This window comes from Ochotona princeps, chromosome 9 (genome assembly GCF_030435755.1).
Source record: "Ochotona princeps isolate mOchPri1 chromosome 9, mOchPri1.hap1, whole genome shotgun sequence".
Lineage (NCBI taxonomy): Eukaryota > Metazoa > Chordata > Mammalia > Lagomorpha > Ochotonidae > Ochotona > Ochotona princeps.
This window is the reverse complement of record NC_080840.1, coordinates 224,488-295,167: the sequence shown is the minus strand read 5'-3', so window position 1 is coordinate 295,167 and position 70,680 is coordinate 224,488. Positions and strand designations below refer to the sequence as shown.

The 70,680-nt window shown below is 52.5% G+C and overlaps 1 protein-coding gene across 1 annotated transcript; it reads left to right on the top strand.

The window, feature by feature from the left end:
- Positions 1–32,555: 32,555 nt before the first annotated feature.
- On the top strand, positions 32,556–46,671 carry LOC131481183 (glycosyl-phosphatidylinositol-anchored molecule-like protein). Its single transcript, XM_058668882.1, has 5 exons — positions 32,556–32,692; positions 34,928–35,027; positions 35,557–35,664; positions 45,383–45,606; positions 46,645–46,671. The coding sequence occupies exons 1-5, from the start codon at positions 32,633–32,635 to the stop codon at positions 46,669–46,671; spliced, it is 519 nt and encodes a 172-aa protein (XP_058524865.1). The 5' UTR covers positions 32,556–32,632.
- The last annotated feature ends 24,009 nt before the right edge of the window (positions 46,672–70,680 follow it).

The following is a 70,680-nucleotide window of genomic DNA, read 5'->3' as shown; positions in this document are numbered from 1 at the left end:
CTAATTAAAAGTTTACACCATACAGAGTCCAGCATCCCACTTGTCCAGTTCAAGTTCAACCGCCTCTTAGGGAGGCCCTCTCAGGTTTGTAGGCAGAGCCAGCAGAGCGTCACCCCGATCAATTAGAAGCTCCAACATATCATCAGCAACAGTCCAGGTATGATGAGGCTGGTGCAGAGTCCACTGATTGACATAGTCCGTCTTAGGGTTTCCCCTTGTCCAGTTTTCCGCTGCAAGCATAAAGCTGAGGTGGTTGATTGATCTACTCCATTTTCCATCTTTTTTTGATTAATGCTTTGATTCCTCCATTTTGTTCAGGGGAATCCCCCTAAAAAAAACTTTGAGGCGTTCCCAGTCCAGGCTCCTACATGTACTACTAGTAAGCACAGTGCCCGCCACCATCCATCACTCCGATCAGCTGGTGGTTGTAACCCCTGGGTTGGTTCTCTTCTGAGCCCCGACCTCTATTGGAACCAATGAGTATCGCATCTCTCCCCGGCTCTGCCCATCACACTCTTGTCCCTCACCTAAACCAGTGGGAGGAGTGCTGGTCGGGTGTTGCATTCCCTGCTAGCACAGGCCATTTCACCTTGGCATTTTGTGTTTTGTACTGTTTTTTTTTTTTTTTTTTTTTTTTTTTTTTATCGCAACCAAACACGGCCAGGCCCCCACACAGTTTCAGCACTTGGGCTTGCCAGTGGATGACGTGAACCGACTCAGCCTGGTCTGCCCCAACCCGAGCCAAGTGTATTCCAGTGGGTCACATTCCAAAGCCTCTTCTGGGTTATTTACCTCCATGCTTCTTGCGTTTATTTGTAGAGTCAGTGTCCTGTCAGAGGATCTGTTCAGGTTCCTCCCTCCGACTCCTTCATGGTGTCGGGCTTCACGCATTCCAGCAGGTCCTTCGGCCAGCACCGCTCTTCAATCCATTCTGGTTCCTGCTGTTGAGAGTTTCAGCCCAGCCACGGCTCGTCCATACCCACGCATATCTCATATATGGCTCAGATGGGGTTGAGGCCTAGCCGAGCCCGTCCAACGTCTATCCTGGTCCTCCAGAGCCCAAACTGTGCTGTGGTCTAATCCGGCATGGTGCGTCAAAGCCGAATTGATATTTGTGCCAAGGGATTACAACTGTGACCCGACCAGAACTCAGCCTCCCTCCAGTTCCTGTGCCCCTTAGTGGTAGGCTCCACGCAGCCAAGGCCTCCACCACGCTCTCCAACCAGGCCTGTTGCCAGCCAGTGTTAACTATGCCAGAGGTTGCTCTGGTCAGCCCAGAGCGTCCTATAGACTGTCATGCCTCCTGCATAGACTCCACCGGCCCTTCTAAACCGTCCAATGGGGTCAGAGTGTCAGGGCATTGGTCCACGTATGCCTTACACATTCTAGCCCCGAGTATGGTTCTTGAATGCCAGTAAGTGTCATAGTAATGCCTTCTGTGACCCTTCTGCTGATCCCTCATCCTATCAGGTAATGGGGCATCCTGCTGGAAAAGCCCGGAATTTTGCCTTTTAAGTGAGCTGATGTTGGCGATCGGCACTATAAAGTGACTACAGGTTCTTCAGAGGAAGATTAAATGCCTTTGAAAAGCTTAAGGACTAATACATATTCTCAGAGTACTGTGGGTTCAGCACGGAGCGTCTCATGCAGCATATCAGAGAAACCAAATTCCAGAACTTCCTGGCCGGGCGGCCAGCAGGCGAAGCATGGCGCCAAATGGCGCACTGGCCGCCCGAGAGCCTCGCACCCCATGTACCTGCGCAGGTGGTGGAAAGCTTGGCTGTGTTAGGCTGGAATCGTGGCGGGGACCCTCGCACCCGGGCCGCATGGCGGCCCGGGGCCAAGCTGCTTGGGCCCCCGCCTGGATCGTGCTAGCTAGCTCCACCCCCACTCCAGCCCCTGGCATGGCGGCTCAGAGGCGTTCCCAACCCGCTTCTCAGGGTCCTGGGACAACCTTCCCGCCCAGAAGGAGGCCATCAGACCAGGACCCCGGCAAATCGGAAAGCTGCCCGAGAGCCTCGCACCCCATGTACCTGCGCAGGTGGTGGAAAGCTTGGCTGTGTTAGGCTGGAATCGTGGCGGGGACCCTCGCACCCGGGCCGCATGGCGGCCCGGGGCCAAGCTGCTTGGGCCCCCGCCTGGATCGTGCTAGCTAGCTCCACCCCCACTCCAGCCCCTGGCATGGCGGCTCAGAGGCGTTCCCAACCCGCTTCTCAGGGTCCTGGGACAACCTTCCCGCCCAGAAGGAGGCCATCAGACCAGGACCCCGGCAAATCGGAAAGCTGCCCGAGAGCCTCGCACCCCATGTACCTGCGCAGGTGGTGGAAAGCTTGGCTGTGTTAGGCTGGAATCGTGGCGGGGACCCTCGCACCCGGGCCGCATGGCGGCCCGGGGCCAAGCTGCTTGGGCCCCCGCCTGGATCGTGCTAGCTAGCTCCACCCCCACTCCAGCCCCTGGCATGGCGGCTCAGAGGCGTTCCCAACCCGCTTCTCAGGGTCCTGGGACAACCTTCCCGCCCAGAAGGAGGCCATCAGACCAGGACCCCGGCAAATCGGAAAGCTGCCCGAGAGCCTCGCACCCCATGTACCTGCGCAGGTGGTGGAAAGCTTGGCTGTGTTAGGCTGGAATCGTGGCGGGGACCCTCGCACCCGGGCCGCATGGCGGCCCGGGGCCAAGCTGCTTGGGCCCCCGCCTGGATCGTGCTAGCTAGCTCCACCCCCACTCCAGCCCCTGGCATGGCGGCTCAGAGGCGTTCCCAACCCGCTTCTCAGGGTCCTGGGACAACCTTCCCGCCCAGAAGGAGGCCATCAGACCAGGACCCCGGCAAATCGGAAAGCTGCCCGAGAGCCTCGCACCCCATGTACCTGCGCAGGTGGTGGAAAGCTTGGCTGTGTTAGGCTGGAATCGTGGCGGGGACCCTCGCACCCGGGCCGCATGGCGGCCCGGGGCCAAGCTGCTTGGGCCCCCGCCTGGATCGTGCTAGCTAGCTCCACCCCCACTCCAGCCCCTGGCATGGCGGCTCAGAGGCGTTCCCAACCCGCTTCTCAGGGTCCTGGGACAACCTTCCCGCCCAGAAGGAGGCCATCAGACCAGGACCCCGGCAAATCGGAAAGCTGCCCGAGAGCCTCGCACCCCATGTACCTGCGCAGGTGGTGGAAAGCTTGGCTGTGTTAGGCTGGAATCGTGGCGGGGACCCTCGCACCCGGGCCGCATGGCGGCCCGGGGCCAAGCTGCTTGGGCCCCCGCCTGGATCGTGCTAGCTAGCTCCACCCCCACTCCAGCCCCTGGCATGGCGGCTCAGAGGCGTTCCCAACCCGCTTCTCAGGGTCCTGGGACAACCTTCCCGCCCAGAAGGAGGCCATCAGACCAGGACCCCGGCAAATCGGAAAGCTGCCCGAGAGCCTCGCACCCCATGTACCTGCGCAGGTGGTGGAAAGCTTGGCTGTGTTAGGCTGGAATCGTGGCGGGGACCCTCGCACCCGGGCCGCATGGCGGCCCGGGGCCAAGCTGCTTGGGCCCCCGCCTGGATCGTGCTAGCTAGCTCCACCCCCACTCCAGCCCCTGGCATGGCGGCTCAGAGGCGTTCCCAACCCGCTTCTCAGGGTCCTGGGACAACCTTCCCGCCCAGAAGGAGGCCATCAGACCAGGACCCCGGCAAATCGGAAAGCTGCCCGAGAGCCTCGCACCCCATGTACCTGCGCAGGTGGTGGAAAGCTTGGCTGTGTTAGGCTGGAATCGTGGCGGGGACCCTCGCACCCGGGCCGCATGGCGGCCCGGGGCCAAGCTGCTTGGGCCCCCGCCTGGATCGTGCTAGCTAGCTCCACCCCCACTCCAGCCCCTGGCATGGCGGCTCAGAGGCGTTCCCAACCCGCTTCTCAGGGTCCTGGGACAACCTTCCCGCCCAGAAGGAGGCCATCAGACCAGGACCCCGGCAAATCGGAAAGCTGCCCGAGAGCCTCGCACCCCATGTACCTGCGCAGGTGGTGGAAAGCTTGGCTGTGTTAGGCTGGAATCGTGGCGGGGACCCTCGCACCCGGGCCGCATGGCGGCCCGGGGCCAAGCTGCTTGGGCCCCCGCCTGGATCGTGCTAGCTAGCTCCACCCCCACTCCAGCCCCTGGCATGGCGGCTCAGAGGCGTTCCCAACCCGCTTCTCAGGGTCCTGGGACAACCTTCCCGCCCAGAAGGAGGCCATCAGACCAGGACCCCGGCAAATCGGAAAGCTGCCCGAGAGCCTCGCACCCCATGTACCTGCGCAGGTGGTGGAAAGCTTGGCTGTGTTAGGCTGGAATCGTGGCGGGGACCCTCGCACCCGGGCCGCATGGCGGCCCGGGGCCAAGCTGCTTGGGCCCCCGCCTGGATCGTGCTAGCTAGCTCCACCCCCACTCCAGCCCCTGGCATGGCGGCTCAGAGGCGTTCCCAACCCGCTTCTCAGGGTCCTGGGACAACCTTCCCGCCCAGAAGGAGGCCATCAGACCAGGACCCCGGCAAATCGGAAAGCTGCCCGAGAGCCTCGCACCCCATGTACCTGCGCAGGTGGTGGAAAGCTTGGCTGTGTTAGGCTGGAATCGTGGCGGGGACCCTCGCACCCGGGCCGCATGGCGGCCCGGGGCCAAGCTGCTTGGGCCCCCGCCTGGATCGTGCTAGCTAGCTCCACCCCCACTCCAGCCCCTGGCATGGCGGCTCAGAGGCGTTCCCAACCCGCTTCTCAGGGTCCTGGGACAACCTTCCCGCCCAGAAGGAGGCCATCAGACCAGGACCCCGGCAAATCGGAAAGCTGCCCGAGAGCCTCGCACCCCATGTACCTGCGCAGGTGGTGGAAAGCTTGGCTGTGTTAGGCTGGAATCGTGGCGGGGACCCTCGCACCCGGGCCGCATGGCGGCCCGGGGCCAAGCTGCTTGGGCCCCCGCCTGGATCGTGCTAGCTAGCTCCACCCCCACTCCAGCCCCTGGCATGGCGGCTCAGAGGCGTTCCCAACCCGCTTCTCAGGGTCCTGGGACAACCTTCCCGCCCAGAAGGAGGCCATCAGACCAGGACCCCGGCAAATCGGAAAGCTGCCCGAGAGCCTCGCACCCCATGTACCTGCGCAGGTGGTGGAAAGCTTGGCTGTGTTAGGCTGGAATCGTGGCGGGGACCCTCGCACCCGGGCCGCATGGCGGCCCGGGGCCAAGCTGCTTGGGCCCCCGCCTGGATCGTGCTAGCTAGCTCCACCCCCACTCCAGCCCCTGGCATGGCGGCTCAGAGGCGTTCCCAACCCGCTTCTCAGGGTCCTGGGACAACCTTCCCGCCCAGAAGGAGGCCATCAGACCAGGACCCCGGCAAATCGGAAAGCTGCCCGAGAGCCTCGCACCCCATGTACCTGCGCAGGTGGTGGAAAGCTTGGCTGTGTTAGGCTGGAATCGTGGCGGGGACCCTCGCACCCGGGCCGCATGGCGGCCCGGGGCCAAGCTGCTTGGGCCCCCGCCTGGATCGTGCTAGCTAGCTCCACCCCCACTCCAGCCCCTGGCATGGCGGCTCAGAGGCGTTCCCAACCCGCTTCTCAGGGTCCTGGGACAACCTTCCCGCCCAGAAGGAGGCCATCAGACCAGGACCCCGGCAAATCGGAAAGCTGCCCGAGAGCCTCGCACCCCATGTACCTGCGCAGGTGGTGGAAAGCTTGGCTGTGTTAGGCTGGAATCGTGGCGGGGACCCTCGCACCCGGGCCGCATGGCGGCCCGGGGCCAAGCTGCTTGGGCCCCCGCCTGGATCGTGCTAGCTAGCTCCACCCCCACTCCAGCCCCTGGCATGGCGGCTCAGAGGCGTTCCCAACCCGCTTCTCAGGGTCCTGGGACAACCTTCCCGCCCAGAAGGAGGCCATCAGACCAGGACCCCGGCAAATCGGAAAGCTGCCCGAGAGCCTCGCACCCCATGTACCTGCGCAGGTGGTGGAAAGCTTGGCTGTGTTAGGCTGGAATCGTGGCGGGGACCCTCGCACCCGGGCCGCATGGCGGCCCGGGGCCAAGCTGCTTGGGCCCCCGCCTGGATCGTGCTAGCTAGCTCCACCCCCACTCCAGCCCCTGGCATGGCGGCTCAGAGGCGTTCCCAACCCGCTTCTCAGGGTCCTGGGACAACCTTCCCGCCCAGAAGGAGGCCATCAGACCAGGACCCCGGCAAATCGGAAAGCTGCCCGAGAGCCTCGCACCCCATGTACCTGCGCAGGTGGTGGAAAGCTTGGCTGTGTTAGGCTGGAATCGTGGCGGGGACCCTCGCACCCGGGCCGCATGGCGGCCCGGGGCCAAGCTGCTTGGGCCCCCGCCTGGATCGTGCTAGCTAGCTCCACCCCCACTCCAGCCCCTGGCATGGCGGCTCAGAGGCGTTCCCAACCCGCTTCTCAGGGTCCTGGGACAACCTTCCCGCCCAGAAGGAGGCCATCAGACCAGGACCCCGGCAAATCGGAAAGCTGCCCGAGAGCCTCGCACCCCATGTACCTGCGCAGGTGGTGGAAAGCTTGGCTGTGTTAGGCTGGAATCGTGGCGGGGACCCTCGCACCCGGGCCGCATGGCGGCCCGGGGCCAAGCTGCTTGGGCCCCCGCCTGGATCGTGCTAGCTAGCTCCACCCCCACTCCAGCCCCTGGCATGGCGGCTCAGAGGCGTTCCCAACCCGCTTCTCAGGGTCCTGGGACAACCTTCCCGCCCAGAAGGAGGCCATCAGACCAGGACCCCGGCAAATCGGAAAGCTGCCCGAGAGCCTCGCACCCCATGTACCTGCGCAGGTGGTGGAAAGCTTGGCTGTGTTAGGCTGGAATCGTGGCGGGGACCCTCGCACCCGGGCCGCATGGCGGCCCGGGGCCAAGCTGCTTGGGCCCCCGCCTGGATCGTGCTAGCTAGCTCCACCCCCACTCCAGCCCCTGGCATGGCGGCTCAGAGGCGTTCCCAACCCGCTTCTCAGGGTCCTGGGACAACCTTCCCGCCCAGAAGGAGGCCATCAGACCAGGACCCCGGCAAATCGGAAAGCTGCCCGAGAGCCTCGCACCCCATGTACCTGCGCAGGTGGTGGAAAGCTTGGCTGTGTTAGGCTGGAATCGTGGCGGGGACCCTCGCACCCGGGCCGCATGGCGGCCCGGGGCCAAGCTGCTTGGGCCCCCGCCTGGATCGTGCTAGCTAGCTCCACCCCCACTCCAGCCCCTGGCATGGCGGCTCAGAGGCGTTCCCAACCCGCTTCTCAGGGTCCTGGGACAACCTTCCCGCCCAGAAGGAGGCCATCAGACCAGGACCCCGGCAAATCGGAAAGCTGCCCGAGAGCCTCGCACCCCATGTACCTGCGCAGGTGGTGGAAAGCTTGGCTGTGTTAGGCTGGAATCGTGGCGGGGACCCTCGCACCCGGGCCGCATGGCGGCCCGGGGCCAAGCTGCTTGGGCCCCCGCCTGGATCGTGCTAGCTAGCTCCACCCCCACTCCAGCCCCTGGCATGGCGGCTCAGAGGCGTTCCCAACCCGCTTCTCAGGGTCCTGGGACAACCTTCCCGCCCAGAAGGAGGCCATCAGACCAGGACCCCGGCAAATCGGAAAGCTGCCCGAGAGCCTCGCACCCCATGTACCTGCGCAGGTGGTGGAAAGCTTGGCTGTGTTAGGCTGGAATCGTGGCGGGGACCCTCGCACCCGGGCCGCATGGCGGCCCGGGGCCAAGCTGCTTGGGCCCCCGCCTGGATCGTGCTAGCTAGCTCCACCCCCACTCCAGCCCCTGGCATGGCGGCTCAGAGGCGTTCCCAACCCGCTTCTCAGGGTCCTGGGACAACCTTCCCGCCCAGAAGGAGGCCATCAGACCAGGACCCCGGCAAATCGGAAAGCTGCCCGAGAGCCTCGCACCCCATGTACCTGCGCAGGTGGTGGAAAGCTTGGCTGTGTTAGGCTGGAATCGTGGCGGGGACCCTCGCACCCGGGCCGCATGGCGGCCCGGGGCCAAGCTGCTTGGGCCCCCGCCTGGATCGTGCTAGCTAGCTCCACCCCCACTCCAGCCCCTGGCATGGCGGCTCAGAGGCGTTCCCAACCCGCTTCTCAGGGTCCTGGGACAACCTTCCCGCCCAGAAGGAGGCCATCAGACCAGGACCCCGGCAAATCGGAAAGCTGCCCGAGAGCCTCGCACCCCATGTACCTGCGCAGGTGGTGGAAAGCTTGGCTGTGTTAGGCTGGAATCGTGGCGGGGACCCTCGCACCCGGGCCGCATGGCGGCCCGGGGCCAAGCTGCTTGGGCCCCCGCCTGGATCGTGCTAGCTAGCTCCACCCCCACTCCAGCCCCTGGCATGGCGGCTCAGAGGCGTTCCCAACCCGCTTCTCAGGGTCCTGGGACAACCTTCCCGCCCAGAAGGAGGCCATCAGACCAGGACCCCGGCAAATCGGAAAGCTGCCCGAGAGCCTCGCACCCCATGTACCTGCGCAGGTGGTGGAAAGCTTGGCTGTGTTAGGCTGGAATCGTGGCGGGGACCCTCGCACCCGGGCCGCATGGCGGCCCGGGGCCAAGCTGCTTGGGCCCCCGCCTGGATCGTGCTAGCTAGCTCCACCCCCACTCCAGCCCCTGGCATGGCGGCTCAGAGGCGTTCCCAACCCGCTTCTCAGGGTCCTGGGACAACCTTCCCGCCCAGAAGGAGGCCATCAGACCAGGACCCCGGCAAATCGGAAAGCTGCCCGAGAGCCTCGCACCCCATGTACCTGCGCAGGTGGTGGAAAGCTTGGCTGTGTTAGGCTGGAATCGTGGCGGGGACCCTCGCACCCGGGCCGCATGGCGGCCCGGGGCCAAGCTGCTTGGGCCCCCGCCTGGATCGTGCTAGCTAGCTCCACCCCCACTCCAGCCCCTGGCATGGCGGCTCAGAGGCGTTCCCAACCCGCTTCTCAGGGTCCTGGGACAACCTTCCCGCCCAGAAGGAGGCCATCAGACCAGGACCCCGGCAAATCGGAAAGCTGCCCGAGAGCCTCGCACCCCATGTACCTGCGCAGGTGGTGGAAAGCTTGGCTGTGTTAGGCTGGAATCGTGGCGGGGACCCTCGCACCCGGGCCGCATGGCGGCCCGGGGCCAAGCTGCTTGGGCCCCCGCCTGGATCGTGCTAGCTAGCTCCACCCCCACTCCAGCCCCTGGCATGGCGGCTCAGAGGCGTTCCCAACCCGCTTCTCAGGGTCCTGGGACAACCTTCCCGCCCAGAAGGAGGCCATCAGACCAGGACCCCGGCAAATCGGAAAGCTGCCCGAGAGCCTCGCACCCCATGTACCTGCGCAGGTGGTGGAAAGCTTGGCTGTGTTAGGCTGGAATCGTGGCGGGGACCCTCGCACCCGGGCCGCATGGCGGCCCGGGGCCAAGCTGCTTGGGCCCCCGCCTGGATCGTGCTAGCTAGCTCCACCCCCACTCCAGCCCCTGGCATGGCGGCTCAGAGGCGTTCCCAACCCGCTTCTCAGGGTCCTGGGACAACCTTCCCGCCCAGAAGGAGGCCATCAGACCAGGACCCCGGCAAATCGGAAAGCTGCCCGAGAGCCTCGCACCCCATGTACCTGCGCAGGTGGTGGAAAGCTTGGCTGTGTTAGGCTGGAATCGTGGCGGGGACCCTCGCACCCGGGCCGCATGGCGGCCCGGGGCCAAGCTGCTTGGGCCCCCGCCTGGATCGTGCTAGCTAGCTCCACCCCCACTCCAGCCCCTGGCATGGCGGCTCAGAGGCGTTCCCAACCCGCTTCTCAGGGTCCTGGGACAACCTTCCCGCCCAGAAGGAGGCCATCAGACCAGGACCCCGGCAAATCGGAAAGCTGCCCGAGAGCCTCGCACCCCATGTACCTGCGCAGGTGGTGGAAAGCTTGGCTGTGTTAGGCTGGAATCGTGGCGGGGACCCTCGCACCCGGGCCGCATGGCGGCCCGGGGCCAAGCTGCTTGGGCCCCCGCCTGGATCGTGCTAGCTAGCTCCACCCCCACTCCAGCCCCTGGCATGGCGGCTCAGAGGCGTTCCCAACCCGCTTCTCAGGGTCCTGGGACAACCTTCCCGCCCAGAAGGAGGCCATCAGACCAGGACCCCGGCAAATCGGAAAGCTGCCCGAGAGCCTCGCACCCCATGTACCTGCGCAGGTGGTGGAAAGCTTGGCTGTGTTAGGCTGGAATCGTGGCGGGGACCCTCGCACCCGGGCCGCATGGCGGCCCGGGGCCAAGCTGCTTGGGCCCCCGCCTGGATCGTGCTAGCTAGCTCCACCCCCACTCCAGCCCCTGGCATGGCGGCTCAGAGGCGTTCCCAACCCGCTTCTCAGGGTCCTGGGACAACCTTCCCGCCCAGAAGGAGGCCATCAGACCAGGACCCCGGCAAATCGGAAAGCTGCCCGAGAGCCTCGCACCCCATGTACCTGCGCAGGTGGTGGAAAGCTTGGCTGTGTTAGGCTGGAATCGTGGCGGGGACCCTCGCACCCGGGCCGCATGGCGGCCCGGGGCCAAGCTGCTTGGGCCCCCGCCTGGATCGTGCTAGCTAGCTCCACCCCCACTCCAGCCCCTGGCATGGCGGCTCAGAGGCGTTCCCAACCCGCTTCTCAGGGTCCTGGGACAACCTTCCCGCCCAGAAGGAGGCCATCAGACCAGGACCCCGGCAAATCGGAAAGCTGCCCGAGAGCCTCGCACCCCATGTACCTGCGCAGGTGGTGGAAAGCTTGGCTGTGTTAGGCTGGAATCGTGGCGGGGACCCTCGCACCCGGGCCGCATGGCGGCCCGGGGCCAAGCTGCTTGGGCCCCCGCCTGGATCGTGCTAGCTAGCTCCACCCCCACTCCAGCCCCTGGCATGGCGGCTCAGAGGCGTTCCCAACCCGCTTCTCAGGGTCCTGGGACAACCTTCCCGCCCAGAAGGAGGCCATCAGACCAGGACCCCGGCAAATCGGAAAGCTGCCCGAGAGCCTCGCACCCCATGTACCTGCGCAGGTGGTGGAAAGCTTGGCTGTGTTAGGCTGGAATCGTGGCGGGGACCCTCGCACCCGGGCCGCATGGCGGCCCGGGGCCAAGCTGCTTGGGCCCCCGCCTGGATCGTGCTAGCTAGCTCCACCCCCACTCCAGCCCCTGGCATGGCGGCTCAGAGGCGTTCCCAACCCGCTTCTCAGGGTCCTGGGACAACCTTCCCGCCCAGAAGGAGGCCATCAGACCAGGACCCCGGCAAATCGGAAAGCTGCCCGAGAGCCTCGCACCCCATGTACCTGCGCAGGTGGTGGAAAGCTTGGCTGTGTTAGGCTGGAATCGTGGCGGGGACCCTCGCACCCGGGCCGCATGGCGGCCCGGGGCCAAGCTGCTTGGGCCCCCGCCTGGATCGTGCTAGCTAGCTCCACCCCCACTCCAGCCCCTGGCATGGCGGCTCAGAGGCGTTCCCAACCCGCTTCTCAGGGTCCTGGGACAACCTTCCCGCCCAGAAGGAGGCCATCAGACCAGGACCCCGGCAAATCGGAAAGCTGCCCGAGAGCCTCGCACCCCATGTACCTGCGCAGGTGGTGGAAAGCTTGGCTGTGTTAGGCTGGAATCGTGGCGGGGACCCTCGCACCCGGGCCGCATGGCGGCCCGGGGCCAAGCTGCTTGGGCCCCCGCCTGGATCGTGCTAGCTAGCTCCACCCCCACTCCAGCCCCTGGCATGGCGGCTCAGAGGCGTTCCCAACCCGCTTCTCAGGGTCCTGGGACAACCTTCCCGCCCAGAAGGAGGCCATCAGACCAGGACCCCGGCAAATCGGAAAGCTGCCCGAGAGCCTCGCACCCCATGTACCTGCGCAGGTGGTGGAAAGCTTGGCTGTGTTAGGCTGGAATCGTGGCGGGGACCCTCGCACCCGGGCCGCATGGCGGCCCGGGGCCAAGCTGCTTGGGCCCCCGCCTGGATCGTGCTAGCTAGCTCCACCCCCACTCCAGCCCCTGGCATGGCGGCTCAGAGGCGTTCCCAACCCGCTTCTCAGGGTCCTGGGACAACCTTCCCGCCCAGAAGGAGGCCATCAGACCAGGACCCCGGCAAATCGGAAAGCTGCCCGAGAGCCTCGCACCCCATGTACCTGCGCAGGTGGTGGAAAGCTTGGCTGTGTTAGGCTGGAATCGTGGCGGGGACCCTCGCACCCGGGCCGCATGGCGGCCCGGGGCCAAGCTGCTTGGGCCCCCGCCTGGATCGTGCTAGCTAGCTCCACCCCCACTCCAGCCCCTGGCATGGCGGCTCAGAGGCGTTCCCAACCCGCTTCTCAGGGTCCTGGGACAACCTTCCCGCCCAGAAGGAGGCCATCAGACCAGGACCCCGGCAAATCGGAAAGCTGCCCGAGAGCCTCGCACCCCATGTACCTGCGCAGGTGGTGGAAAGCTTGGCTGTGTTAGGCTGGAATCGTGGCGGGGACCCTCGCACCCGGGCCGCATGGCGGCCCGGGGCCAAGCTGCTTGGGCCCCCGCCTGGATCGTGCTAGCTAGCTCCACCCCCACTCCAGCCCCTGGCATGGCGGCTCAGAGGCGTTCCCAACCCGCTTCTCAGGGTCCTGGGACAACCTTCCCGCCCAGAAGGAGGCCATCAGACCAGGACCCCGGCAAATCGGAAAGCTGCCCGAGAGCCTCGCACCCCATGTACCTGCGCAGGTGGTGGAAAGCTTGGCTGTGTTAGGCTGGAATCGTGGCGGGGACCCTCGCACCCGGGCCGCATGGCGGCCCGGGGCCAAGCTGCTTGGGCCCCCGCCTGGATCGTGCTAGCTAGCTCCACCCCCACTCCAGCCCCTGGCATGGCGGCTCAGAGGCGTTCCCAACCCGCTTCTCAGGGTCCTGGGACAACCTTCCCGCCCAGAAGGAGGCCATCAGACCAGGACCCCGGCAAATCGGAAAGCTGCCCGAGAGCCTCGCACCCCATGTACCTGCGCAGGTGGTGGAAAGCTTGGCTGTGTTAGGCTGGAATCGTGGCGGGGACCCTCGCACCCGGGCCGCATGGCGGCCCGGGGCCAAGCTGCTTGGGCCCCCGCCTGGATCGTGCTAGCTAGCTCCACCCCCACTCCAGCCCCTGGCATGGCGGCTCAGAGGCGTTCCCAACCCGCTTCTCAGGGTCCTGGGACAACCTTCCCGCCCAGAAGGAGGCCATCAGACCAGGACCCCGGCAAATCGGAAAGCTGCCCGAGAGCCTCGCACCCCATGTACCTGCGCAGGTGGTGGAAAGCTTGGCTGTGTTAGGCTGGAATCGTGGCGGGGACCCTCGCACCCGGGCCGCATGGCGGCCCGGGGCCAAGCTGCTTGGGCCCCCGCCTGGATCGTGCTAGCTAGCTCCACCCCCACTCCAGCCCCTGGCATGGCGGCTCAGAGGCGTTCCCAACCCGCTTCTCAGGGTCCTGGGACAACCTTCCCGCCCAGAAGGAGGCCATCAGACCAGGACCCCGGCAAATCGGAAAGCTGCCCGAGAGCCTCGCACCCCATGTACCTGCGCAGGTGGTGGAAAGCTTGGCTGTGTTAGGCTGGAATCGTGGCGGGGACCCTCGCACCCGGGCCGCATGGCGGCCCGGGGCCAAGCTGCTTGGGCCCCCGCCTGGATCGTGCTAGCTAGCTCCACCCCCACTCCAGCCCCTGGCATGGCGGCTCAGAGGCGTTCCCAACCCGCTTCTCAGGGTCCTGGGACAACCTTCCCGCCCAGAAGGAGGCCATCAGACCAGGACCCCGGCAAATCGGAAAGCTGCCCGAGAGCCTCGCACCCCATGTACCTGCGCAGGTGGTGGAAAGCTTGGCTGTGTTAGGCTGGAATCGTGGCGGGGACCCTCGCACCCGGGCCGCATGGCGGCCCGGGGCCAAGCTGCTTGGGCCCCCGCCTGGATCGTGCTAGCTAGCTCCACCCCCACTCCAGCCCCTGGCATGGCGGCTCAGAGGCGTTCCCAACCCGCTTCTCAGGGTCCTGGGACAACCTTCCCGCCCAGAAGGAGGCCATCAGACCAGGACCCCGGCAAATCGGAAAGCTGCCCGAGAGCCTCGCACCCCATGTACCTGCGCAGGTGGTGGAAAGCTTGGCTGTGTTAGGCTGGAATCGTGGCAAGTTTTTTATACCAGTTTTTACTATGCCTGATGTATTGATATAGTAGCGGTAGAGTAGGATTATTAGTAGGATTGGAGGCAGGGGAGGCATCTTGGCATTTAAGAATTAGTGTAGTAGGTGCTGTCTGTTGAATCCCCCACTGAGATGAGGTAGTGGCTCGGAAAGGTTTGAGATGTGAGAGATGGTGTTGGGAGTTGTGGTCACAGTGGGTGGAAAGACAACCTGAAAAAGTCGAATATCAGAATTATAGGATTTCCCAAAGGAGTGGAAAGAGGGACAGGTATAAAATGATGCTCGAGGAAATTATACAGGAGAACTTCCAAAACATTTGGAACATGAATCCAGTCCAAATCCAGGAAGGACAGAGAACTCCCAACAGATTTGACCCAAAGAGATCCTCACCCAGACATGTGGTACTCAAGCTCCCCTCTAACGAATACAAAGAAAGAATTCTGAGACAAGTACAAAGCAAGGACATGCTTACATTTAGGGGCAAACCAATCAGGGTCACTGCTGACTTCTCAGAGGAAACACCAAGCAAGGGGATAATGAAATAAAGTCTTCCAAATCCTGAAACAAAACAACTGTCAACCAAGAATAATGTACCCAGCAAAGATCTCATTTGTATTCGAGAATGAAATTAGATACTTCCATAGCAAGGAGAAACCAGACGAATATGCCAGCACAAAACCAGCTCTACAAAATCTTCTTAGAAATGTGCTAGACCCAGAAAAATGGAAGCCAACCATAGGCAAAATGGCAAATGGGAAGAATTCCCCACTAAAGTCCACACAAGAAAAGACACTTAAACAGATACCAACACCCACAATAACACATGCACATGGAAGCACAAAATGGAATTCTCTCAATATTAACTCTTAACACAAATGGCCTAAATTCATCAGTCAAAAGACATAGATTAACAGATTGGATTAACAAACAGGACCCAATTATCTGTTGCCTACAAGAGAAACATCTAACCAGAAAAGATGCTAAGAGACTGAAAGTGAAAGGATGGAAAAAAAAAATTTCAAACCAATGGGCAAGAAAAAAAGGCTGGTGTAGCTGTCCTAATTACAGATGATATAGACTTCAATGTGACAAACATCAAAAAGGACACAAGGACATTTTATATTGTTGAAAGGAATGATCCATCAGGAAGTGATAACCATCATAAACGTCTATGCCCCAAATTTAAATGCACCCAGCTATGTGAAGCAATTACTTATGACTTAAGGGGAGATACAGATACACATGCAGTAATTGTGGGAGTCCTCAACACTCCATTAACACCAATAGACAGAACAACGAGACAAAAACTCAACAGAGAAACAACAGAGCTCACACAAACAATCGAACAACTGGACTTAGTAGACATTTATAGAACCTTTCATCCTAAGGCCACAGATTATACATTTTTTTTTAGCAGTGCATGGCACCTTCTCCAAGATCAACCACATGATAGGACACAAAGCAAGTCTAACTAACTTCAAACAAATTGAAATCATACCATGCACCTTCTCAGACCAAAAGGAATGAAACTGGAAATCAACAATTCAAAATGCCCCAGAAAATATGTAAACACTTAGAGGCTGAACAATATGTTATTAGGGGCCTGGTGGTGTGGCCTAGCAGCTTAAGTCCTCGCCTTGATTGCCCCGGGATCCCATATGGGTGCCAGTTCTAATCCCGGCAGCTCCACTTCCCATCCAGCTCCCTGCTTGTGGCCTGGGAAAGCAGTTGAGGACGGCCCAAAGCTTTGGGACTCTGCACCAGTGTGAGAGACCCGGAAGAGGTTCCAGGGTCAGGGCATCGGATTGGTGCGCACCGGCCCGTTGCGGCTCACTTGGGGAGTGAAATATCGGACGGAAGATCTTCCTCTCTGTCTCTCCTCTTCTCTGTATATCCGGCTTTCCAATAATAATAAATCTTAAAAAAAACACACCAATATGTTATTAAACGTACAATAGGCCAGAGAAGAAATTAAAGATGTGATAAAAAAATTTATGGAAACCAATGAAAACTCAAATACAACATTCCAAAACTTGTGGAACACTGCCAAAGCAGTGCTACGTGGTAAGCTCATTGCAATTGGTGCTCATGTCAAGGTCCAAGAGAGGCACCAAATACAGGAATTAAATACACACCTCCAGGAATTGGAAAAACAGCACCAGAAGGGCCCCACACACAATAGGAAACAAAAATCATCAAAACAAGGGAGGAGATAAGCCAAATAGAAGTAAAAAAACTGTACACAAAATCAACAAATCAAAAAGCTGGTTTTTTGAGAAGATTAAAAAAAATTAGACACCCCACTGCCCCGTTTGACAAAGAAGAAGAAGAGAAAGTGGGAATTAATAGCATTAAGAATGAAAAGGGCAACATAACAACTGACACTGCAAACATTGAAGAAACAATTAGAAATTACTACGAACAACTGTACGCTAACAAATCAGAAGATCACCAGGAAATGAAAAAGTTCTTAGACTGCCACCACTTACCAAAACTTAGCCCAGAGGCAACAGAAGACCTGAATAAACCAATAACTAAGGCAGAGATTGATTCAGTGATTAAAGATCTCCCAACAAGGAAAAGCCCAGGCCCAGACGGTTTCACTGCAGAATTCTACAAAACATTCCAAACAGAGCTAAGTCCAATCCTCTACAAACTCTTCAAAACAATAGAAAAGGAAGCAACACTTCCAAACTCATTCTATGAAGCCAACATCACCTTGAATGTTGTTTAGCAGTGACTATACTCCTTTGCAAATCCACCAGTGATATACAACCAGTACCTTGTACCACATCCTTATTTATCATATTCAACCTAATTACTTTCAGGTACCTATGTGGTACCTGACATTACTTGTCGTGGCCTAAGGAGTTGATTAGCACTCGTTAAGCTGAGCAGTAACAGGAAATGGGCTTGCAGCTTAAATCACCTGGTCTAATGGGACTCACTGGCATCCTATTGTTTGGTTAAAGGGCTTGGGGGAAAGAGTATATAAGGAGTAATGAAGGGAGGCTTCGGGGAGACTTCCAGCATCACTGGTCTCCTGTTGGTGCCTCATCCCCAGACCCTCGCCATGTCCACTTACTGGCTCTGCTGGCCAGAGCAAATGGCGCCTAACATGGGGCACAGCACAAAGGACATCTGAGGGACCCCTGGGCCTATGAAGGTAAGTTTAGAATTTAGGAACTTTGCAGGGGCATAATTGATTTCACCCCCCGGACCTCCTCGTCCTGGGACACAAGGGACAATCTGAGGGACCCCTGGAACTCCTAGGGGCATAATTAATCTCATCCCCAGACCTTCTCTCTGTCCTGGGGCACAAGGGACAATCTGAGGGACTCTGGAAATCCAGAGGCAAGTTTAGGATTTAACTCTAGAGGGGCATAATTAATTTCATCCCCAGACCTTCTCTCTGTCCTGGGGCACGAGGGACAATCTGAGGGATCCCGGAAATCTAGAAGCAGGTTTAAAAATTTTGCAGGGGCATAAGTTAAATTTATCATGGGGCAAGAACTCGCTAAAGTGCAGGTAATTAAAGGAATCCGAGATCTGCTCCAGTCACAAGGCACCGGCGTTAAGCTTAAGGCCTCGCAGAAGTTCGTTGAAACTGTCTGCGACGTATTCCCACGGTTTGCTCTCCTTGTAGCCAGCTTTTCCTCTGGCACTTGGTAAATATTGCTTTGTCATCCTTTCCTTCAAAAATTATCTGTAAGAAGGGGGAGGGAGCCGCAAACCAGAGTAAGTAGACAGAAGGAACCCCAAATTGGGACCCCAAACCAGGGTGAAAGGGAGAAGAAACGGCAGAACAGACAAAGTTTGCAGCGATTGCGTGAGGTAGATTCAGGTCCTCCTCCTCTGAGGAGGAAGGGGAAGAGGATGGAAGTGAGTCTTCCGAGGATCCCCCACCCACTGGCAGCTTGGCTGAATGCTTTGCTCTGATAGCAGGAAGGGGAAGAGGATGGAAGTGAGTCTTGGAGGATCCCCCACCCACTGGCAGCTTGGCTGAATGCTTTGCTCTGATAGCAGGAAGGGGAAGAGGATGGAAGTGAGTCTTGGAGGATCCCCCACCCACTGGCAGCTTGGCTGAATGCTTTGCTCTGATAGCAGGAAGGGGAAGAGGATGGAAGTGAGTCTTCCAGGATCCCCCACCCAGTGGCAGCTTGGCTGAATGCTTTGCTCTGATAGCAGGAAGGGGAAGAGGATGGAAGTGAGTCTTCCGAGGATCCCCCACCCACTGGCAGCTTGGCTGAATGCTTTGCTCTGATAGCAGGAAGGGGAAGAGGATGGAAGTGAGTCTTCCAGGATCCCCCACCCAGTGGAAGCTTGGCTGAATGCTTTGCTCTGATAGCAGGAAGGGGAAGAGGATGGAAGTGAGTCTTCGAGGATCCCCCACCCAGTGGAAGCTTGGCTGAATGCTTTGCTCTGATAGCAGGAAGGGGAAGAGGATGGAAGTGAGTCTTCCGAGGATCCCCCACCCAGTGGAAGCTTGGCTGAATGCTTTGCTCTGATAGCAGTTCTTGGGATGCTGATTTTATTAGTTAGGTCTTTTATTGCTGACAGGTGGTCGCTTTTTGATTCATCCAGACCTCCATTACCTGACCCTAAGTTTTCTGTTGCCTGGTTGTCCACCTTGTAAACATCTTTATAATATGATCAGGAAGAAAAAGTCAGGGAAAAACGATTTTACAGAACTTGTCCTCTAGACTTGCAGATTGTACTTTGGAAGGTCTTTTGTTGTGATAAATGTTTGGCAAGCTAACTTCATCTGCATATCCATGGCCCATGGCAACTTTTGGGAATTTAGAATTCAAAGAAATACAAGTAATACAAGACAAATCTCTTGTAATTCTTAAGGTTTCATTTGTGATGTTTTCAAAAATGTGAAATTTTATTGTAAATAACTTGTTAAAGAAGTAAACTCTAATACACTATTAAGTTATTTCAAGGTATAAGTTAAATTAATGTGGTATTTATTGTATACAAAACATTTATATAGTTTAAAATAATTCTTGTGTTTTTGGCTGGTTATCAAATTTCTCACTGCTTTAAATTGGTAAAGGTTTTGTATTTGTCTTAAAGATATTTGAGTGATGATTTCATGTCAATAACGAAGTCTAATCTATAATGTGTTATACTAACAACAACAAAAACCTTCTTTCAGGTATTTTTAGCCATTCTCAAAAAGGCATCCAAGAATTCAAAAGTTTCCAATTCTAGGGCTTCCCTTGGTATTCTTATAAGGCCTCAAGAATGCCAACGGATTAATCTCCCGTTTTGTGGAGACAGTTTAACAGGTTGATTGCTAAATGTAGTGAAATTCTGTCATGTCAAAATGTTGTATACATCCATGGAGTTGGGAAGGTTTAAATTTTAGTTTTCATGCTTTTAATGATTTAGCTCTACAGTTGTATCTGGTTGTTCACTACGTATTCTTAGGATAGCTATATTACTAGGAAGACTGAAATTCGCATTCTTGCATTGATGGAGGGATTTCATAGCGGTGACTTTTCTCTCTCAAGGTCTTGGTTCAAGACTATTCACTTGACGGCTTTTCAGCTACTGGTTTCTGGTGAACATTACTACTGAGTTTGATTGAGATGAATTTTTTTTAAGTCTCCAAGAGTGAGTGTGTGTGTGTGCACATGTGTGTCTTCATGTCTGTTGTACAAGCTGTGTAAAATTGTTATAGTGTGTTACTGTCTGTTTATTGGTCAGAAAATGTTCTACTTTTGTGAATTAAGTTGAAACTTCCTGTAGGAAACATTTTAAAAAACAGGTAAATTTGTGCATGTGTCTCATCAGCTATCTGGATCCTCAGCTGCAAACACAGGGCACATAATTTGCATATCAGCAGCAAAAGCAGGTTGCCTTGAGTTTTGACTTCTGCAGACACACCCAGAGCTTTCTGATAGGATTGTAAAAGTATCCAAATGATTTTAAACCTTTGCTACAAACTAATTTACTTTGAATAAGATTGCTAGTTAACCTAGATTTCTTTAATTTATGTAATTTAAATTACTAATAGACTGTTTTCAAAATCTATTACATCATTGATACATTTATTATTAACCTGTACTCCTGTCTCATTTATAACAGGCAGTAGGCCTTTGGGACAAATGTTTTGTAAAGCTATTATTTGACAGTTTTCACTTTATACTGTCCCTATAAGAGTAAGCAACCTGGTACCTCTGATCTAAGGCCACCCCTGCTTAATATCCTCAAGGACAAGGTGTTGTGGAACGTGCCAACCATACTACTAAGAATTACCTTATTAAAAGAAAAAAGGGGGAACATAGCACTCCCCGAGATCATTTGAACCTTATATAATTTATCAAAAATTTTCTAACATTGGATGCTGAAGGACGGTCAGCTGCAGATCGTCATTGGAGTTTGTCTCGGGAGCAGAAGGGTTACGTGATGTGGAAGGACCCCTTGACCGGTCAGTGGCAAGGCCCAGATCCCGTCCTCATATGGGGGCGAGGATCAGTTTGTGTTTTTCCAGAAAACGAAAATGGTCCATGGTGGATTCCTGAGAGGCTGGTCCGGCAAGCTCCTGCTGCTGAGTCTTGTGAAAGCTCGGGTACTGGCCAAGATGGCATTTCAGTTGGAAGATTGATGGGACAAGCAAGTAGATTGGGCCGTTGTTAAGCACCCTCTCTTTCTCTTTTCTTTCCCTTATGAGCACCTAGGTCCCGACGTTTCCTGCTAGCTTCTCCTTAAACCAGACTACCAGACTGTCTAGTGTGCGACCCCAGCTGTTGGGGGTCTGGCCCTCCCTTTATAAATAACTAAATTTCTGCTCATGCTTTTTCTTATCATTCCCCTATTATTACCATGGGGAAAATGCCCACCTTCTCTACGTGGCAGCTTTGTGGGGTTCGGACATGCACTGGCATGTGCCCCGTTTTCCCTTCTTTAGGAATGCAATCATTCCTGTGGAATTCATTAGTTCCATCACTCCTCTGGACTTGAGGACTCGCTCACGTGGGTGAACCTCAGCTCCTTGAATTTGAAGCTTGTGTCTGCCTGTGTTATCTCCCTGTTTCTCTCTTACATATAGAAAACACCTCTGAAGTGAATGACACTGAGTTCCAGTGCACCCTGACAGCGTGCTGGAATGGCAATTGTGATTCTGCTGTTTTCAGCCCCTGCCCTGAATCTTGCCTGTGCCTGCTGGGACTGACGGAGAGGCCTCTGTTGGCCTGATGAGCTTAAAAGAGACTTTGGCATAACGGCGACCATCGTAGCCAGTACATCAGCAGCCGCCGTCACCAGCTACTGTGGTGACAGTGAACAAGCTTGCAGAACTGACTGCCTGAGCTATGGAACAACTGAACTTAATTTATGAACATGTACGGGTGGGCATGCTTGCATTGTAACTGAGGGTTGAATTGTTGGCAGAGGAACAGCAGATGCTGTGAGATTTGGTCAGGGCCTCTTGTTCCCCATCATATGCTTTATGTATGTTTCACCTGTGTAGTGCTGTTTTCCCAAGCCCGGAAACTGCTGTCTGCTCATTGCTACCACGTTAAAGATACTCCTAGCCGTGGAACAGGGTTACCAGCCTCCCCAAGTATGGTTTGTGCATCTGCAGCAGGCAATGCATTGAATGACAGCCAGTGACGGGTAAAATGGACTGGGCAATGACCAACCTAAGACAGGGGCTCCGTCATGCTACGAATATTCCTGACGACAGGTAAGGCTGAAATCTGAGAGTCCGCAACCTAAGACAGGCATTTTCAAGTCTGCTTGAAAACAAAAAACGGGGGACCTGTTGTGGCCTAAGGAGTTGATTAGAACTCGTTAAGCTGAGCAGTAACAGGAAATGGGCTTGCAGCTTAAATCACCTGGTCTAATGGGATTCATTGGCATTCTATTGTTTGGTTAAAGGGCTTGGGGGAAAGAGTATATAAGGAGTAATGAAGGGAGGCTTCGGGGAGACTTCCAGCATCACTGGTCTCCTGTTGGTGCCTCATCCCCAGACCCTCGCCATGTCCACTTACTGGCTCTGCTGGCCAGAGCAATTACTGACCTTGGTTTTTTTTTTTTTTTAACACCAAGTAATGTTGAATTTTATTAAATGCTTTCTGTTGTGAATGGAGACATGTCAGGTTACTGAAGTAATTTATTGCACTGATTTGGGGATTGTCTATCAAGATGATCATGTTGCTTTGTTTTTCATGTTATTGGAGTAATTCATCACACTGATTGATTTGAGCCAGTTGCACTGTGGCATGCTCCATGATAACAAACCCTACTCAGAACTCCCATGTAGGCTGGTGTATCAGCCTGAACCATACAGATCTTCCGGACTCTCTCCTCCAAACCACCAGGTCTCAATGCCCTGACTCACTTGCACTCAGTGACCTGTCGTTGGGCGTCCCTCAGGATTTATTCCTCACCTACACTCACAGTGGCCTTACCCATGCTTGTCGCTAGGCGGTAATTCCACACCCACAGATCCCAGAGCTCGTCGAGAGTGGCCAGCAGGCAGAGCCTGGCACCACTTGGTGCACTGGATGTACAAAATCCTGGGACTCGCTCACCTCTTGGCAGAGGTGGCTGTGACTAGCGTCCCAAGCACTGAGTCCGACCTGGCTCAGGTAACCCCAGCAGCCACCATGCTGCTGGATCACAATTTCTTTATCCATTCCTCTTTTGACACACATCTGGATTGTTCTGCTTTAAGCAGTAACAACGTATTCTAGGTACTCTACCTTTAACTCACTGGTCCAGGGCAGACACCCAGACTGATATCCCAAGCGTGATCCTCCAGCTATGGCCCTGGAGGTTCATGTCCATCTCACAAGGCAAAACTGCATCTGCTCTGTCTCCCAGCTCCCCAGCATCTCACCTCACTGCCACAGGCCTTCCGCAAGGTCAGAGTCCAGCGTCTAACCAGGGTCTCCAGGCCGGCTCCTCCTGCCGTGAGCCCGTGAGTGTGATCTGAGTCACAGCTCCTCAGACAGGACCCAAGCACGGTACAGAAGCAGGGGAGCGAGGCACGCCTGGCCTACACGCTGCTGTTCCCGTTGATGCCCCGTGCCGTGGCCGCTGGCCCTCCGGGTAGGCTGCTTGTGCACTTGGCGTGATTTGGCCTGCAGGTCCACCCATGACCACAGGGTATGTCTCCACACTCCAGGTCTTCCTTAGTTTTCTTCAACCGTCTCGTTTGCCTTACACCAATGCAGTGCACAGTTGGTAAGATTTGTCCCTCAACACTGACTCTCTGAGTGCTGCTGAAGACGGCTTTGTGCTATGGCTTTGCTGGAAACAAAGATGTCCAGTGTGTACAGCAGGACATCCTGGGCGGCCTCTGCCCAGAGTTTGGTGTGGACAGACGACGTCCTCACTGCTTTGCCTCACACTCCCGTCACGCCACAGGCCATCTCTCCACGCGTTCATGCGACCCCTCAGGAGACTACTAGGTTCCTTCATGACAGCACACGAGGCCTAGCCTCAATCACAGGCTCTGGGCCCTGCCTTCCCAGCCTCGCAGCCGGAGCTGGCCTGCTGCCCCAGCCTGTCCTCTGGAGGCTGGTACTCGTGGGGAGTCCTGAGTGGGAGTGCACTGCTGTCCTTCTGCCATGGCCACAAACCTCCGCTCCGGACCAGTGGAACTCGAGGCCTGGAGAGCACGCTCCCCTGGCCTCCACTCCCACGCCTTTCAGGGGCTCATCCCTCCCAGCACGTGGAGCTCTGTGCACAGCTCAAAGCTTTTGCTTAGAACCTCTGAAGGGCCTGCAGGCGCACAGGGCTTCTGTGGAAGGTTTTTAAAGGCTCTCAATCCATCTCCTGGGGGTACACGCCCCCTGAAGCAGACCACCAGGTGCCCAAGGAGCCCGAGTCTCCTCCATTCTCTGCAGCCTGAGAGTGCTGCCAGGCTTCCTGCTGGGACCGTGGCCGACCTCGCTGGCCAAGCGTGACTGGGACATGAGGCACCTCACACTCCCTCCCTCCTCGCTTAGTGCCTGTGGCCTAACGTGTCTAAGTACAAACAGAGTTCCGCTGTGTTCCTTCCCCTGTTCATCTGTTTGTTTATTGGTACCTGTTCCTGTAACTTAAGCTTGCTATGCTGTTGCCTGAAGCCTGGTGATTGTTGCCCAGATTCCTTGTCCTCTATCTTTTGAGGGGCTTGTGTGCTGTTGTTTAAGTCATGAGTGACCTGCCTGCCCACCCTGCATTAGTTTTGGTATGTAAGTGCCTAGAACAGTTCCATGGACTGTGCGCTGGGTCACTTGCCCTTGCATCCCCTGTGTCCCGATGCTTCTCGGCATGGTTGTCACACCTCGGGTCCGGGTCCCCCAAGAGGGACCCCCAACAATCGCCCCATTCTCTTCTGGCCTCTAAGAGTTCTGCCGAGAAATCTGTGGTGAGTCTAGTGTGAACTCCAGGATCTTGTGGCAACACTCTCTATAGTCAGAATTTTACATTTCACTTTGGTTTTAGACAGATGAAATACATATTCACCTAATGAAATCCCAAGGTCTCATGGAGTTTCTGGATCTTTCAAGCTCATCTTCATCATTTGTATCACTAGGTTGTTTCACTTTTCTTGTTCAGGACTTATTTTTATTGGAAATAAAATGCAGACAGTTGCCAATCTATTTTCTTGCTTCTCTCTCTCTCTTTTTAGTGTTTCAAACATTTTATTATTATTATTATTATTATTATTATTATTTTATGAGACAGTTCCATAGGTCCTGGGATTTCCTTACCCTCTCCCAATCCCCCTGATACTGAGTTCCCCTGTTTCATTACTACAGTATAGTTCTTGATAAACAGTCATGTTAGCCATCATTGCAGGCATGGGCAGTGGGGAAGAGTCCAAGATCCTATTGTCAAGATGTCTTTACCAATTTCACTGGAAGTCCATCTTTGATCCAGATGTAGAGATGCATACTGCATCGTATCCGCACATCTGGATAGGATAGTCTCCATTACACAACTACTATACATTTCCTTAAATGAAAAGTCACAATACCAAATCCACAACAGGAAGAGAAATAGAAATTTACAATGCTATGAGGTTCAATAACATGCTACTGGATATGTTAGTCTCCATTACACAGCTACCATACATCCCCTTCAATGGAATGCCACAAAATGAAATCAATAACAGGAAGAAAAAAAAGTTAACAGTGCCACGAAGTTAAATAATATACTACTAAATGACTGTGTCACTGAGAAAATGAAAATCAGGAACCTTCTTGAAGAAAATGATGCTATTGTATGATCTTGAGTCAGTGAAGGATTTAAGGAGTACGGAAGTGTTTAGAAGAGATGAAACTAAAACAGCTCGAAATCCATGAGATATGGTTGCCACTGATCTTTGTTGGTGAGATATGTCTCCTGCAAGCAGCAAAGAGATGGGTTTTGCTTTTAAATCCAGTCTACTAATCTATGATGTTTGATTGATGAGGTTAATCCATTTACATTCCAGCTTAATATGAATGGGTGGTAATTTGGCCCTGTCACTTTTTTTTTAAGATTCATTTTATTTTTATTACAAAGTCAGATATACAGAAAGGAGGAGAGATAGGGAGGAAGTGGAGCTGCCGGGATTAGAACTGGCGACCATATGGGATCCCGGTGCATTAAGGCGAGGACCTTAGCCACTAGGCCACGCCACCGGGCCCGGCCCTGTCACTTTAGCAAAGGGTTTTTCATGATTTAGTCTTCTGTTATTTCACTGGGATGCTCTTCACATTTGCCTTTGGTTTTGGGGGTGCTATTCCTCTTCTCTGTCAAGAGAACATCTTAAAGAATGCTTTGTAGGTCAGGTTTGGAAGAAGCACATTCTTTCAACTTTTCTTTACTGTGGAAGAATCTTATTTCATCTTCAAAGACCAAGGAGAATCTTGCTGGGTACGCTATCCTGGGCCGACAATCGTTTGCTTTTACAATCTGGAATATTTCGCTGCATTCTCTTCGGGCCTGTAGAGTTTCCTGTGAGAGGTCTCCTGTGAGTTTAACTGACATTCCTTTACATGTCAATTGATTTTTTTCATGTGCACATATGAAATGTTCGATTGAAGAGACAGTGATGATCATGTGTCGTGGTGAAGATCCCTTTTGGTCTAACCGGTTGGGAGTTCTGTGCCGCACTGCGTGTGGTTTCTGAATTCTTTCTCTAGATTAGGGAACATTTCTCTGTCCACCACTTCTGGCACTCCCATAACTCTTGTAGTTGACCTTTTAATAGTGTCTTTTAATGCTTGAATACCTTTTTTTTTTAGCTTGCCCCAGCTCTGCTTCCAGCTTTTTGTCTGTTCCTCCTGGTGACAGGACGTATCTTTCATTTCTGAGATTCTTTCTTCTTCCTTCATTCTATTTTGGAGACTCTCCACTGTAGTTCTAATTTGCTCCACTGTTTGATACATCAGCTTCCATTGGATTCATTTCCTGTGTGACATGTTCCTTAAATTTCTTCAACTCCTGCTTTACCTGCTTCTTGTTGTTGATCAGAAGCTTTATAGCAACGGTTTTGAATTCTGTGTCCCCCATTTTCTCAATGTATTCCTCAGTTAACGCTGAGGTTGGCAAGGGATTTTGCTCTTTGCAGGGGAGTCTTCGGCAGTATTCATTGTGCCTCTGTCTTCTCTTTTGCTCTTGGTCATTGTACTTCCAGTTACTAGATTCTTCTCCTTGGGGCAGGTTACTGCAGGCCTACAGTCTGATTTTACTTACTGTGGCTGGCACACGGCTCTTTGCTTTCAGTCACTTGTGCCACTCCCTCCAGCAAGTTCCAGGTCTGGATTCTCAGGTTAGACTTCCAACACCGTCTCCGTAGCCCCAGCTCCTGGCTCACCAGTCTTCACCTCCTGTGACACTGCTGAGGCTGCACCGCTGTCTGTACAACCTTCCTCCCACTTCCGCTTGGAGCAGGATTAGGGAGACACCAGGCGTCCTATATAGCTAGGTTGGTGGTGGTGCTGACCTTGCCGGAACCTGCAGGCCGATACTTCTGAGGGCCACATGGACCTATTTTGACCCATACAATGGCAAGGTTGGCATGATTTTCCCTGTGGGAGCAGTGCAATGCGCTGAGCTCAGGGAGCTCACTCCCAGCTGAGTGCACTCACGGTTCACTGATGTCCCTGCAGTCTTAAAACTTTTGCCACAATGTACAAAATGGTGCCTGATGTGGCACTACTAGAGTTCGTACTCTGCTGGCCATCAGCTCTGAGGGTTACTCGAACTTATCTTGAAAGGCATCTATAGAATGCCACATGGTGGCAGTTCACTTTTGCCTCCCTGACAAGACATTGACCAATTCGGATCTAAAAAGAGGACTGGGCTGTGACATCCTCCTTTTCTTGCAATGCCCGTATGGAACTTGCCAGTTTGTCTCTGCTCCTGGTCAAACCAAACAGACCAGCAGGACAGGCAGTTCTTTGTCTGGGTTCACCTCCTGAGCTCCCAGTGAATGTCCCTTCCCACCTTGGTGCTGGTGGAGTTCTGGCTGCCAGTGCAGTTCAGATCGCCACCTGCTGAATGCCACTGGGATGTCAGTCACCTCAACACCACACCGTTGTGTCCACTGCTTTCCTGTGTGTCCGTCTCCAGGTGCCCCTCTGCTGTTGTTCTGTCCTCTCCTGTTTCCTGGAATGTGCCCTGTCTGCTTCACACTGGCTAATGTCCCTCCCTCTGTTTAAACATGTCCTTACCCTGTTTGGCCATCTTGATTCTTGCATCTCTCTTTATGGTCATCCCTTTGAACTTATTTCTTTAAAACGATTCATTTATTTGAAAAGCTGACTTGCAGAGAGACAGAGGCAGAGAGAGAAGCATCCATCTGCTGTTAAGGCTCTAAGAGGCTGCCATGGCTGGTTTGGCCGATCTGAAACCAGGAGTTTCTTCTGTGGCTCTCACACAGTGCAGGGGCTCAAAACCCTGGCTCATCTTCCTCTGCTTTCCCAGGCACGTTAGCAAGGAGCTGAGTCCTTTCAGCTAAGCACCCAGAGAAAAGGCAGACAGATGTGTCACCCTCACGCACCCCCAGGTGCATGTCAGGGCTCAGCTGAGCTCTCTCCGCAGAAGGGAACTGCCTGGCAGGGCCTGAGCGGTGATATCCCAATTCTGAACCCAGGCCAACCGCAAGCTTGCAGATGCGAGGCAAAGCTGGGCCCCCTGGGGACAGACAGGCCCGAGCTAGCATCTTAGACCAGGGACCTTGACAATTGGGCCTGAGGAGAGGCGAGAGCTGTGCCCAGCTGTGCCCAGCTGCCCCAGGCATGGGAAGGAGCAGGGAGGTGGCTGGAGGTGGGCAGCCGGGACACCACCAGTACCAACAGGATGGCCACTCAGCAGGTGGCTAAGGGGCCTGAGGTGAGGCAGCCCAGGGCAGGAAGGCCGATGGGGCACTGGACACCCGCCACCTGCAGGCCGAGTGACCAGCGCCTGCTGTGCCTCGAGGCAGCACCTGGGCTGGCCCAGACGCGGGATCCACAGCTGCCATGCACACACCGGCCCATGCCTATGGTGCTGGGGGCCACAGGCGAGCTGATTGCTGGAAGGGAAGGGATGGGCCAGTAAGATGGGTGCTGATCCCGGGAAGGGGGATGGAGGAAGCGGAAGGGTAAGAGAAGGGAAGGGACAGTAAGATGGGGGCTGACAGTCGCCATGGCAGGGCTCCGGGGCCCAGGCCCTTGCCCTGCCCCTTCTGCTGCCGCTGCGGCCCCATTGGCGCATGCACGCGCCCTCGCGACACTGGGCGGGGCTCCGGGACGCTCAGGGCAGGAGAGGCACTTCCTGTCTCATCCCCCCCCGCCTTCTAGAACATTCCAGGCCAACTGAGGCGCCAGGCAGCCTGAGTGTGTGCGTCTTTCGGGTAGGCCTCCTGCGGCCCATGTGCCTGAAGGCAGGTGGCACACAGAGTGGGGTCCGAGGAGGGGGTCCGTGTGGGGGCGAGCGGCAGCTGGCCGAGGCTCTGTGATTGAGGCAGCGGCCACCGGCCACAGGAGGAAGGTTCCAGAAAGGAGGGGCGAGGGAGCCTGGCACCTGAAGGCCCGTGGTCAGGGCCTGAGGCGGCTGCTGTGGGCTTCTGTTGAGGGCCCGATTCGCGGGTCCAGTGCCAGGCGACCAAGCGGTCCCCGCAGAGCCCCGTCGTCGGTGTGCCAGGCCCCTTTGCCTGCGGGAGTGCCCGCGCCTGGGTCCCGTGCTGGCTTGGCCTGCCTGCTCCTGGTCCTTGGGGTGGCAGCGCCCCTGCCTCCACACAGCCTGGGCCTCCTGGGCGCCATGCCCTTGGCGCCCTCCCGGGCCTGCACTGCTCAGGCCCAGGCCCGCGGTCAGTGGTCGTGGGTGTGAGGCCCTGCTCCTGCTGCGGGCTGTGGGAACCACTGGCTGGGGCTTCCTCCTGGGTGAGCAAGAACGCCCACATGGTCATGCTGCCCTCCTCCCTGGGCCTGGACTCTGAGCCTTGCCAGCCAGCTTGGCCTGCCTGCTCCCTCCTGGGCCCGCAGTCTCAGTGGGAGTGGGCGGGGGAGGCGCCTGCCTGCCTCTGTGCTCCGCACTTGCAAGGGACCAGAGGCCAGCCTGCTTGGGCCAGCCCAGTCAGGAAATGTGCTTGAGTCTCATGGAGCCCTGGCTGCAGGCGTCTCTCCTGACCCCTCTTCCCACCTGGCCCCGGCTTGGGGCGGCCTTTCTCAGGATGCTGTGCCCTCCTCTCCGCTGCCCGGGCTACAAGGCGGCCCTCTCCTCAGGGCGCTGCTGGGCCTCTGCAGGACACCCAGTTCTGCTGGCCAAGCTGAAGGCCACCTTGCCTGCCGCCACGCCGAGGCAGGCCTGGGCAGCTCCCCTGCGTCCTGCTGGGCAGCCTGCTGGTTCCCGGGTTCTGGTCTCCTAGTTGGGGCTTGGCCTACTTTGAGGCTTGTCCCTTCTCACACGCTGCCAGGTGCCCAGGGTTCTGTTTCCTCTGATATTTCTGTGGAGCCGCTGAGCTTTCTGTTGGTTCTGCTGGCTCCTGGAAGATGTCGCCCGGGCTCCCAGCCTGCACACTGTCCCCCTCGCAGGATCCAGGCACAGGTGTGCTGTGCCCCGCGGATCTCCTCTGTGCGTCGTCTTCTCGGTTCCATTCCGTTCCTCCTGTTTGTCTTGTTCTTGATAAGAGTTAGCTGAAGATTTTCCCAAATCTGTCCTGTGTGTTCCGAGGTTGTCTTTGGCTGCGTTCATTCAGATGGGCAGAAAGATGGGGAGGCCAGAGACAGGGGAGAGAGAGAAGAGAGACAATGAGTGTGACTGTAACTCAGGAGCACTTAGTGCACTCCCCTGACACCCGGGACACGTGTGCCTGGGTGTGGCTGCGAGCAGCTCCCAGGAGTTCCAGCTGCTCCCCACGTGGACGGCGGCAGCGGGCCAAGTCTGCGGGCCGTGGTCACTGCCTTTCAGGATGCTGGTTGGCAGAGTCGGGAACTAGAGTGAGCCTGGAATCCAGGCAGTTGGATACGGGCCATGGGCGTGTCAGCTGGTGTCTTGCCGCAGTGGAATTAGTCACCTTCTGTTTTTCGTTTCAGAACGTTCGTGTGATTCCTTTGATAAGTCCTGTTGAAAGTTTTTCTTTTCTGAAACCATGATTGTTCTGTCCTCTGTATGCTGTTCTCACAGCACTCATGGAGAGGTTCCAGGAGACAGCTGGAACAGCATTCAGGCGTGAGACACACTGGCGGTGAGCAAGGCAGCAGGTGTGCGTCAGAGCAGGTGGGCACCTGTCCCGCCACGCGGAGGTGAGCTCGCACAGCACAGTGGAGAGGGCTCATGAGACAGCCGGGACCACGGGCTGAGCTGAGCTGGGCTGAATCCCTGTGGGCTAGAGCAGGCAGGCGTCTCGGGGAGAGCTGAACCCAGAGATGGGAAAGGAGGACAGCAGGGCCGGGAGGAGCCAGGACTCAGACTGAGCCAGAACAGACGTGTCAAGGCAGGAAATGCAGAGAGGTGGCAGACTGCTGGCGTGTACACGGGGCAAACGCGTGGCCAAGGGCAGGACTCAGTTACGGGTGGGGTTTCTATAGCACGAGGCAGCTGAGGGCCAGGCGGGGAGGGCATTGCTGTGCAGCGTCTCAGGGTAGATGTTGGAGGAAGTTGAGCTGGGTGAGGGGCAAGGCGTGGTGGGAGGCGGCTGAGGCGTCAGGAGGGCAGGAGAGTGTGGCTGAGGTGAGCTTCCTGTCACGTGGCTGCTGTGTGAAGCTGGAGCAGAAGCGCCTCTCAGTAGTGAGCACCCGCCAGCTGCCTGGTGAAGGGGGAACCTGAGGAGCGGCTGCCATAGAGGCCGCTCCCCTGGCGTGTGAGGAGTCCTGATGCTCCCTGGAGCTGGGGTCTGCAGGAGTGTCAGGTTGCAGGTGGAGCACAGGTCCCATGGGGGGAGGGTGTGGGGCAGTGACGTCAGTCCACAGGAAAAGGGCAAGGAAGAAGGCGTGATGCACCCAGGGGCTTGACCGATCAGCGAGGCCCTAGCCTTGCAGCAGCGTTGGGCCGGCGAGCCATGGTGAGCGTCAGTGTTTCTCCCCTTGCCGCGTGGGTGTTGCTCTGATCTGTGTGCCATTTTCTGGCCCATGACCCTTTCCCAGAGCTGGAAGGAGGAGGGGGGCCTTGCCAGCCCTTGAGGAGCCGTGTGTAGGAACCCAGCAGGAAGAGCCCTGGAGGCTTTGTTTTTTTTTTAATTTATTTTATTGTATTGTTGACAATGGTTACATAGTTAATTACGGTTAAAAAAAAAGGTTCGGGGGTATAGGGAAGTGGGTAATACTATTATGTCCATATTGTTTCCATCATGTATCTGAGGTAAAGGGGGATATTGAGGGAGAAGCCCCACCCGGTTTCCCGCCCACCCTAGTCCCGGATGTGGGGCATGCTCTGAGATTTGTGCTCGAGTGGTGTTAATAGTTCTCCAGTTATGAATCGCTGCCAGTTTCGCTCGATGAGGTCGTCCACCGATTGATATGGCCCATCATAAAGTCTCCGTTTGCCCCATAATTTGCTGCCAACATATAGCTGAGATGAAGGATTGTCCTGTTCTGTCTTCTGTCTTTTCCTGGTTAGAGTTCTGAGTCCAGCAGTTCGATTGGGGAGATCTCCAAAGATACTTTGAGGTATTCCCAGACTAGATTCTTGTATGTTCTAGCAAGCACAGGGCCCGGCACAGTCCATCACCCCGATCAGCTGGTGGTTTCAATTGCTGGGTTGGTTGTTTTCAGTCCTGAGTTGCACTGGAACCAATGGGTGTTGCAGTCCAGTCTGGTTCCGTCCAGCAGATACTCAGCCCTTACATCAACCAGTGGGAGCTGCAGCCTAGTCGGGGCGACCCACGATAACCCCCACCAGGCCCGCCCCCTACCCTGGTTTGCCAGTATGTGTAGCAGTAGACCAGTCTGTCCCCCATCCCATTTGGCTCTTGTACTTGTCACTGGGTATGAAAGCTTAGTTCCATCTAACCAACTCAACCATCCGAGCCCTGGAGGCTTTGTTTCAAGAATGTGCTGGAAGGGAAGTTGATGTGACGTGACGTGTGCACGCATGTGGGGAGGAGAGCTGGAGAGAGCGTGTGGCAGGTTGGGACCAGCGACGGACCCAAGGCTGACAGCAGCACAGGAGTAAAGCAGCCTTCCTGGCAGCGGAGGGGTTCTGGGGGCAATGTCTCACTCCAGTTGTAGTGGCTCGGGGGTTCGGCTGCCACGGCCGTGGCCAGCTCAGGTGGGACTGTGTTTGGGACTGCAAACAGTGCCTTACGCTAGCAACAGAAGCAGAAAGGACAAGGAGTGAAGTAGAGATCACCCTGGAGGCCAGCTCCGAAGATGAGGATGGGAAGGTAGACTGAGGGAGTGGACTGCCTGTGTCTCTGGTGGGATTACTGGGAGGAGTCGGTGGGAGTCAGGAATGGTCTGAGGTGTGAAGGGTGCTGCTCTGGTGTTGTGAGGAGCTGCGCCCACCCGACGTGGTCGGTGGTGTGGGAGCAGACCTCTGCTAAGTCCTCTTTGTCTTCCTGGTGGCCTTGGCAGTGACTGAGAGTGGCTGTGCTTGGCATCTGGGCAGCGACAGCAACAGCTACAGCCAGCTTGCCTTTTATTGCAGGGGTCCCTGGGCTGTGAGAAGACCCCTCTTGACCGCAGTGGGCATCGGGGTGGATGGTGTTAGAGGCATGCTGACAATCTGTGTGTGTGTGTATGATTTGTCCATTGGCTAAGATCAACGGTAACTGTTGGGAGGTTGTGTCTTGAGGTGGGGATCCAGCCTCAGGGACCCTCTAGAGATGTGGGGAAGAGGAGGCATTGTCACGGGAGCCCTCAGTCATTGCCAACCCAGCAGTAAAGGGTGCATTTGGAGGCACTGCCGTCGACGTACCAAGCAGGGGCTTGGGCCCATGAGTGTGCGTGAGGTGGTGACATGCAGTCATGGCAAAGGGGGAAGTCAGGGCAGGAAGTCTTGGGCTGAGAGAGGCAGCGGTGGACAGTGCCTGTGGGCTGGAGAGGGGCACACGAGGTGCTCGGCACAAGATGGTGGTGTAGACTGACGAGGCGGTGGCTGGAAGCTCTTGTAGTCCGTGGGAGGACCACGTTGTGAGGCCTGTGGGAAGGCGACTTTCTGGGGCTCAGATAGGAGGAGGATGCCATTCCCGGGATCCTTAGGCCCTGGGCCAGCTCTGCCGGACTCCGTCGAACTCCCTGGAGAAATGGGCCCCAGGGGAGGGAGAGTCCCCTGCCTTTTGGGCCAGAGGCTGAGTTATTGTGCCCGAGAGCCGTGAGTGTAGATAAGGAAGGGGTTTCTGTGGGTTGAGCAGGCTTAGAGCCTTGGGAAAGCGCCCTCTTCAGAGTTTGGGATGGGGATGGTGGGGGGAGGTCTCCTGTGAGGGGCGATCTGGATTGCCTTTGGGAACTTCCTTTGGGGTTTTAGCATGAAGAGGGAAGTTTGGAATCTGGCCCAGGAAACAGAGGGAGACAGAGGGAGTAGAGTGCGTGCTGGGGGCCATGGGAGTGGAGCAGTGGGGTCACAGGAAGTCTCAGGATGGTGGCGGAAGTGGAAACTGTCTTCCACTCTTTCTGACTTAGCCTATAACCTTTCTCAGCTGGAAAGCTCCCAACACTAGTGGTATGTTGGAGACAGTCCTTTGGGAGGGGCTGCAGCATAGATAAGCACCAACATATGGAAGAAGTGTGCTGGGTGGCAGAATACTAGGGACTAGAGCTGCCTGGAGGGCCTGTTCAAAGACACGAGGCTGGCCTGTAAACTTTGGGGTCACATGGACCCGGTGAGCTACTGAGTAAGGTGAGAATTAGGGTCAGACCGGATCGACAACGAGTGGCTGGGAAAATGGTGCAGAGGAATTGTGAAGGCATCCTTTCGGTTCGGGGTGGGAACGGAGGAGCAGCAGGGAGCATCTGAGAGCAGAGCACAGGGGTTAGGCACAGCTGTGCATGGGGGACGGACAGAGGCATCCGTGTCAGAGGGCCTGAGCTTGGACCACAAGCCCTGGGCACACAGCTGTGTGCAGAGTGCGGGAGAGGCGGTGTGTGTGGGGGAAAGAAACTGCACGTTGCGTGACGGAATGTGATGTTGCAGAAACAGCTCTTCGTAGTCAGCTGTGCTTACATCTCACAGTTGCGCAATTCAAAAAACCTATATATTTCCAAGTTGAAAAGATAGTTTGATGGTTCTTCCCCTCCACGTGCGGTGTTCTCAGGACGGCTTTGAAAGCACTCATTTACTAAGAAGCCCGTGTGAGTAAACTGGCTTTCTTTGGGCCACGTTCTGTGGCCTCGCAGTCCCCTCTTCCTGACCTTGCATGCCTTGTATCCATGGGCGTTCCTGACACCGCAGCCGTGTTGTGTAGCTGGTGCATGGTGACTGCTCCTGAGATCTCCCCTCTGTCCTGGAGGGCACACAGGGGAGCTGCAGCCTGGCACCAAGCTGCTGCAAACTTCTCACCTGCAGGTTCAGCTCCTGCAGGAAACCATGTTGCTGCTTGCGCTACTGCTCATCGTGGGGCTCCCTCTGGTGGAGAGCAATGGCACTGCCGTTAGTGAGCAACGTTGTAAGTGTAGGGGCTGGGACTTCACTGGAGTTGAACTGGACATTAGGAAAGGTGTGGTGGGGTTGGATCATCTGAGCCTGCTGAGTGTGGACAGCGGTGTGTGAGGGCGATGGGGGGATGGCCTCACTAGCAGAAGAGGGTCCAGTGGGTGGTGTGCTTTTCCCAAGAACCTGACGGGGTGGGGGTGGGTGTGGTACCTTCTCATCAGGTCAGGCCACAGTGGTCGTGTCCAGTGCCGTCCCAGAGGACACTGGCCCATGGCAGCTTCCTGCCCTCCTGGGACAGGTGGCCTCACCTGCAGAGTACAGTACTCGCACCCATGGCTGCCATGTAGCACTTCCTCAATCCTGTCTCTGAGGGCACAATACTTCAGTGCCTGCCTGGCTTTGCTGATGGACCTGGTGATGGACAAAGACTGTGCCAGGGCTGGCCTTGCAGTGCCTGTTCTGGGAGGAGGAGGAATTGGTTGGCAGTGGTGGGTCACAGTTGTGAAGGTGAGATCTCTAACGCCTCTTTCCTGCTCTCTCAGGGACCTTTAATGTGACGTGCCATTCCTGTGCAGTCATAAATGATTTCAATTGTCCAACGAAAGTAACCTGCCCCTATGAAATTAGGCGCTGCCTGACATTGTCTATCCGTGAGTACCGTTAATTGTGTTCAACGTTGTGGGTAGGTCCTGAGCAGTTTTCGACGCAGGGCCAGTCTGCTGTGGTCTGTGTCCCTCACCACGGTCTCTGTTGGCCCTGGCATCTTGCTGTGCTGAGAGCGAATTCCCAGGGACTAGGCTCTGCTTCATGATGGGCGATGTGTACTCTCCTGTCCTGACGGGGATTGTGGCAGGTGGGAGGAGCTGTGTAAAGAGCTGCCTCATGTCCAGGGGAAGGAGACTGGCTGGGCCTCAGAGCCTCGGTCCTTGTCTGTCTTGGTCATGTGGTAGGCTCCAGTGGCACTCCTTGCCTGTTGCCATTTGGGTCATGTGGGGAGTGCTTGTCACCAAGCAGGTGTGTTTCGGCTGTAGATGTTTTGGTCAGTGCCAAATATTTGTTTCTTAAGTTTTTGGCTCTTGCCGTATAATCATGTCATGCACATTGGCCAACAGTGCTAAGCAAGTATTAACTTTTTCAGAGTGTGATGAACATAAACAGGTGGAGCATATTTGGACAGAGTGAGCCAGAAAATGAAAAGTTAAGCTAGAGTGATTTTTAACTTTTTCTGGCGTCTGCCCACAAGTATCAAGAAAGTGAGTGGCTACTCAGGGTGCCCAGACCCTGAGTCTAGTAGGTGAAGTGAGCCCAATGCAGCCTTTTTTTTAAAAAGATTTATTCATTTTATTACAGCCAGATATACACAGAGGAGGAGAGACAGAGAGGAAGATCTTCCGTCCGATGATTCACTCCCCAAGTGAGCCACAACGGGCCGGTGCTGCGCCGATCCGAAACTGGGAACCAGGAACCTCCTCCGGGTCTCCCACGCGGGTGCAGGGTCCCAAGGCTTTGGGCCGTCCTTGACTGCTTTCCCAGGCCACAAGCAGAGAGCTGGATGGGAAGTGGAGCTGCCGGGATTAGAACCGGCGCCCATATGGGATCCCGGGGCGTTCAAGGCGAGGACTTTTCCGCTAGGCCCCGCCGCCGGGCCCCAATGCAGCCTTGAAGTGTGTGACCAAGAGCAGGATCCCCTTTCCCGGATAGCTTTATGGGGACTCCTTAACAATGCAGCAAGGCCCCACATCCCAGGGCTTGATGGGAATATAGTGAGGCCAGCACATGCATGGCCAGAAATACTATACCTGTGCAGGAAGTGTGGCTCCAGACTCAGGGTCCAGACTGCTTGTCTGCTTAGACCCCTCATTCCCCTCAGACATTTGCTCAGGGTCGCTCAGGGATGCTGCCGACCTGCATCCTCTGTATCTTCCTCCTCTGGGTTAGGGATGTAGACTCTGCTTACCCTGGGTTCAGAGATCTCCTGTCTCATGCAGTGGATCCATCTTACGAGCTGGAGAATTCTCGGCCACTGCCAATGTCTGTGCCCCCCCCCCCCCCAATGGATCTACTGCCTCTGAGTAGTTGCCTGCATGCTGAAGCTGACATGTTTATCCATTATGAGCAAGATTGGTACGAAACAAATTGCAGTGCGGTACATGAAATATATTGAGCCTGGCACAGTAGCCTAGCAGCTGAAGTCCTTGCCTTGAATGCACCAGGATCCCATTTGGGCACTGGTTCTAATCTCGGAGACAACACTTTTCATCCAGCTCCCTGCTTGTGTCTTGGGAATGTAGTCAAGGATGGCCCAAAGCCTTGGGACCCTGAACCCATGTGGGACACCCAGAAGAGGCTTCTGACTCCTGGCTTCAGATGGGCTCAGCTCCGGCTGTTGAAGCCACTTGGGGAGTGAATCATCGGATGAAAGATCTTCGTCTCTGTATCTCCTCCTCTCTGTATATCTACTTTCCAATTAAAATAAAATCAATTTTTTAAAAAAAGAAGAAAATATACCCCATTACTTCCCAAGTTTTGGGAGTTGCTGGATTGTGTCCGTGCAGCTTGTAAGCCCATCCCGCGCGAGCATAACGGTGTTCCGTATCCTGTCAGTGAAGATGAAGGCACTAGGGCGGGGGTGGCAGAGTCCATGCTTCACTGCTCAGGTTCCTGGTTGCTCTAGGGCCTGCCTGCTAGCCGTACGTGCTTCGGCCCAGGCAGCCACAGACTTGAGTGCCTGCTGTAAAAGTTGGCCTGAGCTGTAAGCCAAGTTACGTAGAGAAATGTGGGGGTTTTTAAAATTTGCTTTATGTGCCATGTCATGACACTGCAATACCAAGCAAGAGGTGAGTGAGGATGTTTTGTGCAGCCATGGTACCGAGAAAGAACGGGCTCTGTGCTGTGTCTGCCTTACAGGTGTGCAGCCATGGTACCGAGAAAGAACCTGCTCTGCGCTGTGTCTGCCTTACAGGTGTGCAGCCATGGTACCGAGAAAGAACGGGCTCTGCGCTGTGTCTGCCTTACAGGTGTGCAGCCATGGTACCGAGAAAGAACCGGCTCTGTGCTGTGTCTGCCTTACAGGTGTGCAGCCATGGTACCGAGAAAGAACGGGCTCTGCGCTGTGTCTGCCTTACAGGTGTGCAGCCATGGTACTGAGAAAGAACGGGCTCTGTGCATCCTTTTCCTTTGGAGAGGTATTTGAGCTCTTCGATTGGTCCACACGAGTAGGCAGGTTCTTCCTGTGTGTGCACCTGTGGAGGTCGAGAGGTAGAGTTTAATTCCTGGCAGATGTCCAACGTGGGATGCCCTGTAATGTCCCTCAGTGTGTGTTCAGCAGCACCTGTATGTTTCCTTTCGTTTAGGGTGTGGTTGCTCTGAAGGACAGCCCTCCTTCCAACTCTTTAACAGAACCAAGTCTCCTGGGGAGCTGGCTGCTCATGAACGTTGGGACCTGGCACTGGGAGGATCTTATTACCGTGTTCCACCTGAACCTCGGGACCCGGGCACATTAATAATACACTGTATGTGGTCTTGGTCAGAGGTGAGGAAGGGTCCCCCATGCTTGAGGGAATCCGTAGGCGCTACTCATTCTGAGAAGGGCGATCGGCAGTAGTTTAAGCCATGTTTCTGAGATCTCGTGATGATGCTTAGCTAGAGTTTTCTTAAGACTATGGTTAGCCTTTTCAATTTTATCCAGTGACTGAGGTCTCCATGAGGCATAGAGATGGTAAGAAATTCTTAGAGCTGTGGCTGCCTGTTGAGTCATTTAGACACAAACAAGGGGCCTTGGAAGCCTACAGCGTGGCACTACCTCTTTTAGCAGAGCCTTGGGTGCTTCTTGAGTTGGGAAAGCTTCTGCCCAGCCTGTGAAAGTAGCAATAAACCCTAGAAGACACTTGGAGGCATGGCAGCAGAATGGACCTGCTGGTCGTCATCTGGACGAGTCCGGTCCTCTACACGGGAGTCAGCGAACGTGCCGGCTGAACATGACCAACGGGGTTCTTTTGTGGACAAAGGGGGCAAGAATGAGCTTCCTTTAGGACAGTACGTGACCCCTACCTGCAAATGCTCGTGAGACTATCTGTATTAAGGCTCCTCTTCCCAGGTAGATGGAGCCGTGTATTTCCTTAAGAGTTTCCCACTGAGAGACCATTGGTAACGTGACCTTATGACTGGAGCCCACCATCCACTGGCACCTTTTGCGTCACCTCACCCTTGTGCGCGTTCAGCCTCTGGCCATACAGTGAGGAGTCACACTTCCTGTGCAGTGCTACGGTATTTCCTTTGCTACTATGACCCCACTCCTGGTGTCCCTCACAGCGAATGCCTGCTGCTTCCTCAGGCCCCAGCACCTCCTGCATGGGTCTGCTCTCTCCCTGGCATGCTGCCTGGGTGCTTAGCGGTCAGTAGGCCTCTTTCTCTCAGCTTGCTGCATGTGCATGGAACACGAAGAAAGCACATTTACAATCTGTGTAGATATGAACTCACTGACCTGCTCCCAATTGCAGGCTCTGATTAAAGCAGCCAGTTCTGCCTTGTGAGCTGAAGTATTGCTTGGCAGTGCCTGAGTGTCCAGCACCTGGGTAAGGCCCACGATGGTGTGACCTGCCTGTCTGACTCCCTCCTTCACGTAACTGCTGCCATCCATAAACCATGCCACATCTAGGTTCCCTAGAGCTCATTGTGCCGGTCAGCTCTGGAGAATACATGTGCTCTGTCTTTGCTGCGCGGAACGAGTAAACTCCTCAGTGCTGTCAGCTGGCCAGAAGGCTTTGGGAGGGGCTGCAGCATAGATAAGCACCAACATATGGAAGAAGTGTGCTGGGTGGCAGAATACTAGGGACTAGACCTGCCCGGAGGGCCTGTTCAAAGACACGAGGCTGGCCTGTGAACTTTGGGGTGACACAGACTTGGGTAAGTTAAGTTAAACTTGAGTTAATAGGCACACCTTAAGAGTCATCTCAGGTGAGTGTAGCAATAGGGCTTGAGATTTTGTGAGATGTTCCGTTAACCACTGATGCCCCTTAACTTCTTTTTTTTTTTAAAGATTTATTTATTTTTATTACAAAGTCAGATATACAGAGAGGAGAAGAGACAGAGAGGAAGATCTTCCGTCCGATGATTCACTCCCCAAATGAGCCACAACGGGCCGGTGCTGCGCTGATCCGATGCCGGGAACCAGGAACCTCCTCCGGGTCTCCCACGTGGGTGCAGGGTCCCAATGCATTGGGCCGTCCTTGACTGCTTTCCCAGGCCACAAGCAGGGAGCTGGATGGAAAGTGGAGCTGCCGGGATTAGAACCGGCGCCCATATGGGATCCCGGGGCGTTCAAGGCGAGGACTTTAGCCGCTAGGCCACGCCGCCGGGCCCTCCCCTTAACTTCTAAAACTCCTTGTATTTGCTGTGGTGTTTGAACCTCACGTGGCTGGCCTAAAGTCAGCCTTGTCTTCCTCTACCAAGAGCTTGGGAGCAGCAACCGCCCTTCAGCATGCAGGCCACTCTGCGGTCACTGGACCTGGTTTTTATAAAACAGGCCACTTGTCTTCTCAGTCAGTGTTCCTCAAGTCCCTGTTCGCAAACTTATCAACACACCATGACAACTGACGGAGACTTAGTGGAAATGAACTTCACAGAAATGTCAAGGGATACAAATCTCTTTAAAGGAATTAAATATTCAGGCACAGCAAAAACTGACGAGATTTGAGTATCTTGTACGTAACAGACTAAGACAAGTAAATCTTTGAGACCAAGGTTTACCCGTCAGCCCCAACCCAACACGAAACTCCAGGTCCTGCGTGGGAAGCCAATACACAGTGACTGTTGTGAATTGAACACATTAGCACTCTTATGTGTGACGTCAGTGACCACACGAGGCTCTTGATACGTGACGCCTGGACTGTGGAAGGCTCTAGAATCTGCTACAACCCCATCAGTCATTAGACAAGGCCATGCACAAAGCACAAGTTCTCTGCTCCCATCCAAGAAGAGCCCAGCCCTCTGGGACGGCCACTTCTTTTCCCTGGGGCCTGGAGGGCAGAGGGACACTTATGGCAGCAGTGTCCTGGCTTTCCACCTCTGCCATGCTCTCTTGTGGCCTTTCTTGCTAGTGCAGAGTGCCATCTGGGTTGATTCTGACGCCACGAAGTACTAGTCAGGATTTCCATCCCGTGAGTTGCTGCAGACTGCTCCCCATGTCGGAGCATGCTTGTGTTGGACCTCTGACATCTGAATCACCCCAGAACACTGAGATGCTCATGTACATGTGTACACGAGTTTTACCACCTAGCTCATGGGGCTTTGGGATCCTGTGGCCAGTTTGGAAACTGTACTGGGTGCATCTGTAGGCAAGCACGTGGAGCTATAGAGCCGGGCAGTTTCTGTAGGATCTCAGAAGACAGAAGTAATGCCCCTTTTATACACAGATGGAGTCACCACACCTGGGTAGACACCACCAATGCCAAAACACATCTGGTACCGTAAAACTACATGCAGGCGTGTTGGGGGCTCCTTCACAACACTGCAGACAGGCATGGACCGTGAACACCATCACTGGATGCTGACATCCAGGAGGTCACACCTTACCCCAGGAAGCTGAGCTCCTGGGTAATGAACCAACTGATGGAACATTAGATGAATCCATGGCTTCTGCACCCTGGAAATGCTCAGGGAGCCAAGCCTGCTGTGCTGTGCTTGAGGCTCGTGACCCCAGGAGGCCTCGTCACCGCTGTGCGGTTGGTGATCCACATAGACTTAAGGTGGTGAGGAGCAGCTGCCCAAGAACTGTCTGTCAGGGACTTCCAAGCACCTCCAACATTGAGGGCTCTCTTGTCACTCTCAGAGGGTCTGAGGTGGTAGAGCCTCATGCCTGGGCAATGTTCCAGGGTGGGTAGTGACATGGAAAGCAAAAACAATGAACTAATAAACAGCAAAACAAAACAAAACCAGATGCCCATAATTCTCTCTGTGTGTCTTACCTGCACCTCAGCTATTGTGGGTCGCTTTGCCACACTCAGAGGGTCTGAAGTGGCAAGGTGTCAGGCCTGGAACATGTCCAGGCTGGCTAACATCTAAGTGTAACCCTCCACTCCTCATGAGTGCCTCAGTAACTGAGGGACTGTCACGGGCTCAGATTGTCTGAGGCAGCAAAGCCTCATGCCTGGAGTCCGACAACAGTACGAGTCCTCTCACACTAAGGGTTATGTGGCTTGAGATGGGAGTGACAACGCACCAACACAGCCCCCGCCCCAATCCAAGGTGATGATGGATACACACTCCCTAACACAGAGATAGGTAAAAAGGAAAAAAAATGACACAAGTGCAGGAGATGTGGCTTCCAGATGCAGGACTGTGAACCGTCTGCCTGCCTAGAACACATCAGCTGGAACCTTGGGAGCTGCTGTTGCCACAGAGATGGCAAGGACAGATGTGCACTGAAGACAGCATGTGAGGTTCTGGAACACTCTGGATTCTCACTCACAGGCCCCATCACCAATCAAGCAGACAGCAGCGGGAGGCATGACAGGCCTTGGCAGATGGGAGCATCTTGCTAGGTCTTTAGCTCGCTTGGTCTAGCCCCTGTGGTCCCCAGTGCCCACGTCAACGTCTTAAGCTTCACATCCCAGCTGTGTTCAGGCCTGCGCAGAAGGCCCCCATTGGCCACCTCTTCATGGCGTGTGAGTATCTGGTGGTTTGACTGCGGCTGAGCTCGCGAGTGTGGACTGTGCTGGTCTGAGTGTCCATGGCGCCTCCTCTGAGGGTCTTTAGGGGCTGGGTGCTGCCCTTTCGGTGTTGGTACTCGTGTGTCGGGCTGTGACTGCTTTCTGCAAGAAGCTGCATGCGTGGCTGGCTCTGGGAGTGGGTGACAAAGAGGAACTGCAGTGGGGCTGGCAAGAAGGCAGCGAGTGGGGCCTCTGACTAGGGAAGGTCAGGGTGGCTTTCCTCAGGGATGGGCATCCCAGGACCTCAGCCTGTCCTTCCTGCAGCCTGCCGCCGGTCCAGCCCATCTCTTGTCTGTTGTCGTCTGAGGAAATCCTTCCACAACGCCAGAGAGAGCTGAGTTGACAGCCGGGGGCAGCGAGACAGGTGTGTGGGACACACCATGCAGAGACAGCACCCCAAGATGCACAGGCACCAAGTGGCCATGCAGGAAAGACTGCTGTTGCACACGCAGTGGCCAAAGGGGACGATGACCTGAGACCTCACACAAAAGGTGCTCAGTACGTGTGGTGGGCAGAGAAGCCAACAGCAGACACTCAGCGTGCAGAAAACCAAACACAGGAGAGCAATGTTCACTTTGGGAGCCCAGCTGACAGTGCAGCGTCAGCAGGCAGGATCCCCAAAGGGCATGCTTGGTGAACCTGGACCTCAGCCAGTTGAAAGTCCTTTTTCATACGTCTGGGAGGAAGTATCCACAAGCCACAGAGCCAAGGATGAGTGGACGTGTCAGAGGCACAGAGAGCTGTGGCAACACAAGAGTCTCAGTGTGGCCAGTCTCCCTAGGAAAGAGGACGAAGGGGAGAGAGTGTGGCTCTCAAGGGAGCACAGCGGGACCAACTGAAAAGCAGCGTGGGACAGCACAGTGGCTCAGCAGACAAGTCCTCCCCTGTGAGCAGCAGCATCCCACGTGGGTGGCAGTTCCTCTTCCTGCTGCTCCACTTCTGCTCCGGCTGCCTGTGTGTAGCCTGGGAAAGCAGCGGAGGATGGCCCAGGGCCTTGGGCACCTGCGCCCACGTGGGAGACCCAGAGGAGGATCCTGGCTCCTGCTCCTGACTTCCCCTCAGCTCACCTCTGGCCGCTGTGCTATGTGGGGAGAGAACCAGCAGGTGGAAAATCCTCTCTCGGTCTGTCTTTCTCTCTAGAAATCTCCTCTGCGGGTGATTTAATGACTCTTGGAGAAAGAAAACTGGCATAATACCAAGGTCTACCTAGGATGCAGCAAGGAGGAGAGGAGACATTTCCTGCATGTGGGAATGAGACGTGTTGGTGTCAGGATGGGCACTAGCATGCAGCCTCTTCCCTCTAAAATGCTCCCACCACTCAGGCCTCGCCTGGCTGCTTGGCATTCTGTGCACAGAGCTGGGAATGGTGGCCCCACAGAAACATACACGGGACAGTCCATTGCCGCCTCAGTCTCACTTGAAAGAGTGCCCTTAACCCCGGCCACCGCAAGTAAGATCCTCGACATAGGATGCTCTACTTTTCTGCAGCCTGTGGGGCTGTCACAGCCAGGCCCTTGAAGAAAGCAGGCAGCAGTGGAGACTTCCAAGATGAAGCCACATTCAGGAATGCATGTGACTTGATGGGACTCACGTCCAACTGTCAAGCCATGATTCTCGGCCCTTCTTGCCTTTTGTGCGTGAAGTCTACAGCCATGGTTCCAGGGCAGTTTTAGGAGGCACACACATGGAGTGACCAGCAAGTAGCAAGTGTGGGATGTGGTCCCCAAAGTCAGCAGCAGCCTATCCAGAGGGAACTGACCACCCCAGCTGAGGGGGCAGGGTTCTGACAGGTTGAAGGGCTGTCACAAGCCAGCATGGGCTGGTCAGCTAGCTAAGAGGACATGTTTCTGATAGCTCCTGGAGTCGACAACATAACAGACATACGCCTCTTAGATGGGCAGGGAAGGAAGCTAAGTGACTGCTTCTAGTCCTCAGTTCCTTCTGTGTTGTCAAGGCAGCAAGGCCTGGAGTTGTTCATGAGTCCATTGCTGATGGTCAGTTCCGGGCTCAAGTGTTTGTATTCTACCCTCTAGTTTTCAAGGAGGCATGTCATTTTGTCTCATGTTGGACTGTGTCAGTCTGATGCTGAAGTCTGTGCAGGTGGCCTTGGCTGCCTGAGGCCACTGGGCAAGGCATCAAGGAGAGACCCATGCTTGTTGGAGCCCGTGTTGGAATGGTCCCTCCTGTGCATGCTGGGAGGAGGGTGGCAGGGAGGGCTTGGGCATATCGCGTGTGGTGGAGGGGGTTGGAACGCTGGGCCAAAGGACGTGGAAAGGCCTGCGTCCTGGAGGAGTCTTGCCAGTTGCAGAAACCAGCAGGAGGTCCTGCTCACGGGGCACTCCTCCTCCAGCTAGGCATGGTCTCTGGGACACAAGTGTAGGCTGGCTGCTGATCTGCATGATCCCAGAGCTCTCCTGTTATGGCAACACAAATGGCCAGCGTGTTGCATTTGTGCAGCTACTGTTGTGCAGGGCCAGAGGCAGACACAGAGGAGGCAGTGTGCATGGCGAGTGTTCTGCAGCAAGCATCATTCTCGTGGTAATCCGACCCCTGGGGAAGGCAGCCATGTGACAGTTGGTGGAGGAGAATGCATGCATGACAAATACAGACAGCGAGTGTGGCATCAGTGATTTCCATGTGCTGTCTTTTTCTCTTTTAGGCTTGAACTCTCGTGAAATGCTGATTATCAAGAACTGTACATACAACTGCTCATTTGTATATCCGGTTCAACAGCCTGCACCAGCACCTAAAAAGATTGTAACAAATTCTTTCTATTTCATTCGATGTTGTGGTAGCATGACCTGCAATGAAGGAGGCCCGACGAACCTGGAGAGGGACATACTCCCTGATATACCCACTGAGGAGCCTCTGCTGGCCCACTCTGTGAAAACCCAGTCTTCAAAGGCTTCCCTCTGTTTCTTCTACATCGTAGTCAGACACGTCCTGACGGAACCACCCTTATGTGGGGGGTCCAGTCATCATCTCTGTCTTTGATAGCATCACCCTTGTGTGAGCCAGAGCCATTGACCCACTGGGCTCAGTTGGCACATTTCTGTTTTATGCCAAGAGAGAAATAAGAAAAAGCATTGTTTGTTCAGCATGGTCATGTTGTTTTGTTTGCCTGCGGAACGTTGGGATGGGTCCCCTGCTTACTCTGCTCATGGGTCCCATACCAGACCAGACCTCTGGGAATTCCCTTGGAGTTTGAGTGCTTGAAGGATTTTTCTCCCTCCCAGAAACACCTTGGGCGTTTGAAACCAAGAGATTCTTTTCCTGCAAAGGCAAAACACTTTAGGGGCTCAGCTTCCAGTAGGCTGGAGGAGAGGCCGCAGCCATGGGCAGAGCGTCGCCTTGAGGACACCTAAGATTCTGTGCATGGTTTTGAGTTCTTGGGTCAGGGCCTGGTGGGAGCAGAGCGGAGAACTGGCATGGAGGTGGCGCCTGGGCCCCAGGCAGGCAGGAGGGCGGCAACATCCTGTATTCTTGGAGGGTGGATGGTCCTGCAGGAAGCAGACTGCTCTCAGAGCTCAGCATGGCCCCGGCTTCACATGGGCCCTAGGTGTTCCCCAGTGATTGGCATGTGAGAATTGATGTGTGCTTTTTGGCGTGCACACTGTTCTGGCTCTAGTGATGAGGAACTGTGGCTTCCCCTTTCTTAGAAAGGCTTGAAGTGGGGCTTGGCAGAGTGGCCTAGTGGCTAAGGTCCTCGCCTTGATCCCATATGGCCGCTGGTTCTAATCCCGGCAGCTCCACTTCCTCTCTATCTCTCCTCCTCTCAGTATATCTGACTTTGTAATAAAAAAAAAAAAAAAAAAAAAAAGAAAGGCTTGAAGTGGCCCCGGAGCCCTCCACAATTCTTGATCATGAGGCTGACTTGAATGGCTACCTCCCCCTCATTGCCTCTCTGGTCTGTATTGGGAGAGCGATGTGGAGGGCTCAGACACGTAAAGGCCTGCGTGTTCACCTCCTCTTCCTGTGCTTTCTGTAAGTCAGTTCAGCTCCAGGAAGAAGTTCCGCAGAGGGAATAATTCAGCCACAGAATTGCTGTTACAGTCCCAAGGCTCCAGATCTGTTGTGATCCCCAGAGTCAACCACAGCAGAGGCACGGGGACTCCCCGTTCTCCTCCCACAGGCCCTGGCAGATCCTGCTTGGCTTAATGTGTCTTGCTTTGTGCCCTGTCATTTGGTCAATTCTGGAGAAGGTGCCATGCACTGCTGGATAAAATGTATGGTCTGTGTCGATAGGATGGATTGTTCTGTTAGTGTCTACCAAGTCCATTTGTTCTATGGTCTGTGTGAGTTCTGTTGTTTCTCTTTTGAGTTTCTGTTTTGTTTATCTGTCTATTGGTGTTAATGGGGTGTTGAGGTCTTCTACAATTATTGTTTGTGCATCATTGTCTCCCTTTACGTCGATCAGCAATTGCTTCATGTAGCTGGGTGCACTTGTGTTGGGTTGTAGACGTTTATAATGGTAATCACTTCCTGATGAGAGGTTCCCTTCAGCAATAAAAAGTGCCCTTCTCTGTCTCTTTGATGTTTGTCACGTTGAAGTCTAGGTCATCTGAGATTTGAACAGCTACTCCAGTCTTGTTTTTTCCTCATCTATTGGCGTGAAATATCTTTTTCCATCCCTTCCCTTTCAGTATTTTAGCATGTTTTTGATTAGATGTGTCTCTTGTAGGCAGCAGATGATTGGGTTTTGTTTGTTGATCCATCCTCTTAATCTGTGTCTTTTGATTGATGAATTTAGGTCATTTGTGTTTAGAGATTATATGGAGAGGTTGCGATTTTTTTTTCTTTTTTTTTTTTTTTTACTATTTAACTTCATTAATTACATTGTATTATGTGACGCAGTTACATAGATACTTGGGTTCTCCCACCCCTGCCCAAACCCTCCCACCATGGGAGGTTGCAATTTTGACCTGCCATGAGCGTGCGAGTGTGTATTTGCGTCTATTAGTATCTCTGAATAATTGTCTTTCCTTGTGTGGACTTTAGTGGGGAGATCTTCCCATTTGCCATCTTTGATTTTGGTTTTCATTTTTTCTTTCTGGGGTTAGCACCTTTCTAAGGAGATTTTCTAGAGCTGGTTTCATGCTGGTGTATTCTTCTAGTTTCTCTTTATTGTAGTATTTAGTTTCATTCTCAAATACAAATGAGATCTTTGCTGGGTACATTATTCTTGGTTGACAGTTGTTTTGTTTCAGGATTTGAAAGGCTTTACCGCATTCTCTCCTTGCTTGGAGTGTTTCTTCTGAGAGGTTGGCTGTGATTCTGATTGGTGTTCCTCTGAAAGTAATCCTGTCTTTTCTTTGTAGTTGTCTCAGAATACTTCCCTTCTGTTTGCTGGAGGGGAGCTTGAGAACCACATGTCCGGTGAGGATCTCTTTGGGTTGAAACTGTTGGGGGTTTTCTGTCCTTCTTGGATTTGTGCTGGATTTATTTTTCCAGTGTTTTGGAAATTATTTCATGGAGCACCTGTTGCAAACCTGTCTCTCTTTCCACTCCTTCAGGAAGTCCTATTATTCTGATATTTCTCTTTTTGAGATTATTCTTCATTTTCTGTATGGTCCTGTTGGCTCTGTTCAGGTTTGTCTCCAGCTGTTTGATGAGCTGCTTGCTTTCATTCTGATTGTCTTCCATTTCTGATATTCTATCCTCTGCTGTATTCATTCTGTTGGTTAGGCTTTCAACTTTGTGCTCTAAGTCAAGGATTCCATTTTCGACTTGTTTTAGTTCTGCAATGACATGATTTTTTAATTCCTTGAAGTCTTCCCAGTGCTTTTTTCTGTCTCTGATGAATTTTATTATTATTGTCTTAAATTTCTTATCTGCTAACTCCTCAGTGTCTTCATCTCGCATCTTGGAGATCGAGATTAGTTTCTGGTTGTTTTGGGTGGAAGAGCTGGTACCTTCATCTGAATCATCACTTTTTCTGATACTTCTCCCCATTTCATTGTGGTTTCTTGTCATTTGGGATTTTAGCCTCTGAATTGCTTGTCCACAGACTCTAACCGCAGTGCTGTAGCCTAGAGTGGGTGTGGTCCAGTCACTGCTGCATGGAGTATAGGCAGAAGCGTAATTCTCCTTGCTCTGTTGGGGACACTAGGCGATGGTGGTGTGCTGGGTCGTTTTATTTGCCCCTGGATTTATATCTCCGCAACCTGTTCCCATGCAGCTTGTTGGCTAGGTGTTGTCTTGAGTGTGCCCTCAGGGACAGAGAGCAGGTGAGAAACTTTGTAGCCTTGGAGTTTCTTGTCTTTGCTCTGGGTAGATTTAGTAGGTGTGGTTGGCTATAAATTGCCTTGCAAAAGATGTATGGGGATATGTTGGAGTAGGAGCTGCCAAGGGCGTGTCTGACAGGTGAGGGATGACTTTTAAGGGCTTCCACAGACAGAGTCAGTGCATTCTCAGGCAAGGTACTGATTAACTCTGCTCTGGCATAGTGATTTAGAGGAGGGAAACCATAGAGCATATCTTAGTCAGGCCGAGGCATCTGCCCACCATGGTGGCCCTGGCTGGGCTAAGTAGCATTGCCCACTGCATGCTGCCAACAAATGCTGAGATATGAGGGCATGCCTGGCTACGCTAATATATAGTACCCACCTGCAAGTGTTGGGGGTGTGGATTGGTGATGCCAGGTTGTGTTGCAGCACCCACCAGAATGCAAGAGAACTGGATCTGGGGGCAGATTCTGTACTGAATTTGTGAGTTTCCTTCTGTTGGATTGTAGCACCCAGATTAACATGAGAGCTGGGGTTGTGACTGGCCAAGTTGGAGGTGGGGAGATGATGTAACTCATCGAAACTTATGGGAGCTGGTGCTGGACAAGCCTGGGTTTGGCCAGGTTAGGGCACCCACCAGGACATTCAAAGGCTGGAACTGAAGGGAGACCATGCCAGGTAGGGCTGTGGCACTGCTGACATGTGTGAGATCGGGCTGGGAGCAGGCCTAAGAATTCTTCCACTAGCCTGCAGCTCCCACTGGTAAACACTAGAGCCATGGATGGGGGTGGACTAAGTTGGGCAAGCTGCAGCATCGTTCAGCATGTTGTGGGCTGGGTCTGGAGGCTGGGGGTGGAGCAGACTAAACAATGCCCTAGGTCTTACTGGTGCTTGTGACAGCAAAAATAGGTACAGAATGGACCTCAGCACCCACTAGTTATCATGAGGCTCTGGTCTGGAAGTTGGCCAGGCTAGACTATGCTGTAGCACTTGCTGGTGAAAGCTTGATTGGGTGCAGGCCAGTTAGAAAAGGCCATAGTACCCATGGGGAGACAGTACCTGGGGCTGGCCATGTCAGGCTGGGCCATAGCACCCACTGGCACGTATGAAATCCAGGGCTTGGAGTGAGCTGGTAGGGGAACTGAGGAATTCCCCTGCTAGGCTGCAGTTCCTGCTGATGAGTGTAAGAGCAAGGACTGGGGGCAAACCAGACCAGGCAAGGCTACAGCATTCATCAGCATGTGTATGAGCTGGATTCGAGGGTGGGCCAGGTTAGGCCAGGCCACAGCATTCACTGGCACACACAAATGCCAGGCTGTGCTGCAGCACCCAATAGTCCATATGAGAACTTAGGGAATTACTCTGCTAAGCTGCAGTTCCTTCTGGTGATCATGAGAGCCAGGACTAAAAGAGATCCAGTTCAGGCCAGGCTGGGATGCATACCTGTTGACATACCTGTGGACATGGGCCATGTTGGACTAGTTTGTAGAATATGCTGGCATGAGCAGTACCCAGTATAGGGTGCAGGCCAGAATTGGTTGGACTGAGGGCAAGCCTGGTGGGGATTTTTAGGGGTTGCCCCAACTAGGCTGTGGCACCTGCTTGTGGCAGTAGGACTGGGCCTGTGGTGGGCTGCATTAGGCGAAGCTGCAGCCCCCATCAGTTCATGTTAGAGGCTGGGTTGGGGGCAGAACTGACCTGGCAGCTATATCCTCCAGTATGTACATTGCTCGGTGTAGGTGACAGATTGACTCTAACTCTGCACTATCTGGTGCACACAGGAGTCTAGGCTGAGGTCACCCCAGTCTAAGTTTCTCGGGGGATTCCTTGACTTGACTGCTGGACTCAAACCCTAGAGAATGGGAAAATCACAGGATATGGGGTCCAACCTTGGAGTGCATATGTTAGAACTAAGCCGCCTCAGTTGCTGATAACTGCATAGTGGAACATGTCAGATGCACACTGGGGACGTGACAGCCAGCTCACCTAGGCTGATGGGGAATGTTGAATGCCTTGTCAGAGGATAGAAAGCAGAACCGGTTGGACAGTTCTCCTGGGCAAGTTACGCAGCAAATGTCTGGCTCTGTGGATGCACTAAGGTGGACTTTGTCAGCCTGTAGACCTTAGGAAGGGATTTTTTCAACCCTGTTGTTACAAAGCTGACAATGTGTTAGAGCTACCAAAAACCACTCAAGTAATGCCCTCAGAACTTTCTTCCCTACATTTGGGTTCTCTAAGTTATCACCAAACGACTGCCTCCCATCCCTAGGAGTGCTGTAGTTTGACAGCAAGAAACAACTTCCATACCCTGACCCTCCCACTGTAATTGGAGGCCCACATGGGTCTGCACATCTTTTCAACTGTGTTAAGAATATTAAGGTTATGGTCCTGGCACAGTAGCACAGCCTTTAAAGTCCTTGCCTTACACACCCCAGGATCCTATATAGGCACTGGTTCTAATCCCGGCAGCCCTGATTCCCATCCAGCTCTCTGCCCATGGCCTGGGAAAACATTCGAGGACGGCCCAAAGCCTTGGGTTCATGCACCGACGTGTGGGACCCAGAAGAGGCTCCTGGCTTCTGGCTTGGGATTGGCTCAGCTTCAGCCATTGCAGCCACTTGCGGAGTGAATAAATCATCAGAGGAAGATTTTTCTCTGTCTCTCCTCCTCTCTGTATATATGATTTTGTGATAAAAAAATAAAATAAAATAAGTCTTTTAAAAAAGAGTAAAATTTATGGGGGCCCGGAGCGGTGGCCAAACAGCTGAAGTCCTCACCTTGAACGCGCCGGGCTCCCATATGGGCACCGGTTCTAATCCCGGCAGCTCCACTTCCCATCCAGCTCCCTGCTTGTGGCCTGGGAAAGCAGTCGAGGACGGCCCAAAGCCTAGAGACCCTGCACCCACGTGGGAGACCCGGAGGAGGTTCCTGGATCCTGGCTTCAGATTGGCGCAGTACCAACTGTTGCGATCGCTTGGGGAGCGAATCATTGGATGGAGGATCTTCCACACAGTCTCTCCTCCTCTCTGTGAATCAGACTTTGTAATAAAAATAAATAGATCTTTAAAAAATAAAAAAAGAATAGAATTTAAAAATAAAGGTAGATTATGACAAATATGGGGTGTGGAGAAAGGGAGTCCTCTCGGGGTTCCTCGGGGTTCCTCGGGGTTCCTCTGGGGACTGGAACTGGAGGTGTGACATCCACGCTGAGAAGAATTTGGGCCACAGGGGAGGCAAGGGCGTGATGAACCAATGTACACTTTATTGAACTTTTCTGGGGCAATTTATACCAATATTTTGCAAAGCAAGCAGGCTGGTAGAAGTTACTATGAACTGAACAATAGCACACAAGCTACTCCAATGATAGATTACGTGAGATTTGGCAAACAGTCAGCAGGTCTCAGTCACAGGATAAGTAAACATTAGTTACAGGAACCAACAATACCGGTAAACAAACAGATCTAACTAGAAAAGGAATCAGGTCACAACAGGAAGAGGAAGATGATAATGAAGATGCCTCACACCTCCCCAGGCATGCTGTGTCAATAAGGTGTTCCTTAGTCGTAGCAGAAAATCTACCTTGTGCTACATTCTCAGTCTGCCAATGTCTGAGATTTGGACTCCCTCGGACATGTGGTGGTCTGGCTCAGGGGGCAAAACTCCACAATCAGAAAATCTCAACAGAACCCTGGCATCATTGCTGGGAACCAAATTACTGCAACCAATATTAGCAAGTATTCAATAGAGAAAAGAAATAGGAAATGAAAAAGGCTGATGCTGTGGCATAGTATATTAAGCCTTCACCTATAGCACTGACATCCCATATCCACACCAGCTCACGTCCTGGCTGTTCCACTTCCAATCTAGCTGCATGCTTATGGCCTTGCAAAGTAGTGGAGAATGGCCCGAGTATATGGGCCCTTGCACCCACATGGGAGACTTCAAGGAAGCTCCTGGCCCCTGGTTTCAGACTAGCACATCTCTGGTAATTGGAACAATTTGCAGAGTGAACCAGCGGATGGAAGATCAGTCTGTCTCTTCTTTCTGTATCGCTGTTTTTAAAAAACAAAATCTTTTTCTAAAGCACTTCTTTACCCAGCTCTACTCCGTGCAGGAGTGCAGCTTGGGGCCTTGGTGATCTCAGCATGAGGGGACCTATGCTGCACCTGCTTTCCCAACACTGAGCGTGCGCAGTCGCAACACATGTTCTCTGCTGGGGGGTCACGGGGGAGGCACAGGGGCTCCTAGCACGAGATTGCAGGGATGACGTGCTTTCATTGCATTATAGCATGGCTTTCCTTTTTAGTTTTTATTTTTCTTGATACAATTCCATTGGTTCAGGATTTCCCCTCCCACCTGTTGATCATGTTCCCACGCCTTCTTTCCTCCCATATTATTACAAAGTATAGACTTTAGCAACAGTTACAAGTCCAACATTTTCCAATTTAAGCGTATCATGACATTGTGAGTGTAGACAAAGGTAGAAAATGCAACATCCTATTGTCAAGATAGGGTTAACAATTTCACTGGGAGTCTGTCTTTTATTCTGAACTAGAGATGCATACCACAATACATCTTCACTTCTCAGTATGCTAGTCTGTAGAATATGTATCTTCGGAATTTAGAATATAAGTATGTATGTATGTATTATATATGTATATGCTGCTATTCTGCTTAACTATGTATTGATAGAGCCAGGAGCAATAGCGTAGTGGTTAAAGTCCTTGCCTTGCATGCACTGGGATCCCATATGGTTGCTGGTTCTAATCCCAGCAGCCCTGATTCCCATCCAGCTCCCTGCTTGTGGCCTGGGAAAGCAGTCGAGGACGACCCAAAGCCTTGGGACCCTATACATGTGTCAGAGACCTGGAAGAGCTCCTGGCTCCTGGGTCAGATTGGCTCAGCTCCAGCCGTTGCGGTAACTTGGGGAGTGAATCATTGGATGGAAGATTTTCCTCTCTGTCTCTCCTCCTAATGTATATCTGCCTTTCCAATAAAACAAATAATAAATAAATCTTTAAAAAAACTACATATTGATAGAGCTTGGATCTTGCATAAAGACTGCTTTATATCAGAACATATGATATTTGTCCTTTAGAGACTGGCTTATGTCACTGAGCATAATGGTCCCTAGTTGGAACCATTTTGTTGCAAAATGTTAGAATTTCATTCTTTGTAATGGCCAAGCGGTGTTCCTTAGAGCAGATGCAGCAGTTTCTTTTCATTCTCTCAATGGGCTTCTGGGTTGTTTCTATGTCTTCACCAGTGTAGATTGTGCTGCTGTAAATATGTGATTGCAGGTCCCTTTCTCATACGCAGATTTCATTTCCTTTGCATTTATTTCCGGAAGTGGGAGGGCGGGCTCACCTGGTAGCTCAGTGTGCAGCTGTCTCAGCACTGTCCGTGCTGACTTCCATGCTGGCTGTGCTAGCCTACACTCCCACCAACACTGAACGAGGGTACCTTCACCCCCACGTCCGTGCCAGCAGGCAGTGGAACCTCAATGTGGTTTTTATTTGTATTTCCCTGATAGTGAAGGAGCCTGAGCATTTCCCGGGTGTGTTTGGCTGTTTGAATTTCTTCCTTTGAAAGCTGACTGCACATTTCCTTCTCCCGTGTCTTCACAGGGTTGTGGGTTTGCTGTCCTTGAGCTTCCGGAGCTCTTTGTAAATCCTGGCGGTCAGTCCTGTATTGGCTGTGTATTATACAAAGATTTTCTCCCGTGCTGCTGGCTGCTTTTGCGCTTCGTTGTTCATTTTCTTCACTGTACAGAAGCTTCTTAGTTTGATGTGGATCCAGCCATTTGTTGTGGCTTTGACTGCTTGTGCTTTTGGTGACTTTTCTAAGAAGTCTTCATGAATGACGGCACGTTGCAGAGTGCTTCCTAAGTTTTCTACTAATCGGTTGGTGGTTTCCGGGTGCAGATTTAGGTCCTTGATCCATTCAGAGCTGATTATTGCAGAAGGTGAAAGTTATTGGAAGAGGTCTTGATTCTTACTTGTTCAGGCTGCTAAGCAATTGTTCCCACAGAATTTGTTAGAAAGACCAACCTTTCCCCTTATTTTCCCAGTTCACTGGTTGAAAACTAGCTGGCCATGCACGTGTGGGCTCCCGTCTGGGGTTTCTGTGCTGTTCCTCTTCCTCTGTTTCTGCACAGGTACAGGATGTTTCTGACGCCCACTGCCCTGTAGTAGGTCTTGAGGTCTAGAATGGGGTGCCTCCAGCTGTACTTTTATTCTTCAGGACAGCCTTGACTACTCATGGTCTCTTGTATTTCCAGAGGAATTTTTGTATCATTTTTTTTCTATTTCTGAAAAGAAGGTTGTGGGGATTTTGATTGGGATCACCTTGTATCTGTGTATTACTTTTGGCGATATGAGCTGATCTATTAATATGCGAAATTTCTCCATTTTTTAATGTTAATGTCTTCTTCTATTTCTTTTTTAATGTTTTGTGATTTTATCATACACATCTTCCACATCTTTGGTTAGGTTTATTCCAAGGTATTTAAGATTCTTTTCCATTTTTAAAAAGATTCATTTATTTTTATTGGAAAGTCAGATTTACAGAGAGAAAGAAAGACAGAACGATCTTCCATCCACTGATTCACACCACAATTGGCTGCAATGGCTAAAGCTGAGCCAATCTGAAGCCAGGAGCCAGGAGTTTCTTCCAGGTCTCCGACATAGGTACAGGGCCCCAAGGCTTTGGGACAACCTGTTTTTCTTCCATTTTTTAATTATATTTTTGACAATCTTTACACAGTTAATTAGGGTAAAAAGGTTCAAGGGCTACAGGAAAATGGGTAAGATTATTATGTCCATATTGTTTCCTTCATTTATCTGAGGTAAAGAGGGATTTTAAGGGAGAAGCCCCACCCAGTCTCCCACCCACCCCAGGTCCCTGATGTGGGGCATGCTCCAAGGTTCTTGCTCAGGTGGTTTTGATAGTTCACCAGTTCTGAATTGCTGCCAGTCTCGCCACTCCAAGCACAATGAGGTCGTTGGAGAATCCACTGATTGACATAGTCCATCATAGAGTCTCCGTTTGCCCAGTATTTCACTGCCAACATATAGCTGAGGTGGTTGATTGACTTGTTCTGTCCTCTGTCCTCTGTCATGGTTAGGGTTCTGAGTCCGGCATTTCAACTGGGGAGATCTCCAAAGAAACTTTGTCTGAGGTGTTCCCAGACCAGATTCTTGTATGTACTAGCAATTACAGGGCCCGGCACAGTCCATCGCCCCAATCAGCTGGTGGTTGCAATTGCTGGGTTGGTTCTGTCTCCAGCGCTGTCTTCCACGCAAACCAATGGGTGTTGCAGTCCAGCCTGGTTCTGCCCAGCACATACTCAGCCCTCACATAAACCAGTGGGAGCTGCAGCCTAGTCGGAGCAACCCACAAAACCCCTACCAGGCCCGCCCCCTACCCTGGTTTGCCAGTATGTGTAGCAGACTAGTCCAGTCTGTCCCACATCCCATTTGGTTCTTGTACATGTCAATGGGTATTAAAGCCTAGTTCCATCTAACCAGCTCAACTATCCAGCCCTCACAGAGATATTGTCTCTCTGTCTAGCCACCCCAGCCCCTGTCCTAGTTTTTGTGCCCTCCCGTGGGAGTGGTAACCCAAGAGGGAGGAGCCCACTATTTCTCTCCCAGGCCTCTCCCACTCCTGGATTATGCACTCTCCAGGTGATTCTGTGGTTTAACTTGACAGAATTAGCCCCTGGTGCCAGCTTCTGCCAGCTGGTGCTGCGGCTAGGCCCGAACAGCCCTCATCCACTCTAACTGTAGTTTGCACCAGTGGGAACAATCCGCCCAGCCTGGCTTTTCCCTGATCTAGTCCACGAGGCGCACAGGTGTTGTAGCCCTGCCTAGTCTGGTCTGCCCCCATCCCAGCTCATGCTCTCCAGTGGGAGTAGCTATCCAGCAAGGGAACCCCTCCATATTCCCCCTGCCGGCTCTGCCCCCTCCCTTCCTGGATCTCACGTGCGCTGGTTGGGTGCTGTGGTCACATTCGGTAAAGGCAACCTCACCTTGGCATTCTGTATTGTGCACTGGTTTTTGTCGTGACCGAACCTGGCTCGACCCACACTCTGTTCTGGTGCTCAGATTCGCCAGTGGATGAGGTGAACTGATTCAGCCTGGTCTGCCCCCGATCCATGCCAAAAGTGTGCCAGTGGGTAACTTTCCATGGCCTACTCTGGGCTGTTTCCTATCATGCTTCTTGCGCTTACCTGCCGGGTCTGTGTCCTGCCAGAGGAGTTGCCCAGGCTCCTCCATCAGAACCCCTCCCAATGCCAGATTTTGCACATACCAGGGGGTCCATGAGCCAGCCCTACTCAGTTCACCTCTTGTTCTAGCAGGGACAGTGGCTTTTCCTGACTGGCCTTCAACCCAATCTGGTTCTTGCTTTTGGATGTTTCAGCCCAGCCACGGCTCATCCATGCCCACATCAGCTCACACATGGCTCAGTAGGGGCTGAGACCTAGCCTAGTCCGTCCCACATCTACCCTGGTCCTCCAGAGCACCAGACAGTGTTGGAATCTGGCCCAGCTCGGTGCGTCCAGTGGCTTTGGGACGACCTCTACTGCCAGAACACAAGCAAGGAGCTGGATTGGAAGTGGAGCAGCTGGGACATGAATTGGTGCCCATATGGGATCCCAGCAGATGCAAGGGAGGAATTTAACCACTAGGCTACTGTGCCAGGTCCACCTTTTCTGTTATTTTAAAGTAGACGGTACTTGCTTGTTCCTTTTCAGCCATGCAGTGATTGTGTATACGAGGTTCATCAGCTCACGTTCATTACTTTTGTATCCTGCCACCCTGCCAAACCCTGAGGAGTTTTAATAGTCTCTCGATTGAGTCTTTTGATTTTCCTGTGTGTAGAATCATGTCATCTGTGAGCAAAGCCAATTTTAATTCCTTATTTCTGATTTGAATTCCTTTGATTTCTTTTTGTTACCTTAGCAATTTTAGCAACTATGTTGCATGGCAGTGGTAAAGTAGACATCTTTTCCTAGTTCAAGATCCTAGTGGAAAACCTTCCAGTCTTTCCATGTTTCTTATGATGTTGCATTGATTTTTTCTCATGCATTGCTTTGAATGTGTTGTAGAATGTTCATTGTGCGCGTATCTTGCTGAGTGTTCTAAGCAGGAAGTGGTATTAGATTGTGTCAAATGCTTTCTCTGCATCCATTGAGATGATCCTATGATTTTTATTTTTCAAGTTATTCATGTGGTGTATCCCATTTATTTATTTGCACATGTTACAAGACCTCCACATGCCAGGGATAAATCCCACCTGGCCCAGGTGAATGATGTGTGTGACGTACTGTTGGACTACATTGTATTTTGTTGAGGATTTTTGTGTCTGTGTCCACCAGGGACGTCAGTCTGCTCTTCTCTTTCTCCATCTGGCTTCATGGAAAGAGTCTGGAAGGATCACCTCCGTTTCTATTGTTTGGAATTACTTGTGGAGGATTGAGGCAAGCTCTTGAAACATTTGGTAGAAGTCAGCAGTGAAGCCATCCAGTCTAGGGCTTTTCTTTGTTGGGAGGGATTTAGTTACTGATTCAATCACTATCTGTATTTTTAGGGCTATTTGGATCATTGATTGTCTCATAATTCAATTTTAGTAGATTACATGTGTCCAAAAGTCTATCAATTTCTACTAGGTCTTCTGATTTGTTGGCATGTTGTTCCTTGTAATACTTCCTGACTAATCAATGCATGTCTGAGATATCCGTTGTTATATTTCCTTTTCTTCTCTGATTCTGTTGATTCTTGTCCCCCCCCCCTTTTTTTTTACCTTTGTTGTTGATTTTCTCAAAGAACCCGCTCTTTGATTCACTGATCTTATCTGTTACTCTTTTGGTGTCTATTTGGCTTCTTTCTTATTTTGATTATCAATTATTCCTGCTAATTTTAGGTTGTTTTGCTGTTGTTTCCTAGGTCCTTCAGATGTATGATTAGCCCATTTATTTGGTGCTTTTCTGAGTTCTTGACATAAGCACTGACTAAAATGAACCTTCTAAATTAACACTGCCTTGATTGTGTCCCATATGTTTTGATATGTTGTTTTGATGTCTTTATTCTTCTCAAGTAATTTTCTGATCTTCTCTTTTATTTCTTTTAAAACCCACTGTTCATTCACAGTGTATTACTCAGTCCCTAAGTATGTGCACATCTTCTGGGGTCTTTCGATTATAGCCCTCTAGTTTCACTCCATGATGGTCTAATAAGATGCATGGTGTGGCTTCAGTTTTTTTTTTTTACTCTGCTGAGGCTTGTTTTATGGCTTATAATCCTGGAGAAGAATTCATGTACTGATTTTTAAAAAAGTGTATTCTGTGTCTGTAGGATGTATGGTTCCTTAGATATCGATTAAGTCCATTTGTTCTAGGGCCTGGGTGAGCTCTGTTGTTTCCTTACTGAGTTTCTGTCTCATTGATCTGCCCATTGAAGTTAGTGGGGTATGAAGGTCCCCACTATTACTGTATTGAAGTTATTTCTCCCTTTAAACCCATTAATATTTGTTTCACAAGCTAGATGCTCTGACATTTGGTGCATATACATTATTATGGTGATTTCTTCTTGCTAAAGGGCTCCCTTGATCGTTAGGTGGTGTCCTTCTTCATCTCCTTTAATGCCTTTCACGTCACAGTCTGTATTATCTGGTGTGAGAATGGCCACACCAGCTTATTTTTCCTTTGTGTCAGCCTGGGATACCCTTTTCTGTCGGGAGCACTGCACGTGTGCCCTAACATGGCGCTGAGACCTCTCCTCCACCCGGAGCTTGGCGGTACTCAGGTTTCAGGAAGTGCCTTCTGATTGGCCCATAGCTGCATTCTTAGTGCGTGTGCTACTCGTGATCAGAGCCATGATTGGCGTGCCTGCTGCGTGCAACGGTGACGGGGCGGGGACGGAAGATGGAGGACGGAAGACGGAGGACGGAGATGGAGACGGAGATGGACAGACGGGAGATGAAGATGGAGACGGACGGACGGACGAACGGAGACGGAGGACAGAGTACGACTGGGACAGATGGATGGACGGACGGAAGAAGACTAGGGGTGACGAGAAGGTTGGAAGAATAAAGCGCCTCAAGATATAGAACCTGGAGTGTCAGGTGAATTCTTCTGTGGGACGGAAGACCCCGAAAGATGGTGCTGTGACTCGGATCCAATTTAGCTGGTAAGCCGCAAAAGCGGGAAAAAGGTAAGCAGCTGAGCAGAACGCTCAGGGAGCCGCTGAACAGCAGGAATTAATTTTCAACTGAGATTTTCAACTCAGGGAGCCGCAAAAGCGGGGACGTAAGTCAAAGTTCGCGGTTTGCGACGAGATTAAAAGGTTCACTAGAAAAAGTGACTAGAAAAAGGTTAGGGCAATGGGAAATTTGTCCTCCACGGCGAGCACACAGCACCTGCTACAGAAATTGTTAAAAGCAGTGCTGCGTGAGATGCAGGAAGAGGCATCTTCGAAAGGAACGGATAGTGAGTCAGGAGAGTCAGACTCGGAGGAAGAGGCCTCTGGAAGTGATCTAGACGAATTGGTGGATAAATTGGAGGCCACGTCAGTGCATCAGTCTGAGAAATCCTCCTGGCTGTCCGCACCTCCCCCACAGGACCCTCCCTTGGCGCCAACCGCACCATCTTGGGAGGCCAGCGGTTGGGAGGCGTCAGGGGCCCGGCCACGTGTCCCCCCTCCTAAAGAGACTTGCTCTTGGAGGGACATGCGCATGCCAGGGCAGGTGTTTCCAGTTTTGGAGAATAGAGCTCAGGATCCTCCTGTCCGCACATGGGAGCCTGTGGATTTTAAACTGCTTAAGGATCTTAAAGGTGCAGCAGATTCCTTTGGAGTGCAGGCCCCGTTTACCCTGGCAACCCTGGAACAGTTAACCAATAGTGCATTAACCCCAGATGATTGGAAGAATGTTGCCAGGCCTGTCTTTCCCCAGGACAGTATTTAGATGGGCCTGCCGAGAACTTGCTCTTGATACTGCCCAATGCAATGCTCAGGCTGGGAATCATGCCTGGAATGTGGACATGCTATTGGGCAAAGCTCCACGAGCAGGACAAGAAAACCAAATAGACTATCCTGAGCTGGTATATGCTCAGATAGGCACCATAGGCAGGAATGCATGGAAAGCCCTACAGAGTAAAGGAGACTTGCGGTTTTCCATCTCCAAGGTCATTCAGGGACCCAATGAGCCATATGCCAACTTCATGAGTCGCTTAATGGAGGTTGTGGGAAAACTATTCCCTGATGTAGAACAGGCAATGCCACTGGTGAAGCAACTGGCTTATGAGAATGCCAATAAATGGTGTAGGGAAACCATCCATCCCTGGAAGCACAAAGACTTGGACGTATGGATAAAAATCTGCCGTGACGTGCATGATCAGGTCACAGCCGGCGTTATTCAGGCTAAGGAACAGGCGCGGGTGATCATGAATGCCATGCGACAAGAGCGGGGATCCAAAGGTCGGGACCAGACCTGTTTTAGATGTGGCAAGCCTGGGCATTTCAAAAAAGAGTGCCACCAGAGGGAACCACCTCGTCCCCCACAGCCTAAATTATGCCCACGATGTGGCAAAGGAAATCATTGGGCCAGTGAGTGCCGTTCCGTGCGAGACATTAGGGGACGGCCTTTAGATGATGCCTACAGGTCAAAAAACGGGCAGAGGGGCCCAGCACCCCGGGGCCCCCACAGAATGTACGGGTGCATCAGGAGCAGTTGGCTCAGACTGCCAGGCAGAACGCCGAGCCACACCAGGAAGTGCAGGATTGGACCTCTGTGCCACCTCCCACCTGGTATTGACACCAGAGATGGGCCCACAGGCTCTGGACACGGACTTTCAGGGCCCGCTTCCAGATGGCACTGTGGGATTGGTGCTGGGCCGCAGTTCTAAGACTATGCGAGGCCTAAGAGTGCACCCAGGAGTAATTGATTCAGACTATATGGGCATTGTTAAGGTAATGGTCTCCTCCCCTAAGGGGATAATAGTCATTGTCTTGGGAGAACGCATTGCTCAATTGCTGGTCCTTCCCAGCTGCCACAACAACTGGCGAAGCCACAAAGCTTCCCGTGGCAATAGAGGCTTTGGCTCTTCGGGGGATGCCATGGTGAACCTGTCCATGTCCCTCCAAGATAGACCCTTAGCAACACTTATGTTGCGTGGTGTCCCTTTTGAAGGCCTTTTGGATACAGGTGCAGATGTCAGCATTATTAGACAAACCAATTGGCCTAAAGACTGGCCACTAAAACAATCCGGCCAGACCTTACGAGGATTGGGGACAGCCAATCAGCCACAACAGAGTGCTAGCATCATACCCTGGGTCAATAGTGAGGGTCATAAAGGTTCTTTTCAGCCCTATGTTTGTGCTATCCCTGTGACTTTATGGGGGCGCAAGGTCCTAAACGCTATGGGGCTTCGTCTAAGCAATGAATCCTATCAAAGAAGCAGTACTCAAGCCTGGAGCATCATGGAAAACATGGGGTATGCTGGAAAGGGCCTAAGCAAGTCCGAACAGGGCCGGTTAGAACCCATCCCCATTAAACAACATCCAGGGAGAGCCGGTTTGGGTTTTCGGGCGGGGCCACTGCAAAGCAACAGCCATTAAAGATTAAGTGGAAATCAGATGCCCCAGTTTGGGTATCGCAGTGGCCCCTTACCTCTGAAAAGCTAATGGCTGCCCGAGAGTTAGTATCAGAACAATTATTATTGGGACATATAGTGCCCTCTATTTCCCCATGGAATACACCTATTTTTGTCATTAAAAGGAAATCAAGGAAATGGCGCCTTTTGCATGATCTCCGCGCCATTAATGCTATTATGCAGCCTATGGGCACTATGCAGCCCAGTGTGCCACTAGCTACAAGAATGCCAAGAGAATGGTATCTCATCGTGATCGATATCAAAGATTGTTTCTTCTCCATACCTTTACATCCACAAGATTCAGAGCGTTTTGCCTTTACTCTGCCTTCTGTTAACCACCAAGGCGCGGATAAGACATATCAATGGGTTGTGCTCCCACAAGGCATGATGAATAGTCCTACCATGTGTCAGCTATATGTAGCTCAAGCCTTACTTCCAGTCAGAAGACGGTTTAAAAATCTTTGCATTTACCATTATATGGATGATATTCTCATAGCAGGAAAAGAGACAGGAAGTGCAGGCTGCTTTGGTTTGTTTGAAAGAATCACTGCTACAGTGGGACTTAAATATCGCCCCTGATAAAATCCAGGAAGGAGCCAGTGTTAAATACCTAGGCCTACAGATGACTGCACAGCAGGTCACCCCTTTGCAGGTTAATGTTCGAGTGGATAGTTTAAAGATACTTATTGATTTTCAGCAGGTATTGGGCAGTATTAACTGGATCCGGCCCTATCTCCGCCTTACCACCATGGAGCTAGAGCCGCTGTTCCAAATTCTTCAGGGAAATCCTGCCCTGGATTCCCCCCGGGTTCTTACCCCAGCAGGATGGAGAGCCCTCAATCTAGTGCAGCAGAGACTTCAAGAAGCCCAAGTCGAGCGCTGTGACCCTTCTCAGCTAATGTGCATTTCTCTCATCCCTGAGAGTATTCCCGCTGCTGTTTTGTGGCAGGGCGGACCATTGGTATGGATGTATTTATCAATGCAACCACCCAAGGTTCTTTCCTCTTTCCCCGAATTGATGGGCCAGATCATTCTCAAAGCTGTAGAATGAGCCTGTGAGGCCTTTGGTGTTTATCCTAGCCTGTGTGTCACCCCTTATCCTAAAGAGATGATAGCCATGCTCTGCCAGACATTAGATATCTGGACTGTCCTGGTAGCATGCTTTTCTTTACAATTTGATACCCATTATCCCGCTCACCCATGGTTACAATTTTGCAGAGAGGTCCCATTGTGTTTTCCTAAAATAGTGCGGGCTTATCCCATTCCCTCGGCGCAGTTAGCATTTACAGATGGAGCCAAAGGAGGCACCGGCGCGGTAGCTGTTAATACAGCTGTCTTTCCAGTTATCACTGCCTCATCCTCCCCTCAAGCCGCAGAATTGGCAGCTGTCGCTCTTGCCCTTTGGCTAGAATCTGGACCTTAAGGTATTCTTTCTGATAGTCTGTATGTAGTGAATGCTGTAAGGCGTTTAGAGAGTGTTGAGTATATCCTACCCCACTCCACCGTACATCATGCCCTATCTCAGGTTCGACAGCTAATATTGTCCCGGAATCATCCCCTCTATATCGGCCCTATCCGGGCACACTCCAATCTGCCTGGGCCTCTGGCCAGCGGCAATGCTCTAGCAGATTCCACATCTAGGTTTCTCTTGGCCTGTACAGCTGAGGAAGCAGCACAACGCTTCCATGCTCGGTGGCATGTTAGTGCACAGACTTTGTTAAAGCATTTCTCCATTTCTCAAAGGGTAGCCCATGATATTATTAGACAGTACCAACATTGTTTTCCCTTTTTATCCCAACCTTCCCTAGGAGTTAACCCCAGAGGTCTTTCCCCTAATCACATATGGCAAATGGATGTCACCCATGTTTCCAGCTTTGGTCGCTTTTCATATGTACATGTTTCAGTTGACACCTATTCAGGTGTGACTTTTGCCTCAGCTCATACAGGAGAAAAGGTCCAAGACGTGATCTCTCATTGTCTGCAAGCCTTTGCAGCCTGGGGTGTTCCCCGCTGCTATAAAACAGACAATGGACCTGCCTACACAGCTAAGGCCTTCTCCAAGTTCTGTTCAGAATTTGGCATTAATCATTCCACAGGTATTCCATATAATCCTACAGGCCAGGCTATTGTAGAGCGCACACATGCGACTCTTAAAGCCTTGTTATTAAAGCAAAAAGGGGGAGTAGGGACCTCCCTATATCCCAATAGCCCTAAGCATCAATTGGCTCTTGTCCTATATATTTTTAATTTTTTGATCTTGGATTTGGATGGCCGTTCTGCTGCTGAACGGTCATGCTACCAGCGCAGGCCCCTATAAAGATTGGATTATGTGGAAAGATGTAATAACAAAACAGTGGTTGGGCCCGCATCCGGTTCTTAGGCAGACGCGAGGCACAGTTTGTGTTTTTCCGCAGGATTTGGACGGACCAGTGTGGGTGCCTGAACGCCTGACGTGAGCAGTGAAGAAGCTACGTCAAAATGAATCTTTGGATGTGGTGGACTCTGCTAACCCTGACGATCGTCCAGATGCAGAAGGGGCACAGCCAGAACCTTCAATTATGGACGATAGTGAAGGCGTGGCCAAACCCTCCCCCCCCCGCCGGTGACCAATAGTTCTTCCACTTTGCCTCCATTTTTTTTTGTTTGTTACCAGCAATGTCGGCGTTGGACTGCCTGCACTCCCTCTGGATAACACCACTGCCAGGTTTAAGAACATGAACATTGACCTGTCAGGTGCAGTTTGTTTCCAGACTTGCACCTCACCAGCGGACAATGAAACTCGACCCTGCATCCTATTGGCAAATCAGACTATAGGGAGATTCAGAAGCAATCAAACCTACAGGACCGCTATGGTCATGACCACATCAGGCCCCTGACTGTGCCCATGGAGTGAGTGCAACAACACTGTGAAGGAAGTGTGGCAGATATTACCACGGTGTATGGACCCTTGGAAGTGGCCTCCTGAGTGGACAGACTGCTAGAGTACTGTGACTCCCAGGAGGGTGGCGCCTGGCTTTGCCGTGACCAATTTGTTTTCCACCTATAGGAACTCCACTTTCCCAGGATGATAATCCTGTTCAATCTGTATCTGACCAGCCCTGGAATGCTTGGGTATTGTACACCAGTAGGGTTGGATGCTCTGCTATATCAGCTTTTGCATTTATTGATAAGGTTGTGATAAGAAACTGTATCTATAGCAATAATGCTTTGGGAGTTTGAGAATAGGGTGTATCGGTTAATTGTAGTGCTAATGTTATTCATGATCCTGTTTATGTGTGTGTGCAATCCCCATTTATGTTTATTGTTTCTACGGTCTTGGACCAGTGGGATTCGGTCTTGGACCAGTGGGATTCGGTTTTGGACCAGTTGGATTTTTCAGGGTTTATCGTTTGCACGCCAGTGGGCTGGCCTAGCGGGTCTTAGTTTATTGTTGGTTATTGTGATCTGGGTACCCGCATGCTCCTAATTTACTCAGGACGCCAACAACATCAGCAGTAATTGCTTGTTCGGGCAGTGCTAGTGCTTCCCAACAGAGAATCCCCGGAAGTATGGCTGAACATGCTGGACCGGTAGTCAAAGACGGGTAAGTATCCGATAAGGCTTTACCAACCTAAGACAGGCCCCGCGTTCACAGCCACGCAGTTAGCCCATGACCGGTAAGGAGAGCCCTAACTTGGAACACCTAAGACAGGCACGGTCCTTTGCTTATTAAAACAAAAAGGGGGAGATGTCGGGAGCACTGCACGTGTGCCCTAACATGGCGCTGAGACCTCTCCTCCACCCGGAGCTTGGCGGTACTCAGGTTTCAGGAAGTGCCTTCTGATTGGCCTGTAGCTGCATGCTTAGTGCGTGTGCTACGCGTGATCAGAGCCATGATTGGCGTGCCTGCTGCGTGCAACGGTGACGGGGCGGGGACGGAAGACGGAAGACGGAGGACGGAGATGGAGATGGAGATGGAGACGGAGATGGAGACGGACGGGAGACGAAGACGGAGACGGACGGACGGACGAACGGAGATGGAGGACAGAGTACGACTGGGACAGACGGACGGACAGACAGACGGACGGAAGAAGAAGACTAGGGGTGACGAGAAGGTTGGAAGAATAAAGTGCCTCAAGATATAGAACCTGGAGTGTCGAGTGAATTCTTCTGCGGGACGGAAGACCCCGACACTTTTCCATCCTCTCTCTTTGAGTTTCTTCATATTTTTGTCTTTGAGATATGTCTCCAGTAGGCAACAGAGAGAAGTGTTCGTTTTTTTGATCCAATCTGCTAATCTATGATGTTTGAATGATGAATTTAAGCCATTTACATTCAGGGTTAATATAGATATGCAGTGATTTGGTCCTGTTGTTTTAGCAATGGGTTGGTGATTGTCATGTTATTGGGATGTTCTCCATGCTTACCTTTGGTTTTGTAGCTTCTATTCCTTTGCTGTCAGTAGGGCATCTTCAAATAACATTTATAAAGAAGGTCTTGTAGCAAGGAGGTCTTTGAACTTTTGTTGTGGAAGAATTTTCTTTCATTTTCAAAGACAAAGGAAAGTTTTGCTGGGTCAGTTATTCTGGGCTGCTGATTTTTCACTTTTAGGATCTGAAATATGTCACTCCATTTTCTTGTGGCCTGCAGGGTTTCCTTGGCGAGATTAGTAGTGAGTATGATTAGGGATCCTCTATAATTTAATTGATTTTTCATGTGCTTATTTAAGTATCTCTTCCCTATGTTCAAATAAGGGAGCTTGATTATGATGTGTCTTGGCAAAAATTGCTTTTGATCAACCTTATTGGGAGTTCTGTGTCCCTCCTATATTTTCTTTGCTAGTTGTTTCTCCTTATTAGGCAAGTTTTTTATGTTTTTATTGGGAAGGCAGATATACAGAAAAGAGGAGAGACAAAGAGGAACATCTTTTGTCCACTGGTTCACTTTTAGGATCAAAGTGGCCACAATGGCTGGAACTGAGCCGATCTGAAGCCAGGAGTGTCCCATGGGTCTCCCACATGGGTGCAGGGTCCCAAGGCTTTGGCTGTCTTCCACTGCTTTCCCATGCCACAAGCATGGAGCCGGATGGGAAGTGTGGCTGCTGGAACACTAATTGGCACCCTGTGGGAGCCCAGCACATTCTGGGTGAGGACTTTAGCAGCTAGATACTGCACTGAGACCTAGCCAAGTCCTTAACATCATTTCATTGAATACATGTTTGAACCCAGCTTCTCTTTCTGCATTTCTGGAACTCCCATAACTCCTATGTTTGGTGTTTCTGTGGTGTCCCTTAACTGCAGGTTTTTCTTAGTTTTACTTAGTTTATCTTCCAGGCTTTTGACTATGTCAGCCTTATTGCAGTTGGTGCCTTCCAACTCTGAGATGCTTTCTTCTGCCTCACTCATTCTGTTATTGAGGTTTTCTGCTGAATTTTTAATTTACTGTATCTTCTTCGTTGCTAATAATTTGCTTTGATTTTTTTCAACATTGCTATTTCCTGTGTTAAATATTCCTTAAATTCCTTGCATTCCTATATGTGCTCCTCATTGTTTCTGAGGAACTTTATAACAATTTCTTTCAAATTCCTTAGAGCCCACTGCTTCCCGCCCCCCAGTTCCTCCATGTCATGCTCGGTTAAATCTGAGGTTGACTTTTGCTTGTTTATGCATGAGAAGTCAGTAACCTCATTCATTGTCCCTATGTCTCTTCTTTTGCCTTGAGACATTGCAACTCTGATTAATGAATTCAGCATTCAAGAATGATCATTAGAACTGCCATTTGGTACAGCAATCCCTCTATGGGGGATGTGCCAGAAAAGATATGGAAACATTATGTCAGACAGATACTTGCTCCAGCAGCCTATTGCAGCACTACCACAACAGCAAAGGTAGGGACTCACCACAAGTGCCATCCTCAGTTGGATGTGGTCTCCATACACAGTGAAACATCCCTCAGCCACAAACGCATGAAGTCCTAACATGTACAGTGAAATGATGGAACCTGAGGAAAACCTGTTAATCCAGATACCGAAAGCAGATATCCCTTGTTCTCCCTCATATGTGGATGCTCTCAAGATGCATTTTGAACTCACAAGAACTATTACAAGAAGCTGGAGGGCAAAAGACAGGAGAGGGGGGCTTCATATGAAGGACACTAAATCTGGGAGAGATCAAATGAGTTAGTGGTGCAACAGGTCCACATTAACCTGTTACATGTTCTGGGAGTAAGTGGCAGAAAAACGCCCCAAGGCTGCTGTGATAATCTGTTGTTAGAGAAGGGAAGATACTTATGGGTTTCATTTGATCAGTGCACCTTGTATGTATGGATAAAATACAGCACTGTAGGCCATACAAATGTGCAATTAAAACTCATGTTTTAAAGATTTATGTGTGTGAAATGTAGAGTTAGAGATGGAGAGAGAGAGAACTGAGGTGGAGCTCTTCCATCTGCTGGTTTCCTTTCCAAATGGTTGCAATGGGTGATGCTGGTACAGCGGAAGCCAGGATCCTGGACGTTCTCCCAGCTCTCTCACACAGACGGCTGGGGCACTGTGGCCATCGTCTCCTCCTTCCACTGGTTTTCCCAAGGAGCTGGATCAGAAATGGAGCAGCTGGGACTTGAACTGGTACCCATGTCAGTATTGTAGAGAGTGACTTAACCTCCTATTCCATGGCACAGGTCCCGCAATAATTACCAATAAACGTTTTTCAAAAATCTGAAATTATAGAGTATAAAGAGCAGTGAATAAAATGAAAGATATTAGAATGCCTTAATGGAAGAATAAACAGAAGAAAGATTTGGCTTCTGATGGGGCTATTTAAATACAAGTTGGAGCAGAAAATAAAATGTGAAGAAATAGACATGAATAAAGCAAACAAGGTCAATGGGACAGCATTTAAATGGAAGCATGTTGTAACTATTTGAATGGCACTTTACATTACCTACAGGACAGAAAACATTCCGACACAGAAAATGTCCCTAACATTATATAGATAATATGTCATATACATTATATATCATATATATTCAATATATAGAGAACATATGTGTCTGTAGAAGGACATTGTGACCCTTGAAGGTCAACAAGCACAGGATTACTATTGTTAGGATAATATTTGTATGAGAACAACTGGATAGATGCCATTTGTGTGACTGCTTGAATGTCATTTGTATGAGAACAGCTGAGTGGACAACATGTGAGTGAGAACACTTGGTGGAATATACAAAACAAAAGAATTCCAAACAAGGGTATAGAAATAATTGATGGGTTCTGTTGATAAGCTCAACACCTCCTCCCTTATCCTACATGATCCTTGGTTTATAAAGTCTGATACCACTAATAAACTTCGGCTATTGACCATCAGTCAGTGGTCCACGCATGTTATTATAGGCTTCATACACCAAGTCCATCACTGCTGGACAGCAACATGTGTCCACATACCAAGGAGACTTAACTGGACAATTAGACTCAACTCAACAATCAAAAGATACTGTTGAGGCAAAGTTGAGTGCAGAGGGCATGCTAGCTGGAGCGTAGCACCTTGGCTGCCCCCACTTGCAGCACTGGATGGTGTAGACTATTCAGGGAAGAGGGCCTGCGGACATACTGAAATAGTGGCCTCTGAAAGCCACTTAACAGGTACAGAGGACTTTTCAAGGACCAGGACACTATACTCGCAGTTCAGCAAAGGAGCTGAGACAGGTTTGTTTATAAAGGGAAACCCAGAGGGAATGTAAGGGTCAGGCCAAGGCACCTGCCACGTGAGAGACCAGGGCTGGACAAGGTGGCATCACCTGCCACTCACTGGTACTTGCAAAAGCAGGGTCTGGGGGAGGGGGCATGCCTGGCAGGACTAGGCAGCAGTACCTACTGGCAAGTGTTGGGGTAGGGGGTGGGCCATGTCAGGCTGAGATGCAGTACCCACCAGAACTCAAGAGAAGAATCTGGAGGCAGATTCAGTATAGATTTGAGGGTTTGCCCCTGTGGGATTGCAGTATCCACTAGTTTGTGCGAGAGCTGGTGTTGAGGAGGGCCCAAGTCAGGCAAAACTATAGAACTTACACACACACACACACACGAGCTAGGACTGGGAGCAGGTC

Bases quoted from the DNA above. Each gene is read 5' to 3' on its own strand.
- LOC131481183 (XM_058668882.1), top strand. From the start codon at position 32,633: ATGTCTCACTCCAGTTGTAGTGGCTCGGGGGTTCGGCTGCCACGGCCG. The intron at 35,028-35,556 runs GTAAGTGTAGGG...CTGCTCTCTCAG, and splicing joins TGCCGTTAGTGAGCAACGTT to GGACCTTTAATGTGACGTGC. The intron at 35,665-45,382 runs GTGAGTACCGTT...TTTCTCTTTTAG, and splicing joins CTGCCTGACATTGTCTATCC to GCTTGAACTCTCGTGAAATG.